This window comes from Diospyros lotus, chromosome 15 (assembly GCF_014633365.1).
Source record: "Diospyros lotus cultivar Yz01 chromosome 15, ASM1463336v1, whole genome shotgun sequence".
Classification (NCBI taxonomy): domain Eukaryota; kingdom Viridiplantae; phylum Streptophyta; class Magnoliopsida; order Ericales; family Ebenaceae; genus Diospyros; species Diospyros lotus.
Window position 1 is genome coordinate 30,297,918 of NC_068352.1, and position 69,438 is coordinate 30,367,355.

Sequence of the window (69,438 nt, forward strand, 5' to 3'; positions counted from 1 at the left end):
ATAAAATTTATGTTTATTTTTTTGATCGAATAACTATTTTTTATAATTTTTTATATTAAAAAATATATTTACAAAAAGACTCTTATATTTTTTTTTTTATTTACATGTCTCTCTCGAGATTTTCGTTTCTTATTTTTTAAAAATGATATTTTTTTATTTTTTATTTCATATCGTATTCATTTTTCATTTTTATTTTTTTACAACCTAAGTGAAGTTGGTTTACAGAATCATCACATCACATGCTATGTATTACATCATAAATGAAATAGAGTTTATCTTTCTATTAATTTTAATTTACTCATGATGTAAATTCATTATATTTTTTTAAATAAAAATTTTATTAAATAAAAAATCACAAAAACGTCTACAACTATATGTTAAGACATATCCTAATATCACAACGAAAACAAACTTCGTAGAGAAAAAACTAACAAAGAAAAGGCTCCATTTGAACAAAAGAAAAAAACAAAGTATATACAATAATTAGGCACAGCCTTCTATATAGCAGCACCATGTAACATAAACTGCCGAAAGCATCATCATCAGACCTCTCTAAGCCCAAGAACAAAATTCAAGACAAATTTCAAGAAGCCACAAATAAAATCAATATCTGTCAAAACCTTAACATCCCTAGACATTAGAATGATGGTACATTTGCACAAATGTCAACATTGATAAGAAGGCAGTCGGACTACTCCCCAAAGAATGGCTTAAGATGTTAAAAGCATACTCATGAATTAATCCATCGTTTGATGTAAAAGTTGACATTTGTGATATTAATCTTTAATTACTAAGTGGATCAATACAACGGAGTAAAAGAAAGCTAATTAACCAGAAATTTTCAGAAGTGTCATAGAGGTCGACTCTATAATGTATGAGGGAAGAAAATGGTAACTAATATTATTCAAACAATACACTGTCTCTAATGCACTAATTGAGATGCAAATCATTCTTGCTCCCTAAAAGGTGGACCATAGCTTGTAAATTCATTATATTGTTTAATTAAACTGTAACACCACGTTAAAACATTAAGATAATATATCATAATTATATTAAAATGCTTTTTAGTCTGATGGAGTAATCCAATGTGAGGCCCACTGGACTTTCATAATACGAGGAATCCAACTTTGGCGGTTTATTAAAATCCCCAATAACTACACGAGTACTTTCGACCCAACCCATGTTTCTTTGTTGTTGGGCCGTTTAGGCCAAGTTTTGTTTGGTTTGGTTCCATGATGAGAATCAGTAAAATTTATTTAAAAGGGTGTTAGCATTGCTATATATTTGGCTATTGATTGAAAATATATATTTTTAATGATAATGTTAACAGAAATGATATTAAAGAGCAGACAAAAACTCTACTCGGAGTATAAGCTTTTGATTTTTTTTTTTATTTTTTAAAAATTAACTTAAGTATTAAAGAATCGACACATAAGACATCTCACACCCCTACGCGTTTCTTTTTTTGTAGATATCTCGAAGGCTAGAAATTCAAGACAAATACTCTTCCGCACTAGCTACAAATTTATTGTTATATTTAATCAATAATAATTTATTTATTTTTTAAGTAAATTTTCAAATAAAATAAAAACTTAGTTTAATGATTGATGGGATGTTCATAAATTAATCATTATCAAAAAGTCATAAATTTGAATTTTGTTAATATAATTTTTTAAATATAAATTACATTATGTAAAATAATATTTTTTAAACTATCTAATTTTGAGAGGACTTTAAAAGAATAACACTAAAAAATAAGTTTCAATCCAATAAGTGTTGAAAAATTTCTCTATCCCCCTCTCGATAAATTTATTATTATATTCGAGTGACAATAAATATGTTAAATGACTTAAAATCAACTTGAGTGTTTCGGTGAGGGTTAATTACATCAATAATAACTTAACTTTGCATTTTATTACTATTTGGTCACTGAATTTTGAAATGTTATATGTTAGTCACTGATATTTCAAAATAGTTACTGCTTAGTCACTGATATTTCAAAATTGTTACTATTTAGTCACTGAATTTTAAAATATTACCTATTAGTCATTGATATTTCAAAACTGTTACTGCTTAGTCACTAAATTTTAAAATATTACCTACTAGTCATTGATATTTCAAAATTGTTTTTCATCCGTCACCCGATAGTCACTGAACTTTAAGTTCACGAGTGACGAATGAAGAACAGTTTTGAAATATTAGTGACTTAACAGGTAATATTTTAAAGTTCAGTGTAACAGTTTTGAAATATCAGTGACTAATGGGTAACATTTTAAAGTTCAGTAACTAAGCAGTAACAGTTTTAAAATATCAGTGACTAACAAGTAATATTTTAAAGTTCAGTGACTAAGCAATAACTGTTTTGAAATATCAGTAACTAACAGGTAACATTTCAAAGTTCAGTGACCAAATAGTAATAGAATGCAAAGTTGGGTTATTATTAGTATAATTAACCCGTTTCGGTGCACTAAGTGGTTTGAATTGATTTCAAGTATTTTATTAAATAATTATAATTAAAACTTAATTCAACATCTATTTATCAAACACTTTTATCATATGCTCGAACTTGTCTCATCCCAGATCACCTCAATTCGAAACCGAGTCTTATTACATATATTTGTGTACTCTCTTCGCAAATACACTTAACTATTTATCGAATGCTTACCCCAATAATAAAAGGTCTAAGACTTATAAGCTATCTCTTGCTGAATTCATTGTACTCACCTACTGAAAAATATATATATAAAAAAAAGAAGAATTCATTATTGTACTTGTTAAAGTAGGAATTCTCACCTACCAGTTGAAAGGCAAGTTTCAGCAATCCATGGTGGACTTGCTGCAATGAAGGCTGACCAAAACATAAGCAAAACTACTAAATTATATGAAGAGTCCCAAGTGATGGAGTCAACAATGGCTCCTAATGTAAGTTACAATAATTTAGTGGCTATATGACTGAACCAAAATGTAGCAATTGTGTTCATGACTTTGACTTTGTCCATGGATCAACCCACCACCCTCCTCTCCTCCCCCGTTCCCACACTACATTTCCACTCATTTAATAGTACAAATTTGACAAAACTCACCAATGAGAAAAAACAAAAAAAATAAAAAAATCTGTAATATCCCAAGAACCCAAAAAGTAATAGTATATATCAAAAATAAATAAAAAATAAAATAATACTAGTTAGATACATTTAAAGTTAAATATAAGTAAAGAACTCACAAATTAAACATGTCTGAGTTGGGGAAGGTTAAGAATGGATGACCCCCTAAGAAGTTCGTATAGACTTATTAGGGTAAATTATTCTAATTCTTCCTATCTCTCGATGCGGGGTGTTACAAGGTCGTGTGACATTTGCTCGATTTTTGGAGTTTATTGTCATTTTCAATTTTGTTTTTATTTTAAATAGTGTTTGTTAGTCAAGATATAGAGCGAAAAAGATAAGATATGAAAAATATTTCACATTTTTGTTATTTCTTGTGTGTTTAATAAACTTATTTGTAGATTTTTAAAAAAAATTAAAGTCACGTAATTTTTTATCTGACATTTTTTAGATATACTTATCTCTTTCTCTTCGAATAAGCATATCTTAAATTTTAAAAATAAGAAAAAAATAATGCATATGTCCTTCAGTATATTTTAAAAAATTTAATAAAAATTTTAAAATACTTTATAATCTTATTTTGATTGAAAAGGATTTTAACTTTATTTTAATATAGGTTTTAACAAAAGTGGAGAAACAAAAAAGGGAAATTCTATTTGCAACCACATATTTTACTCTCCGTAACTTACTTTTAATATTCCTAAAATATCCTTAAATAAAAACTCATATTTGCCCTCATTTAAATCGTTGAAAATTAACTACTCACCATTACTCCTCAAGCGCGTGCACCCACTTTCTCACCCACCATCGCCACAATCATTTTTTCAAATAGCAGCAACTATAGTAAATCAATATAAAATAGTAAAAAATTATTAATATTTTTAAAAATTAAAATAATTTCTCAATATTATCAAATAACATGCATTTATATAATTTATATTTAAAAATAACATAATTTATAACATCATAAACATCGATCATTAGTTAAATAACATAATTTATATATATTACGAATAAATTAAATCACATAATTTACGAGGAGTGATGAATTAAAAAAATAAAATTAATTAAAAATTAAAAAATACTCTTCCCTGAAGCCCCGAACCCTGGGGTTCGGGGCCTGGGGATACCCCGAAACTTGGGATTTGGGCGATTTGAATTTCTCCGAACTTTGGGATTCGGGGCATCCCCCATCCCCCGAATCTTAAAATTCGAGAGATTGAAGGAATTCCGAATCTATAGATTCGGAGAAAATCAATTCTCCCGAACCTTGAGATTCGGGAGAATTGATTTCTCCTGAACCTTGAGGTTCAGGAGATATATATATTTTATATATTATAATATATAGTTATAATTATAATTATATATATAGTTATAATTATATATATATAATTATACATAATTATATTACATAAACTATTATATACATACATATTTTATATACATAAATTATTATAACTATAACTATTATAAAATATAAAATATGTATAATACATATAAAATATAAAATTGCAAGTTGTCCCTTGAACAGCGTGGTTCGAGGGAGCCCCAGCCCCCCGAAACTCTTTGTTCGGGGGGCGGGGCTTCCCCCAACAGCGTGGTTCGGGAGAGCCCCAGCCCCCCGAACAGCGTGGTTCGGGGGAGCCCCAGCCCCCCGAAACTCGCTGTTCGGGGGGCGGGGCTTCCCCCGAACAACGTGGTTCGGGGGAGCCCCAGCCTCTCGAAACTCGCTGTTCGGAGGGCGGGGCTTCCCCTGAACAATTGGGTTCGGGGGTGCTAGTTCCCCGAACGCCCAGGTTCGGGCGCTAACCAAGCGTTGGTCGGGAACTCCGACGAGTTCCAACACTATTACATCTACCATGAAATCAATTAAACTAGAAGGTACAATTTTTACTGGTTATGCGATTTGGAGGACTTCAACAGGCTGGATGAGGCAAGCAAAGTCGGTGGCGCTGTCACAGAAGAAGAAGAAGAATAGGGTTTGATGCATGTGGGTGTAGTTTTTGAGAGTTGAGTGTGTGAAGGATATATTTGGTATGTAAATGGTTATAAAAAATAGTAAGTGTGGCGGTAAATAGTAAAATTTAATATTTTAATTAGAATAGTTACATAGAGCAAATTCTATGGTTGTAAATAGAATTACCCAACAAAAAATGGTATTTTCTCTTTCCAATCATTTGAGTCATAAAATACCCATATTGCCCTCTCTCTCACCAATTAACCCTTGATAGGAGCAAGGGTAAAGTGTGTATTTTACTTGCCCAAAATACTCAATTGAACAAAAAAAATTATTATTTTTGATGGACCTATAGATCTGAATTTTTTTTTTTTTGAGTCATTTTTTTTACAATTTTTTATTTAAAAAAAATTATCCAATTACTTGAGATAAACAGACAAACAAGACATGATTTAATTCACATACCAGAGGTGCAGTAAACAACAACAGTTGGTATAAGGATGGTTGAAACCGAGCGAAGGATTGATTAGGCAAAATATACAACAATTTGTCATTTATGTTGCCGTTGGGAGAAAGTAACACATCCCCTGGAGAATCCCTTGCTGTTGCAGCCACGCAAACGCACGAATGAGGCCGGCCCCACTTTAATTACATTCAATTAATCACAATTCACGTGCCAACTCAACTCTAAACAATGCCTCTCACGTGACTTAGCAGAAGCAGTAGGCCCCCCTCTCCCATCCCTAATAATTCATTTATTGCCTCACTTTGTAGGTAGGATTACTTTTTATCAACTCAACGTAACTAATAATAATATATCAAAACAGAGGACACGTCAGTCAATAAAGGCGGTAGAGGAGGGCTTTTGGGTAATTTCACCGCCAGCGTGTTCCCCCCCGGGGTCTCGGCCACTGCCTCGGTCTATATATTTCCCCCATTTCGATGTCTGCTTTGATTGTCCGTCTCACTGCTCTTCTGAAGACTGATTCGGCTGTGTTCCAAATTCCCAACCGGAGAGGTAAGCACGAGTCTACATATTCTTGATCGCGGAGAAGCGAACAGGCACCGTATTTTGATCCTCAAATCTTATAGTTTTTCTCTCGGATTTTCCTGCATTTTCTCGTTGTTTCTCGGCATTTCCGCTGATCAAATTCTCACGGTTCTGGACTTCGATTAGGAGCGGAACGTATTCGCCTTTAAGATCTGTATTTGCTCAATTCAAAAAACTAGATCTATTTCCGTTGATGTTAGATCCACTACAGTATGTAGCTTTGATGAGCTATGTTTCCGATGGGAAATTCCTGCGGTGCATGCAATTTGTGCTCGGTATGTTTGGTTAGTCGCGGGAAAAGCGAGGAAAACTGCTTGGAAAGGGCATTTTTTTTTTGTTAGCTTTTGTAAAATCAATCACCTTATGCTTTGGCTATGCGTGTGTGTGTGCGTTAGGCGCCAGCGAGCGCAGATGAGAGATCATGTGATCTGCTTTTCTTTTCTAAAATTGATACCGGAATCTGAGTGGTTATTATGAATGGTGCAGATACTCGTTCGCATATATCATCATGGCTCCGGCAGCGGCAACAGATTCTGTAAAGCCTCGAGGTCCTTCGTTTTTCCTTTTCTTTTTCGAGAAATTCTATAGTTTTAGGTTGCATCTGGTTCTTTTTTTTTTTGGCTCGGATGCCTCTAATCAGTTAATGGTGCATGCACGGTAATCTTCTTATATAATGTTTGTAATTCACCACTAAGTATGCAGTAATGCATGTTGTAATCATTTTCCAGTAATTGAAGTGCAACGTATTCTAAAAAGAAATCTTTTAGTCAAATGGAATGCTTCTTGCTAGTCATTAGATATGTATTGCTTAAAATCAGTGCAGTAGAGAGGTTGATGTAGTTTTTACTTTGGGCCCCTTACTATGGTTTATTTTATTGTATGTGCGTATCTCTATGGGTATACATATATTATCACAGACTCAGCCAAAATATAACGCTTAAGGTAAAAACAAAACAAAAGGTCTATGTACATCTTTATTTTTACAAAGCCATTAGATATATTTTTCCCTTAGTATAAGGTATTGAGGGGCCATACTTGCTAAAACTCTGAATAAATTTTTAATGCTATGTGAAATCCATAGAATATCTAGAAAAAATTTGAAAGATAGCTCCGCCTCCGCCCTAATTAGCCTCCACCCTTGGATATCATTCAAAAAGGCATTTGAAAAAGTCTTTACTCAGCAAAAAAAAAAAAAAAGAGAGAGAGAGAAAAATAAAGCATCTAAAAGCTTGAAGGTTTTGATGTTCTGCTTCAATTTAATGTTGCTTGAAGGTTCTTTGTTATCTGTTCTTAAATGGGCAATATGTTACCATGAAGATATGCACACCACAAGTGTGGGTATTCAAGTTTGGCAGAACTCCTCTACTGTTTAGTTCAAATTTTCTTGGTCTATGTTTGCAGATGTTTGTATTGTCGGTGTTGCACGTACACCAATGGGTGGCTTTCTTGGTTCTCTTTCATCTTTGTCAGCCACTAAGCTTGGATCTATAGTCATTGCCAGTAAGAGCACCAGTGTTTCTTCTTTCTCCCTATTTTGGATTTCTGTTACTTTAATTTGTATTTTCTCTCTAATTCCAGTTTTCCTTGAACTGTTAATGTGTAGGTGCTCTTAAAAGGGCTAATGTTGATCCATCACTTGTACAAGAAGTTTACTTCGGGAATGTCCTCAGTGCAAATTTGGGCCAAGCTCCTGCTAGGCAAGCAGCAATAGGTGCAGGGATACCTAACACAGTGGTCTGCACCACCGTGAACAAAGTTTGTGCTTCAGGGATGAAAGGTGTGAACACAGTCTCGAAACCATTGTCTTCTTTTCTGATAAAGTAATATTGGACTGTTATAACATTATTCTGTATTGGTTTCTTGCAGCAACTATGCTTGCAGCACAGAGTATCCAGTTGGGCATCAATGATGTTGTTGTTGCTGGTGGGATGGAGAGCATGTCTAATGTCCCCAAATACTTAGCAGAAGCAAGGTGTGTTCCCCTCTTGGTTATTTATTTTGTATCTTCTCATCGAACTCAAGTTCAGCTCTATGTCCTTTTCTAAATCTAATGATTCCATGCGTCCTGGTAATAAGAAACTCTTAAATAAAGTGATGAATACTAAATAGTAAGTAGGCAATAGCCTCATTTCTAACCGTTGGCGGGATACTGATAATAAATGCTCTTTTGTCTCACCATCCAAGCTACCCTACCACTGAGAAATAATAATGGCACAGTTGTCTTCTTGTTGAAATCTGCATCTTGCTTCTTGTAGTGAAAACATTTCTTCCATTAGAAGGAAGAAATGTGCATTAAGGGGCTTTTTAGCAACATATAAGTTGTCCAATTATATGCATACTCAGCTTGCCTAGCTAACTAAAATACAGGGAACTGTATGGTTCTTGTGAACCTTAAATCATACCGAATAAACAATTGAAGAAAAGAATCTAATGCTCTAGGCTAATTGGAAGCGCCAAATGCATATGCTATTTGAATTTAAGTTCTCTTATGAACATAAAAGGCATATGAAATAGATTACTTTAGCTTTGTGAAATTTTCAAACCGGACCAATTCAGATTTCTCCACCTCAATCAAAGTGCATTCTTGAATTTTTTTTTAAGAACTTCAAATATTTTTTGGCTGTTCAATGCATTGATAAGTTGATTTTCTTCTTTGGATTGTTTTATGTATCACACTTGAAATTGGGAAGTTATGTTATTACATCTTTGTAGGATTGTTTAGGACTTACTTTGTCACCAATATTTTAATCTTTTATAGCATGAGGCACTTTTTTAGGACTTGTATAATGTTCCCGTCAATCACTTTGGTAATGAACTCCATGGACTTTGCTAGCCAGGACACAATTGCTCTATATTTTCAACTGCTTTGCGGTTTACTTCATAGGTTGCTGATATTTTTGCAAGTCAAAATTTTCATTCTTGATAAATTCAAAAATATTTGTGAGGGTATCAAATTCTTTACATCAATTCCTGTAGTGACAATAGTTTCCAAATTGTTGTTGTACTAATTTCTTTTAGTTAGTTATATGGTGGGCAACAAGAACGATACTGGAATATCAGACTTCTGCATCTGATATACTTTTTTTCTTTTATAAAATTATAAGATCTAGGTAACAATATTGCTGTAGAACCTGAAATGGTGCAACTTGTGCTGAATTTTATTTTTGTAATTGCAGGAAGGGATCTAGACTTGGACATGATTCTCTTGTAGATGGTATGCTGAAGGATGGACTCTGGGATGTGTACAATGATGTTGGGATGGGAGTTTGTGCTGAAATATGTGCAGAACAACATAAAGTAACAAGAGAAGAGCAGGTTTGTTGAAACCCACCTATTGATTTTCAGAAAAATGCAACGAGCAGACCCTAGTAAAAGTTTCTTGTAATTTAGTGCATCTTAGGTAGCTGCCATTTTATTTTCGTATAGTATTTGGTAGCACTTTGTATTGTCATTTTTCCTATTATGATGTTTGGCTTATGTTGATTTCTATTCAGTCAATTTTTTAAGTATGAAATTGTCTGTTCTCTATTTATCATTCTCTTGCATTCCACTCACAATAATTTTAATTTTTTTATATTTTCATGCATAAATATTTTGTTAAATATTTTTGGGTGAACTTTGCAGGATGATTATGCCGTACAGAGCTTTGAGCGCGGTATTGCAGCTCAAGATAGCGGTGCATTTTCTTGGGAAATAGTGCCGGTCAGCTAACTTGTTCTAAATTAATATAAATGGATGAATAAAATTTCTTTAAGTCAGCATTTAAACCATAACCTGGTGCTTTGCAGGTTGAGGTTTCTGGGGGAAGAGGGAAACCCTCAACAGTTGTTGACAAGGATGAAGGTCTTGGAAAGGTGAATTATTTTATTAACATGTCTACATTACCTTCCTGTGAACCATACTGTTGATACCAGCTTTTTTCATTAGTAATGTCTATCCTACCTCTTCCTCCCTCCCTCCATTTATAAAAAGTCTGGATACAAGGAAACTGTAGGTGGATCTGCAAGTATTATGTTCCTCACTACTTGGTTGTTAAATATCACTGTTGATTTTCTTGTTACCAGTTTGATGCTGGAAAATTAAGGAAGCTTCGGCCAAGTTTTAAGGAGAGTGGAGGTTCTGTTACAGCAGGCAACGCATCTAGTATAAGGTTCTTTTTCCATTTTGATCCTCAGTTTTGTTTGTTATTTTCTATTTTCCTGATTACAGGAGGCTCCCCAAACATTTATTGGGAGGACATAGATGTTCTGTTCTTAGTTCTGCTGTAGTAAATTATAATCATTTTGGTTGTCAAAGTCTTCTAAAGATCTTAGCTGAAATATTTACTCAAGCAACATTGTCTACATTGACAGTGACGGTGCTGCTGCTCTAGTCTTGATGAGTGGAGAGAAAGCAGTTAGTCTTGGATTGCAAGTGATTGCAAAGATCACAGGATATGCTGATGCTGCTCAGGTGATTACATTAATACATGGAAATTGAACAAGTCCTTGAGGTTTTCGTGATTATCACTTTTTTATACTACCCAGTTTTGTTGTCACCATCTTCTTGGTATCATTTTCTTGGGCTGAAAATGGAAATGCTGTGCAGGCACCAGAATTATTCACGACTGCTCCATCCCTTGCAATACCAAAAGCTATTTCAAATGCTGGTTTGGAGTCTTCTCAAGTTGATTACTATGAAATTAATGAAGCTTTTTCAGTAAGCCATTCACGTCTTCTGGATATTACATAGATATTTCACCGAATATAAGTTTATCAAAATGTTAATTTCTGATGTGGAATGTGCAGGTTGTGGCTCTTGCAAATGTGAAACTGCTGGGACTTAATCCAGTAAGTTAACCGATCTTTGGTCTATAATATTGTGTCCACTTCTCGCATATTAGAGATTGTTTCCTGTAGCATCTCGTTACTGGCCTTCCGGAATTTCACTGGCACGATGTTTGTCCGTATTCTATTTTTCAAACCAGCGTTTTGTATTTTGGTTTTAGGAAAAAGTTAATGTCCACGGTGGAGCTGTGTCCCTGGGCCATCCTCTAGGTTGCAGTGGAGCCCGTATCTTGGTCACACTATTGGGGGTATGTTTCTATTTAGCTACTCACTCGGGTTCTTGGGTTTGAAGGAACATCTCTCACTCTATTCTACATCTGTCTATCCATCTAATCTATCGCGCACGCGTCCTTACTGATCGAAGGGGGGTGTGTATGTTTCAGGTATTGAAGCAGAAGAAGGGGAAGTATGGAGTTGGTGGGGTTTGCAATGGAGGAGGAGGTGCTTCAGCCCTTGTCGTAGAACTTGTGTAATTCTCGTTTTTATGTTTGGTAAGCATCTGTTTAATAGCAGCTGCAGATCAATCACGAGGAAGCTAGAAGTCTGCCAAGTATTCCAAATTAATGAAGAAGTGCACTTCTCTTTACTTACTAGAGTGTTTTTCCATTTCTATTTTCCTTCTCCAATAAGTGAGAGATGTATTTTAGATCAAGATAATTTATTTAGAACTCTCTCTCTCTCTGTGGCGGCCCCATTTATGCAAAGTCAAACAAAGCTGCAGAGGAAAATTAAGATCATGGGAGCAAATGCATTGGGGCTTGATCTTAAGTGGTATTGGTAATGACGCTGTAAGGCCTTTTTTTTCTAGTGGTTTAGTAATGAAATGGACGACTCCATGAGAATTGAGTGAAATGAAATGTAAAATATTTTATCATCATTGGAGATGGAAAGCAAATGGAAGCTATTTCTTCTTTGTAAATGGATGGAATGAGATTATGTTAAAATTGGACAAATGACTTTTTTATCTTTTGGACCAAAACAATGTCATCTGAACTTCTAAAAAATTATGAGGTTTATGCTGTGGAAGGACGTTTTGTATTCATTTCTAAAAACGAGCCCAAGGCAGCTCGCCACCAGTGCTTCATGACGTATAGGCAGGCCCGTTGCAGCAAGCAATCGTAGCTGTCTTCTTTACCCAGCATTTTTAACACACAGACCCAACCCAGGGTGGTCTCTTTCCCGAACAACCCACCAAATACTGTCACTTTGTGATATATCTTTAAACAATACTTATACATCAATTGGTTACGTACTTTACTTGCTTCTAGACTTTATTTCTTAAAAAATAAATTTTTAAAAAAAATCTCTTTTTATAATCTTTAAATAATTCTAGAAGACACGTTTCGGAATCACGTAATGTAATATTTCTGATATTTTTCATAATTACGAGTTTCAAGTGCATATTTTGCTTCTGTAGTGTCAAATAACGAAAGAGACAAAAAGAAAGGCCAGGTTAAAATGAGCTGGCTGCAGCATCATCCAGCTTTCTGCTTTGTGTTCACCAAAAGCAAAAAGGCAGCAGCAGCTTCACAGTTCACACCACTCAATGCACCGTGACAACAACAAACGACACGTACGTTTCCATCTCCTTCTTACCCCGCTTCGAGTTAAATGTTATCCTGTGTCCGTCCAGTGGTTTGCAGAAGTGATGGTGGTCTAAATTTTCAAATTCAAATTTATTTTTTTTAATTATTATAAATCAAACTTAAATTTATCTCTTTTATTAAAAATCGTAAAATCAAACGATTAGGGACTTTCGCAAGAGAGCTCATCTCAACTTAAATGTTATTTTGATTATTAATTTTAATGTTAAAACGATATTTTATATTATATGTTATATTAATATAAATATATATAATATTAAATTTTTAAGTGCTTAAATAGTATTCTCATGTTTATTAGGATAGAATAAAAAATTGAAAGAAATAAATTTTAAATATATTTAAAAATTTGATAAATTATCGAATTTAAGTCCGAAGTCAAACCATGAGAAGGTATTTGGCAGTGGAATGAAACTAAAATTAGTGGAATTTGGAACGACAAAAGTGAAATGAAATGTGAAAGTGTATCGAAGAAGTGAAGAAAAATACTTCCTGTTCGCAAAGATAATGCAAATGAATTAAATGAAAGAATCTAAAATAATAAATGATTATTATGTCTTTTTGAAAAATAGCGTGACAAAGAATGATAACTTTAAATATTTTAAAGATTATTATTGAAGTTAATATTATAACTTATTAGAGTAATTATTTTCAGTTCAGACTTCACTTATTTTTTATAATTCATATTATGAAATATTTTAAATATTTCTAATAACTCTATTTCTATAGATTTTATTAAAAGATATTTACAAAATACAAGTGAAGTCTGGATCAAAAATAATTTTATTCATATTAAAATTAATTTTTCATGTCTATTCATTTTTTCTTTTCTTTTTTTAAGTTTTGGGAGACAAAAAGTAAATATTTATCTCTATTTCAATTACTAATGCATATTTCATCTGACTCCATGTGGAGAATAGAAAGAAATTACTGTGTACTTATAAAGTATCATGTTAGTGGATAAAATTAATGTTTTTAATTAATTATATATTATTGATAAAATAAAATATTTTAAAAATCATATAAACGTTTTTTAAATAACACTGCGTGATAGCAACATAATTTGGAGCAACAATTTTATTTGTTAATATGATATTTAGAAATCACAATTTGTTTCTTTCCTTTAGAAAAGAAGGATTCTCTGACGGCGTTTCACAACCGTCCCAGTGTGGGTCCCACATCCCCCTTCTCACGTGGCGCACCTGGCTTCTCGACCCCTCTCTCTCTCTCATTCATTTCGTTGACTCATTTGGGGAATCTATGAACTGTTCGAGAAGAGGAGAAGGGGAGAAGAGGAAGAGGCGGTCTTCAATTTGTGAACTGACTTCTCTTTTGTCTCTGCAAAGACATGGCGGTAAGAACTCTCTCTCTCTCTCTCTCTCTCTCTCTCCTTCGTTGTTTTCTGTGCGTGATTGCGGGTTCTGTTTGAGATTTCTTCATCTACCTCAGAAATGGGATTTGGGGTTAGCCTCTAATTATATCAGTATTGGTATCGATTGCTTGCTTCAATTGTGGGTTTTAGGCAAAGTGTTTGTTGCCTCTGCATCTTCGATATTAGGTTTTGGCATTAAGCTGAGAAATTTAGTTGGGTCTTGTGGACTTGTGATGTTCTTTTTCGCTTCTTCCAGTTCTACTTCTACTTTGTGATGCTTTTGTTTAGTTGCACATGAAAATAGTTGCATAAATTTGTCTCCTTGATGTCGTATTTTTTGTACAGTGAGAATAATTGTTTTAATTCTTCACTGTGAGTCCCATTAGATGACTCCTCCAATTACATAGTTTTTCTTAATCAAGATATAGATGAGAAAAGGTATGACAAGCATTTCAAACTTTTATCAATGCGTTTGTTAAATTTATCCGACGACTCTTGAAAACGAAGTCACATCACATTTTATCTAGATTTTTTCAAATATATTTACCTCTCTAAATAAATTTTGGTTCTTACAAATAAGAAAAATTGACACTCGATAAAAATCTTGAAATGTTTTTCAGTCTTATCTTAATCATTTCATATCTTAATCCGGAAAGCATTTCAACCTTATCTCACTCATTTTAACAAACTCTACCTTAATGAGAATAAGGCTTGATAAATTGTGGTTGCATGAGCCCCATTTTCGTCTAATTACATTTCCAAAACCACTGCCCTAGTATGAGTTTGCCTCCCTTTGGCATGTCAATTGAGGAGGAATCATATTCCTAAGAGCTATTCCTCATTCTGTAGAGGATGCTGAAACATAGATGGCTATAAATTTCACTAACAAGGTGTGTTTTTTATTTGTAGTTTAATGGTATGAGATGCACCCTATTTTCATATTACAACCTTTCCTTGTTGATCTGGTATATGCAAGTTCTGTCTCACCACCATCTTATGTTGCATGCCAAACCTCCACTGTAGAAGAAAGATTTGTATTTTCATTCGTTCAGTGAAGTTCTTTAGGAAGGCTGCAACACACATAATAATGGAAGAAGTTATTGACATAAATGAGCATTGAGAACTCAAGTTGGATTGGGAGTTCTGAATGGTTTGATTATATATACACGTATATGTATATGTATATATTTCCATGAAGAGTTCAGTAGCATCTGCACCCTTTCTTATATGATTATATTTGTTTCTTTCAGAGTTTTGTTCTAACAGCTCATATGGTGGAAAATGGCACTTCTGCTTATTGCATACATGAATATGACCAACAAAACATGTTACTTTGAGATATTTGTTGATATTATGGTTTCCCTAATTGAGTATTTGTAGACGGCTTAATAGCCACAGTGAAAGCCTTCTATGTATATGCCCACATAGTTTTCCTGCAGTATCTTATGTTAAAAACCATTTTCAATTCATGCCTTCTATGTATCAAGAACATTTTCTTTCGAACTTAGCTGTTAGATATTTCTCCTTATCGATGCTGTCACCTCAGTGCCATATAAACATGCCTTGCATGTGGCCAAATTGGTCTCTACATTATAGAGCACCATTGTTGCAGTCTAATTTAATTATGTTTGAACTATCTTTCCAGAACTGGTGATCCTGGTATGTAGTATAGTTCTAATTTTTCTTGTGAGGCAGAACGTTTGTATCATCAGTTTATTGGTTATAGGATTATGCAATTTTGTATCATCTAGGTATATAAGTTTTTGTCTTGAGTTAACCACAAGAATCATCAAGGAAATCTTGAATTTAACAGGAAAAAGGTCGGCCATTGCCCAAGTTTGGCGAATGGGATGTCAATGACCCAGCATCAGCTGAGGGATTCACAGTAATTTTCAACAAGGCTAGGAATGAGAAAAAGACTGGAGGCAATACTGAATCACCTACAAAGGAGGTAACTGCGTTTAAGCCTGGAACAACTCTTGGAAAACCTCAGTCTGTAAGTTGTTCTAGCTTGACTTTGTTCTTTGATTTATTCAGAAGTTGAAACTATAACGCCATTCATATATTCTTTTCCTTTCTGTATGCATAATTAAACTACGAGTATGATTACTTGTGATCATTTACTGTACCATTGAAGCTTGAGTCTTTGCCAGTTGTTTCTAGAGGCTAGACTAAATATAAGACAAGCAGGATGGTGGTAGCCTAAGTATCCATCAAGAATTTTGTATATCCTTCTTGGGGTGGGGTAGCATGTTGAATCTTCTTTGCAAGCAGCAGAGATAGCTTCTTGGTGTGAGGCTATCTCACTTATGCATGTTCATGAGCTGCTTCAGCCATTGGAGATTGGTTAATTGTTTTGTTTTCAAAACATTTTGAGAAATTTTCAAATTTTTGAAAATAATAAAAAGTTGTTTTCACAATTTTTAGTGCGACCAGAGACTACCTTTTTACATTGCAGTTGCTAGGGAGGGGCTGTTTCAGCATGGAGAGATGCTATTTTTAAAAGGAAAGGCCAGTTTCTGGTGGCTTTTGGCATTGATGTGAGCAATAGTGGGGACAGCACCATAGGGTATCTTCCCAAGGTTGGGAATTACCCTTTTTTTTATCAGGATGAAATAACAGGCTCCTTCCTACTTGGTGTAGTTTATTGATTTATTTACTATTTTTGGGGGGCGCTGGGGGCGTTGAAGTATTTTTTTGGGCTTCCTGAAGGATCTAGTTTTTATGTCATGTTGATCTTAAGGCATTTTCTGGTTTTACTTCTATTTTTGTATGTGCTACCCCCATACCTTTTGTAATATATATATATATATATATAAATGTATATGCATATAATTTTGAAAGGGGGAAGGAAGAATCACTTTTTTTTTTCTTTCCAATGTAGGGACTCAGCTATGCTTCATCTTGGGGACTGACCTTGGGCTTCCCCCCTTAAGTTAATTCATCGAGAGAATAATACACTAAATTTTAATAAGCTACTGCAGGCAATTGTGTTGTAATCTTTCTTAAAAATGAAATGTCATGTGAATCAATTTATTAACACTTTTGTGAGGGTTCCACAGTATCCTTTGACAGTTGCCTAACTTTGGATATGAACAATAAAATGTCTACATAGTATTTTTGATTTTGTAATTGTTCATAAATACGCTAAGTAGAGTGGATAATAGTATTTATTAGGGAAGTTCTGGAGTTCTCAGCAACACTCCGTAATAACACCCCTCCTACTAAATTCCTTTTTCACTTTTGCATCATTTTTGGACATATAACTTAAAGCTAAACTATAAAAGTTTCTGCATTCCCAAATTGCATGCTTTTACCCCATAATGTTGGCATTTTCCATACACTGATGGATGACCTTACTCTGTGTTTTTGAGTTAACTGGAGCACAGATTGTTTTAAGGTATAGTTATGTTCACGACAACTAATATCATACTCGTCGGGTTGATTTACCTCCTCTCTAGGCTGCTTGGGGGCACTATCAGTTTGAAGTTCCAAGATAATCTTTTGAAATGCCAGAATCACCAAGTCATCCTATTTGAGTCTACTTACACAAGATTTTTGGGATAATTTGAGACTACATGCATAACCAATTTCTATTCATGAAACAGATATATTTTCTCTCCTTTGATGTTATGAATCCATTGTTTTGCAGAGGAAGTGGTTTTGCTGCATGCAAGCTACCCATGCAGAATCTTAAGGCTCTTGCGCTGGCAAGGAAGCTAAGAGAAGCCCTGTACCACCATAAATATTCCAGTAGACTGGAGCTGTAGTCAAGCTGTGATGGGTCATACTGGAATCTATTTTGATGCCTTTTGAGTTTTGATTGTATGGGAACTTAATCAAGAAGATTATGTAAAAGGACATGTATTTCTTGTTTGCTTGTGGGTGTTTTTGGTTGATTTCTACTTCATCCTGCGTCGATTCTTTTATCATAAACAATAGTTAAATGTTCCTGGTATTTTCATGTATGAAATGATGAATATTTGAGGCAAATGCATTTCTAGTATTGTGTACCTAAATGTCGGTTGATCAATTTGGTCATGTAAAGGATGAATTCCGAGGCACAATAGAAATTATGTTTGGGAGTTTGACAAAGTATCTGTGTCGTGTAAACCAAGCAGTTTTGTTTATAAAGAGTTAACTGAAAGGGTAAAACCAAACAGCTAAATCAATATAATCAAAATTACACGTTACACTCTAGCCATCTAAATCTGAACCAGTAACAAAAATACCATACAGCAAGATGTATGTATAGGTATCTAGTTGAAGAAACCATCTACAAAATGGTTGTTAGAAATGGCTCTCGTGTTTGGACCATTTCTGGGGGCTATGCATGAACAGATTTACAAGAGTTTGACGAGTTCCTCTAGCTGCTAAACTGTAGGTGATTGATCCAGGATCTTTTTCTCTTCTAAGGCTAACCTATCGTGAAGCCACTGCCGGTGGCATGCAAAGTCCATGTACAAGTCCCTCAGAAGCTCAGCTGTCCTGTATTCTTCACACCCCTTCCGGACAGCCCTTAAGTCACCAATGTTATTATTCTGAAATTAAAACAGTACAATGTAACTATTGAAGATTCATTTCTGAAGAAATCAAGAACTGATGCCAAATCAGGCAAATTATCCATTCGAGGCAGGCGGCACCTCTTCGTGACAGTTCCATTGTAAATCACCCAAACCACTTGCTTTGGACATTATATTTTTCATTCTTCTATTTATTCATGGAGGTCTAGAAATCACATAGTCAAACCCAATTAAGTGGGATTAAGCTCTGTACCTGTTATTGTTCTATATATTGTAGTTCTATTTAAGAATATTCTATGCTTCTTTATGGGGCAGAACAAGTAGGGAAAGGAACCAGGCTCCTGTTAAGTCTAGTAGAGATTACTATAACATACCAAGCCTTAATTCTACCCAAAATTGTTGATATGATTTATTAACAGAAAAACTACCAACTGTTAAAAGGATCCTACAACTAACAGAGGTCCTTTAATTAAATTCCTAACTACCGTTCCGGCTGCCATAATTAGAACCTCATCACTCTCAGTTTATTTACAGAAGATCAGCTTCTCAAAGGGTGCCAGCTCATTTATCCTCTTTTAACTGCTCACACATTCTTTGCCAATCCATTTGATCTGCATATCTTGCAAGTACCCTCCTTTACCTAGCAGATATCCTTTCAGATTGCTGCCCAGTAGATTTGTTTGTGGTTACAATTCTCTGTGTATCAGACACACAGCTAGAGGCTCCCACAGCAGAACCAATTTCTCTTTAAAGGATATAAATACTTGTTTCAGGAAGAAAACATGGTTTGCATCATCTTTTATTCTTTTTCATAGTTGAAAGAATCACATGATTCGATTCAATACAATTTTGAACTAAACCAATTTGAATTTATGGAAGAATTGAAAATTGGAAAGAATCAGAAGTGAATTGGTCAATTCTTATCCAACCAAAATTTAGAAATAAAATCAGAAAAATATGAACACCCATCCATCTTCTAACAATATCCGTAATTTATGTACCTTCAAGGAACTTAAGGATTGATAGAAAAATAAACAGTATGGTTGTTGAAAGTGAAAAGATTAAATTGATTGATTTTGAGGAAAAAGAAGATAAAGAAATCAAGAATAAGAATAAGAGAAAATGCTTGTTCTCAATGATAATGGTGAAGGAGAAAATGATAATACTGATGAATTTGAGATTGACAATAATTAGTTAGAACTTAAAAGATGATGATCTTAATAATGTATGTCTTTATTTATTTATTTGGTACTTTAAGATATACATTTAGGATATTATATATTTTATATGAATATTTATTAGTTTTTTGTTGAGTAAGATGAGATTTATACTTGAATTTTATATATTTATTAGTTTAAAATATATATATTGAATCTTACTATTTGATTCAATCCTAATTCTTGATTAGAAAAATGAATAAATCGATTCACAATTCAAATCTCGATTTAACAACTATGCTTTTAATTTTTTCAGTTGTCATGATACCCAAAAAAGATAACTTGTTAAGATTTGATCTATTTAAGTAAATCAAATTTTAATGGTGACTACTTTATCTTACAATACAAGTGGGTCTCCCATAATAAATAACTTGGAAATGGAAAATATACATCTGCAATTGTGAAGGTGTGTAGTGAAGATCAGAAAGCTAAAGCCATTAAATCTCTTTCATTGGCACCTAAACATCAAAACAAATATAGAGCAAACAGAGAAAACCCTCACATCAATGTGTTCCAATTGCAACCTTTAGTATTACCTTTTTTTTTAGCTTTTAATTTCTTTTTTCACCCTAAAAGACCAATAGAGACTCTTGTGAAGAGAGTGAATACAATGGATCAATCTTTGGTAAACAAAGAAGAGGAAGATTGAGAAAAACACATGGTAGGAGACACATAGTAATGGTATAATATAAGTTATAAGTGTCTTACAGAAAATAAGGTTATAAATAGAAATGATTAGGGTGGAGCTAAAATACATGCAGCAACCCCACATAGTGGGTAATGCTTGATATGTTATTGTAATTTCTTTGCTCACATTGAACATCCATATGGGACCTACCGCAAGAAGGTGGACAACATTTTGGACACAAGAAGTCTGATTTATCCATCTCTATTACCAATATTATAGTACAGAACTTACCTTAGACATTGTCATTAGGCTCCCAAGTGCAGTCTTAAAGGGTCCATATCTTGAAAATCTTTCGGCTATGATCCAAGGCCTGCAGCAACTAAAAATTAATCAACACTAATTAACCATCATAGTTGCAAAACTACTTACTGCACATAAGAGCAAATAATTGAACAGTAGATCGGCGGAAAGTAAGCTAATAGAGCAAATTGCAAAATTATGAATATTGGTTGAGTGACCAGAACACATCTTTGGTCAAATTGAGAGAAAAAAATGATCAGGTGCTTGAACTTGAAGAAATGGCTCATTCAGTTCATTTGCCTGAAGGACACAAGATGGGAGAAAAAGGTCCCTGAAAGTATCTAAATATGGTAATAAGATAAAAGACAGAAATATTATAATGTCCAGGATTTAGTACACCTCTTAAAGAGTAAGTAATATCAGAACTAAGGGTCTATTACATTGAATTCTAGCCTTCCAACCCTCTTTATCTATGATCATATCTTCTGCAAGTGGCAATATACTCCATTTCATGTTTAAGGATTTCCCACCAAGTTTTTTGGGGTTTTTTCTACCTCTTTTTCAACAAACTTCCTCCATTCTATCCACTTCCCCCACAGGTGTGTCTATTAGTCTTCTTCTCACATGTCCAATCCATTTTAATTGTGTAAGTTCCTTTTTTTAATAAAAGAAAAAAAAAATTAAGGCCATATATAGAAATGGTTGTAGAGCTAGGATTCATATGTTGACTCCACATGGTGGGATTAAGGTTTGATATGTTGTTATTATTGAGAAACTACTCTATTCACAAGCGGGTTAATTACACCAATAATAACTCAACTTTGCATTATGTTACTGTTTGGTCACTGAACTTTGAAATGTTACCTGTTAGTCACTGATATTTTAAAACGGTTACTGTTTAGTCACTGAACTTTGAAATGTTACATGTTAGTCATTGATATTTCAAAATTGTTACTACTTAGTCACCAAACTTTAAAATGTTACCTATTAGTCACTAATATTTCAAAACTGTTATTGTTTAGTCACTGAACTTTAAAATATTACCTGCTAGTCATTGATATTTCAAAATCGTTTTTCACCATTTACTCGATAATCACTGAACTTTAAGTTCACGAGTGACGAATAAGGAACAATTTTGAAATATTAGTGACTAACAGATAATATTTTAAATTCAGTTTAACAGTTTTGAAATATCAGTGACTAATAAGTAACATTTTAAAGTTCAGTAACTAAGCAGTAACAATTTTGAAATATCAGTGACTAACAGGTAACATTTCAAAATTCAGTAACTAAGCAATAACCATTTTGAAATATCAGTGACTAACAGGTAATATTTCAAAATTCAGTGATCAAATAGTAATAGAATGTAAAGTTGGATTATTATTGGTGTAATTAACCCATTCACAAGCATACCTAATCAACTTGTCTTACAACCGGTGATCTAACAGATAGAAATGGAAATAAACAATTAAAGAAGTATGACACTAAGTTCCTGATTGCAAAGTTGGACTACTTTGGACTGTCGTTGTACCAACACACAGCCAATAGCAGAAATGCAGCTCACATGGTTCCTTCCAATAGGATCAATAGGAAGATGATATTTCTCAAAATTAAATATAAAAATGGAAAAAATAACTTTTCTCTAAAACTAAATAAAATAAGTGTTCCATCACAAACAAAGAACACCCAATATAAGTTTGTCAAACACTAATTTCCTTTCTTCAAATAAGAAGATAAAATCATTAATTATGTCCAAGCGGTGGAAACTTGGAATCATACACAAAGAGGAAACAGCCATTACACTTATTTAAAGAATTTGAAGGCAGTTCAACTGCCAAAAGGTTCCACTCTTATATATGTTAAGCCACTGTATTCCCAAAGCAATAGCGCATTTGGTACCCTCAGCTATGCACTGCAACCAGATTGTTCTCAGTTGAGCTAAGTCCAAGCACTGCTGAGGCTCCAAAATAGTTCATTGTCCAAAATAGCTATCAAAAAGAAAGGACTGGGATGATCTGATGAGATTAAACAATTACTAGAAAACTCCCCTAAAAAATCTGATCCAAGTTGTGTAAATCCAGCCTCATCAGTAAAAATATCCGGCAGAGATCCCATTTGAGTACAATTGTAAAAGCTAAGAAGAATGACAAGGCTACAAATGAAAAGCCTAATCCTACTCTAAAGACAAAATAGGGACAAATCAAACAAGTACTCAAGAATAAATTAAGTACAGCAATGAATAAAAGCCTATATATGTCGGACAAAGACCACAAAAGCAATCTTACGACGGACCATATGGATTCTGGATGTGTATAGGGGGATGCAACCAAAGCTATTTTATGTTAAGCTATACCTTCCCCTTGCTGATATGATAGAATGATCAGGATTATTTATAAACTTGTATATCTTCTCACGCTGCTTCTCACAATCCAATACAATAGCGCCCCTTGTATATGATTCTGATGATAAACTTGGGAAATATTATATGCTTGTGGAGAGATAGATGTTTGTTTATAAATGAAGTCCATAATCGATAATGGGGACAAATCTTTCTCCAAATTTTCGAGTAGTATAAAATGTTGACTTCCAGTTTCTCCCGTACTGGATCCCCCTCTAAGATCTACATGCTGGAAGTCCAACTCATGACATTTGCCGATCCTCCCTGCCTCCCAGGATCATCAGTAGAGACCATAAAACTTTGTCATGATTTAGAATGTTAATGATTAGTCCTCATAATTAAAAGAACAAACCTTCTTCTGTTTTTACAGAGCTACCAGAGTACCTAAAACTCTTCTTTACCTGCAAAGCGAGCAGACATGAGTTCAGAACTTCAAATACCAGACAACCACCAAAGCAAAGTCAATTTCAGGTGCATTTGAGCTCATAAATAAATTATAAGAACATGTAAAGGGTAACTTTCCTGGATCTCGCTTTGAAATAAACTACACTTTGGGTTGGTTGACAAATTAATATTTTCATAGTCAGGCACACCCCCCTTGCACAATGAAGTTTTAACACCAGAAACTGAGGCAGACATAAGGGAAGCTGTCACAAATTTCTCCTTTGCCATCTTTGAGAAGGAGACCACCCTAGAATCAATTTGTGCAAAAGGTTGGAGTAGGCATATGTTTGTGACAGTGGCAGGCATTTTGTTACCCTCATTTGGACCATGATGCCAAAATAAGATGAAGTTGCATAAGCATTCTTCTTCTCCTTTAGCAAATGAATGTTCCACATACTGCACCTACCAAAACAAAAAACTAGTGGAAATGAAAATCATAGAAGCATATATTTGAACGTTAGTTGTTTACTATTATCTGGGATCTGAATAGTTATTGCCAGACTAAGTCCAAAAAGAATTTTCATGGAATCTTAGTAACTTCTATATATTCAACAGATATTCCAATCACGGTCACCATATTAAATATACGGTTCACATTCCATCATAAATAATAGTATTTAGTATTTCTCAGCCTCCCCTTCATTTATGAAGAGAACTTGGGAAACAAATAAGAATAGAGAGCTTGAGAAAGCATCATAAGCAAAAATATGTAATATTTTCAACCAAGAACTTGAGAACACAAAGACTCCACTGAAGCCTATAACCGATTGTCTACATAAAGTCAATTACAATTTTTTTTGTTTTATTAAGAACCTCTACTACAATGTATTGGCTAACTCAAGTTCATTTCAGTTTTCTGTTCTCTTTTTACTGCAAAATTACATAAACTAAAACACTAACAAAAGAGTTTCAAGTTCTACTCTAATTCTTCTGCTCAATCTTCTCGACAACAAAAAACAAGATTCATATTCCAAAGTAAACAAAAAACAAAATGCTTAATTTCCACACCACTTTTTTTTAAAAAAAAAAATTATAGGCTGGACCAATGTCAAAAGAGGGCTGCCTACATACGCCAAGCGTTTTAGAAGTTACAGCCATGATGTCCATCCCACCAATACGCTAGTTCTTAAACATGTCTCCAGGAATGGATGTCTTCATTTACATCTGTATACCAATTAAGGGATGGGCATAGACATGAATTGGTTATTAAAAGTGAAGTTTTGGAACCTCTCTATTGTATCATCAACATCACAAGCCTTAATGCTACTAGGTGGAGTTAGATACATACATGGTTATTCACAAAAGAAATGTTTAGAACCCTATAATTGTCTTAAAAAAATATAACAACAGTACTGCCAATCTTTTACCCTCAGTAAAAGAAATTTGGAATGGTTTTCCAATTTTTATCAAATTTTCTATAATCAAATTTTCATGAGCTTTCTAATTTGATTGAGGCCATTTGAATAAATATTGGCTATAGAACAAACTAATAAATTAAGCCACAAGCACATGAACTTCAATTGCAAGTGTTAGGTTTATATTTTCAAATTTAAAAAATTGCCCTCCTAAAGCTCATTGAGGCACATAAATATAAGGCTTGTATTATTTTTGGTAATGAGGAAAAGGAAATACTACCAACTCATGATAAGAAAAAAAAAAATTGTTCCAAACCACCCAATTCATCGTCTGACGACAAGATTGAACATAACAAGCTGTAAATAGCTGTTTCCAATTTTTTATCCTCAATTTGAGGAACCTGAACTTATAAGGATAAAGAGAAAGTGTAACCTTTAGAAACCAAACTAGCATATGCTTTCGAATGCAAGGCTGTTCTTCAAAAGCATATTTCAAAATAGGAAAAGATAGGAACGAATTATTTCAGAATTCCCCTTTTCACAGTTTTGGTACTAAATAGAAATTATTAAAAAATGAATTCCATTATTTTTATTTAAATTGATAAGGAATTTTTATTGACATTACTACTTACAAAGAACTATATTTGTCATATAAATAACTAAGTTCTACAAAATCTATTCCTCATGAAATCCGATCCTTTTTCATGTGATTCAAAATGGCCTTATTTTCCCATCAATTCCTACCAAATCATTTATCATTCTGAGTTCTACATATTCCAAACACAGCGTAAAAAGGAAATTGGACTTCACGCTTTCAAAGGAGGGGAAAAAGACAATTATTGAAAATCAAAGCAAACTAGGGTAAAAAAGTCATGAAAACAGATGGTCAGCAAATACGCCATTTCAAACTCACATCTTCGACAACAGCATCGTAGAAACGAACATCATCCTGTCCGAAGGCAAAAGAGGCGCAGACGGTCATGCCTTCGATGACACTCGAGCACTGGCTATCTTGCAACTGCTGCGACACCGGCCGGAAGCGCTCGACAAACTCGTCGACGGCCTTGGCCGTCTCGAAATCGCCGGCTCGGAACCTCTCATCGTGCGCTTCCGAAAAGTTCAAGAAATTCACCACGAGCGTGTCGTCATCGAGCACGACTCGCACGCTGTACCACGCGTCATCTACCGTCGACCGAAACTCCAGTTCGTACGTCGCGTCGCAAACCGCGATCGGCATGCCGGTGGTCCGAGCCCTTGCTGTGCGTGCATACATATCTACGCCGAGATAGATAGAGATTTTGTATGTAATGTGCAGTGGAATCAGAACTCACTGCTCTGAGTGACCGCGAGAGAAAGAGAGAGAGAGAGAGCGCTTCGACGTCCGCAGAGCCGATCGCTTTGTCCAAAAACTAGGAAGTTACGGTTATGGCGGAGAGATGGAAAGGATATTTTTATTATTTATAATATATTATTTAATCTATGATATAGGTCATAAAATACCAATAGCATCGTCCTTACATAAATGCAAGAGGTTGTTTGGCTCCCAACTTCTAGTTTGACTTGTACTGTGCCCTCAATTTTCAATTTGGTAATAATCGTAACATTTCGCGCTCATGAATGTAAAAGGTGAAATCTTTTATTTTAAGAGTCTCTCACACACTGTTTTATGTATATGGGAGAGGTTAATTATGATATATGGCGACTCTCAAGGTAAGAGATACAGTACATAGTGCTCACAAGGAGCCATCCTTATAAGAGGATAAAACTACCACACTGCGGCTGTCATGACTTAAACTTACATCCTTGGATGCAATCTTCGACTCTGTGAACCATCCGTATTACGCCCGTGAAGGCTAACCTTTCACGCTCTTAATTTGTAATATTCACGTATCTCTTTATTTGTAATATCTTCGTATTTTAAAAAAATAATAATTTATTTATTTATTTATAATTTATTAAAAATGTGAATTGAGAAATTTAATAGAAAAAATTAATATTATTATGTGAATAGAGTTAGTGTGAGAATAATTAAGGAGAAAAGAAGAGTTAGTGGGATAATAATTAAAAAAAATATTAGTGAGAGAATAATTAAGAGAAAATAAGAGTTAGTGGAAGAATAATTAGTGAGAGAACCATTAAGAGAAAATAAGAGTTAGTGGGTGGGGTTTAAATTATTATTATAATTATACTAAACTTAAATCAATCCCTTATAAATAGAGAGATTGGGAGATTGCCGGCCTAAGAGAGAGATTTGGAGATCGGAGAGATTGAGCTTGAGAGATAAAGATTGGAAGAAGGAATAGGCACAACAGAGAAAGGAATATTCAGTGTGAACTTAAATAGCAAGATAAATACAAAATTTTTGAAATTATATGAAAATTAATTTTAGTAATTTTTTATTTTATTATGATTAATTTTGTTAGAGAAATTTTAAAGATTAATATTAGTGATTTCAATACTGTTGAGAAATATTTCAAAAGGGGATTATAAAGGCATCAAAAACTAATTTTGTAAAGATTTACAAATTATATTGTCAGGACTTGCATATGAAGATAGAGGAATGACTAAAAGACATCAACATTCTACAATGAGACTTAGAACACCCCACCATTGGGGTGAGGTAAAACCCTTCTTATTATCCTCCTTCATATATTATACGCATTCATTTATGATTAATATAGAATGATGTCATATTTTTCTATCATACTTATATATAGAGGTGATCTGTTGCTCGACGCAAACATGTAAGGGGAAGAAGGCCCAAAACCCCCTCTGAATTTGTCTATGTTGGGCAAACATTATATTGCCTAACACGAATAACATAATATTTCACTATTTATATATTATGTAACAAAAATTATAGAGTAATGATATTTTTTTGTCAAAATAACAATGGTTGAAGCAATAACTTATATATTTTAAGTGACTCATTCCACTGATATTCAATGTCTAATTATAAAACGATTTGATAAATAATATATACAAACACTTAAAAGTAAATTATGTTTGAGTTGAAAGAACAAGATTGCTCAGAAAGAATTTGATAGTCTTTAATTTTTTATTTTCAGTTTTGATTTTTATTTAAAAGAATAGAAAGCAAAACCTGTTCAATAACTAATTACTTTAGTATATTTGTATTTTTCTAAATATTCATCCAAATCCTTTTAGAAGCTACCCACACGATTCCTAAATCCATTAGGTTCCCCTTAAAGAAGACTAGCCCCCATAGGTTATGCAAGGCATGCTTAATTGTATATTAACAAGAAGCAATTGCCATCACATAAGCTGTAGTCCCACTAATGATATGCCTAGCTCAGGCACCCAAATTTAAGGTCATAGGTCAAGCTTGATATTTAGTAATAATACTTACTATATAATACCTTAGAATATAAGCCAAGTGATAGGCAAATAATACACTAGAATATAAGTTAAGTGACAGACAAATAATACATTAAGACTAGTATCAATAAGTCATGAATTCGATACTTAACTTAGGCAAGGGCTAAAGATCCGCCTGGAATTTACCTCTTTTACCGAAATAGAGAATACAAGTGACAGAGGACTATGCAAAAATGATAATCCCAATAATACGTACCGTATAATCCACAGATTTAAAAATAAAGAGATTGTGTTGAACCCAAAATTAGCAAAACTGGATCCATTTAAAATATATTATATATTATATACTAATTAGGTCGCGGTTCTAAAACTCAGGTTTATCAGTTTCGAAGCTAGATCTATATATCAAGATTTGTCTCAGTACTCAAATTTGAAATCTTAAACAGATCTCGGGTCTAGATCAAATAGTTTCGACCATAATCCAACCCGTTTGCAACCCTCTACTCAGGTGGTTCTCCTTTCAATCAAGCTTAAAAAAAAAAAAGTAAAATAAAAAAGAAGCAACGGCTGAACTAACAGGCCCAAGGCTAAGCTCTGAAACCACCTATGCCTCTGATTGTTCATTGGCTAGGCTGCAACACAGAGGTAAAACCATTATTCAATCTTCCATTGCACTTCAAAATGAGTAGTCTAATCACACATTCACTCTATCCAACTAATTCTTGAGAAAACTTTTCATTGCATAAGCATTTTGGGAGATGTAAACTAGAACCATAAACGATGATTGGTGCAAAAACTGGGGAGGATACAGAACTATGAAGGCCAGTGCTATTTGCTAGATCAGTGAGGAGAGTGGGGTGAGAAATTGTTCATCATCTAGGATTGCAAGGAAATGTCTCTACCGAAAAGTTCGGTTATTCCTGTTGCTGGATCACTTCTTTTCACGATAGACTCTCCAACCAATACCTGCATCAACCCAACAATGTGATTTCACTCCAATGAGCTCAAGTTATTTGGAACAAATGCAAAGATTCGGGCAGCAGAAAATAAAACAACTACTGTCTTTTTTGTTTTGTGTTATTTGGATCGAAACATAAAACTATTGCATGTGGATTGGGTAATCCACTCAACACTACTAGTGTTGAAGGTGTTCCTCCTACTTAGAGTTGGTCCCAAGCTTGGATAAAGGAGGAGGGTTACAGTAGGTAGACGACAGCCGACAGCCAACAGCCAGGGGCAAAACCATTGGACCAAACATGGTGATTGAAATATAAAACTATTCCAACCATAGAAGCAACTATTGACTCTCAATTTGTTTGATGCATGGAGAGTTAACTCTACTTGCATTAATTTTTTTTTCCCAAAAACGCAAGAAAATCCTAATTTGTTTGGACAGTAAGGACATAGGTTGGATTATCACAGAGAAAAAGCAGAACAAAGAGAAATAGAAAGGAGTAGGGGGACTCCGGGGGCAATATTTGCATTGATTGAAACAACGGTTGACAGTTTGGACATCTTCCAATTTCAAAAATTCCCATCTTCAGTTCTCAAGATCAGGGGATTGGCAATCAAATAATCAAACAAACATCTGCATTAGACTTCGAGATTAATTTAATTTTTGCATTAAAGAATTAGTGAAGCTTACTGCTTTAACGCCAGATTCCTGCACATAAGCAATATCATCAGGAGTGAAGAGCCCAGACTCCCCAACCACCTGAAGGGTTTAAATTCAAACAAAAAGAAAAAATGAGAGTTGATTAGAGACAGGAATGGGCATCCCTCTTATCACCATGAGACACGTCACTGTGTACCAAAAGCATGACATACAATTAACTAAGTCGATAAATTGAAGGATGAGGAACTGGGTCACTTACCACTATGTCTTTTTCATGAATAAGCTGCCCACGTTTTCCTTCAAGAAGCTTCCTTGTAGAGCTAATATCAACCTCAAATGTTTCTGTTTAGAAGTAGAACTTGTTGGCCACTATATATGATGATGAATAAAGCATGCATGAAGCTTTAATAGTCATATTTTATGCTTTCGCATCTAGATGGCTTAAGAACAGGAATTCAATCCTTCAAAGAAGAGTTGCAGTTTTCTTGGCACACACCAAAAACACAAAGAGAAGAAACCATGTTCTACCAAACTTTTTTGTCCCAAATACAAATTAATTGACTAGAAATAACTGTTGTGTTCCATCACATACAAACATGAGGTATGATTAGAACAACCTCTAATCAGCAACAAGATATAACATAGAGAAAAATGCTGCAAATTAATATATCATACGAAGGCAATCCAGGCAGATCCATGCCTTTGAATTACCAAATTTAACTTTCAAAGCTTTATGACATAACATGGGAGGGAGGGAGTTGTAATGAAATGTAAAACTATAGCAATCTGATCAGAGACTCCAGTAAATTTGGATTATTAAGCATATCTTCAAAAGCTTTGTGCTAGCAAACAAGACACAGAAAAGGTATAACAGTTGTACGGACTACAGCATTAAGTTGTTTTCTATAGAGACAGAAAATTACCAAGGTCACGGTTGTTGATGCCAATAAGTTCCACACCATCTATGCCAAGGACACGATCCATTTCCCTCTCATTGTGTACCTATAGAAATAACAACATAGGTGAATAGTAATGCATTTATAGACAAGAAAAAAAACAAAATAACGAAAAAAAATAATAGTAAAGTACTTTATAATTGGCATGATGCAATTTAAAGTTATAAGCTAACATGACCCCTGGTTTACATGGAAAGGAAAAGTCAAAGTTTCACATTTAGATTGTTGGAGACAAAATTTAATTACAGGAAATTAAACTTGAATCAAATGTTTATGTAAATTTAACAGCAATTCAAACATTTCACTTCCACAAATAACTAAGAGAATAACAAATTATCAGAAAATAAAGCACTAATCATACCTCAACAAGAGCTGCTAATCCAAACATATTGCAAATCTTAATCATATATCTGATATCAAGATCTGGTAAAACAGCAGCAATAAGCAAAATTGCATCTGCGCCTTTAATTCGGGCATAGTAGATTTGCCATGCATCTATGATGAAATCTTTGCATAAAAGGGGACACTGCATACTTAATTTGTGTTAGAAATACAAAAAAGAAAATATGCACTTAAGAAAGAGGGGAAAATAAATGAGAAGCATAGTAGATTTGCCATGCATCTATGATGAAATCTTTGCATAAAAGGGGACACTGCATACTTAATTTGTGTTAGAAATACAAAAAAGAAAATATGCACTTAAGAAAGAGGGGAAAATAAATGAGAAGCACACCTTCACTCCGGCATTTCGTATTGCCTCCAGATTTTCAAAGCTTCCCTTGATTGGTGATAAACCAGAAGTGAACATAAAATTAGAAATTGGACAGAATGGCAAGGCCAACATCCACGGACTTCCACAATGACTAAAACTTAGTGGCAATAGACTAGAAACTGAAATTGGGTACCTGAAAATACTTTTCATCTGTCAAAACACTAAGGCAAGCAGCTCCACCTTTCTCATAAGCTTTGGCAATTTCAACCTGTAGCAAGAAGACATCCAAAATGCGAACAACCTCTTGTGAAGAAACAATATGAAGAAACACACAGAAAACATATTTTTAAGATAAAATAAATAAATTTTTATTCTTAAACTGCTGTTTCTCTTGTTCAATGCGTCCACTAGCCAATATGAGACATCGCAGCAGGTAACACAAGAGAAATCAAAATTTCTGAAAGGTGATGGATCCAGCAATTGTCTTATTCAAACACTGCATCCTATTTGTAGAGTTCTATGCTAGAAAGAGTAATAGTAGATTGCTCAGAATAACTTACCTTTTCATCTGTCTCTACTTAAAGATCTTTTCCCAAGGGCAAATGCTAGAAAAATAGAATTGTTTTGTTATATTGTTTTTCTCAGCTAACAAACACTACATGCAAGTTCAGCACACAAATATTTTGATGATAAATGCAGAGGAAAACCAACACTATAGTCAAACTTCAATAAATCAGCAATAATATTTACACTGAACTGAGCTGCATGCAGGAGCCCTGGTAACACAACACCATTCAGATTTGTAAAAATAAGTCAGTGCAACATCTCAAATCAGCAACAGTTCATTCATTCTGGCCTTTGTAAGGAGTTAAAAATGGAAGTTCAATGAAGGCCAATGGATATCCAGGAATCAGATATCAGAAGCAACATTTGCTACTGTGGTGGGAAAGAACTTCATTTTTGCAGGTTAAAGCCTCCATGTTCTTTCCTATAACAACAACAACAGCACACCAAACCTTTTCTATGATGTTAATTTCCTCCTGAAATGATGTGCAGAAAATCTAAAACTAGACATATACCTAACTTGAAATAAGAATGTAACTTATGCATACATTAGTAGAAAAAAGGAAAATGCAAAAAACTTACTGGATCAAAATTTTCTCTTAAAACCCCCCTACTTGGAGAAGCCTTCTTCACTTCAGCAATTAATCCAGGCAATCCAGTGCGTAAATTTGATTCCCTGAGAGCTCCCACAAAATCTCTGGCTGGAGGAGCATTGTCAAGAAATTTCTTCAGCACAGACAAAGGCCTTCTCTCTTTCATCTGAAAGCAAAGTACATAACAGTAATTCATTTACAAGAAAAACTAAAAAAAGACACTAGCTATGTTTGTGAACCAGGTAGAGAACCTGTGTGACTTCTGTATGCTTGTTCCATACGATTTCCTCTAGTATGTTACGGGGAGTGTTGCCCTCACTCTCTATACGAAATTCAAATGGGCCAACATAATGCAAAGGAGGTCCAGTTGGAGGCCGTCTTCTGATCCTTATACCCTGGCTAGCAGCTATTTCATCTTGGAACCTGCCCACTTCCCACTCCTTAATTTTAAGAGCATTTTCTTCAGACTCATCGACTGGGGAAAGTATTGCTGATCCATCCTTTGATTCAGACTACCAAACACATTGTGCATGCATTTAATTCAGAAATCCACAGCATATACTATAAACGATAATTACTGGCCTTCATTACTGTGGGCCATTTGTTAGAAGCCCGGGCAATAACATGGAGAAAAAATATCATCACCTCTTTTCATGAGTACGTTCAGCAATTGGAACTTCTCTTTTTTATTTTTGAACTAGGATTATTAAGAGAAAGAACAACGAAAAGAAAATGAAATTACTTATGTCAAAGCATTTACAATAAATAATCAAACTAAAACACGGTTCCTTGATAGATACAATAGTCATTTTCCTCTCATTTTCCAACTCAACCAAAAAAATACACAAATGAATTTAGCTTCAAACCCTTTTTTTCTAACCCCCATCCCCCAATCTTTATTTCTCTTTTCTTTTCTCTCCACAAATCCTAGTTCCAAACAAATCGATAAATGCTTATGGTTTTTAAATAACAAATTGCAATAAAAGATACATTACATATGGTCATCTAAGATCACAACTTCCAACACTACTTCAGACGGAACTGTATTCTGCAAGAATTGAGATACAAAACTCACTAAACTCTTTCGTCTGCAAATCCCAGCCCAATATACAGAATTCCCAGGTGGTGCTGATTACATCTTGGATTCAAACAACTCAACCCAATCAATTCCAAACTCCAGACTGGAAAATTTACATTTCTACACGCAATACGAGTTTCAAAAATCACAACTTCAAGACAGTTCTAAATTTCCCAGCGAAGAGAGGGAATCAAGGAAAGGGGATCGATTACTGACCATTTGAGCATGAATAGAGGCTCTTCGGTGGGGCAAACGAGACCTGGGAGTGGGAATTGACCTGCGAGAGGCGGAGAACCTGGATGTGTGACGGTAGGAAGGGCGGGCCTGGAACGAAACCCTAGGAATTGAAGCTCTCAACGACATCGCATTCACGCCCTCCATGCGTATGACGAATTGTTCGGGCGAATCGATACGAAGAAGGCGGGTCGTCGGTGCCCAACGCTGGAGCCAAGATTTTTGCAGTCTGCTGTGTGGATTTATTTACATGTTTTGGGCATGGTTTATTAGCTAGGAAGCTCGTGAAATGTGTGTTTATTATGCAAGCAAAGTTCACTTGAGTTCATGTGATTATGTCTCGTCATCTCGTTTGATAAATATAAGTTTGTAAGTTAAAATCTTAAGTTTTTTAGTATAAATATTTTAATTACTTTTCAGTATTAAAAATATATATATAAGTGATAATGAAATGTTTAACGTAAGATAAAAGATTTCGTATAATAATTTTTTATTATTGATGATAAAATCTCAAATTATTGAAAAAAATCTCATGATAATCCAAATTTAATTTAAGATTCATGTTAGAATGGGTCTAAAGGATTAGACCCACCGAAAAGACTCGAGTCCAAACTCATGTCTATGGTTGACTTGTTTGACTCATTCAAAAAATCAAACCCCAATCCCTCATATTAGTTTATATTGATTTTACTATTCACTTATATAAATATGTGATATTTCAGATTTAAATACAATATTTATTACTTATACACGAGATCTCGTTTTTTTATATTATTTATGATATTCGAGTCTTAATAGGTGGCATGATATAATTATTATATAATATGATAGGTCTCCTCAATTTCCCTTACATGTCTTGAGTTGTATCCATTGAAAATTATCATCACATTATAAGAAGAAAGAGAAAAACTAGTCTGGACAATTTTTCTTATTAGTGGAGGTTCGTGAATTACTCTTATTTTATTCTTAATCATGGCCTAAACAAGTATAAATCAAAAAATTTTAAAGATGTTATATAATGTTCTATATTTATGTATGATTTTATATATTGACAAAACATGATCAATGTTCTATATTTGTATATGATTTTTTGTATAATAATTTAACATATGATATCAGAGCGAGACATTCATGAATATAAAATCCTAGTAATTGATATTTAATTTTGTGATTAAATATTTATTTCGTGATGCTTCTTGGCTTTTACAATTTCAAGCCAATTCAATGTTTCAAATACTTATTTTGATCATTTGTTTTCCTAAATTTTTCTTCTATTAGATTTATGGTTTGTTTTTTTTATCAAAAAAATTGAAGCTTTTGCCTTGTTTGTTGGGTTGTCATAAAAAATTTTTATTTGTCTCTTTTGGGAGAATTTTGTGCCAAAATCAGATTTTTATAGAACGATTACACATGTAATACCTAGAACTTTTATTTTATTTGTTCTTAATAATTCGTTTGTTAACCCTCAAACAGGGCTAATTACCTGTTGCCTATCCATCAATCTTTCTAGTGGTCTTATTGGGAGTGATTCGTTTGTGGCAAATTCGGGAATTGAGAAAATTCAAGGCTTTGTTGAAAATTTTGATATTTGAAATTTCTTTTCTTTCTCGTTATTTGTTCTATTCCCTATAAACTTTTTTTTTTAATGTACATTTAAGGTGATTATTTTATGAGTATGCCTTTTTGCTTATAATCTACATTTTGCTACGACTTAATTATGAATTATATTACTAAAAATTATGATTACTTGATGTTATCAATAATTAGTACCTAATTAATGAGAAGTCATCATGCTTGCATATGAAGCGGAGACACATAAGGCATGTGATGCATCTTCTCAAACCCATGTTACATGTATAACATGCGGGGCTTAAGCCACGAGGTTTGGGAGACCACTTGTTCTATCTCATAGTTAGGGTCAACTTTGAGGGTAGGCAATCAAAGCAGTTGTCTTGGGCCCCCATCAAGGTCGGTCTTGACTTCATTGGTATGGGCCCATCTCAAATTTTAATAAATTAGTTTGAGTCATTTTATGTTTAATTAATGTTAAATTAAAAAAATTAAACTAATAAAAGGAAGATAATAAATTGATTTGATGTAGGCGGCAGATTACAGGCGCCTGCAGTCAAGGTTGTTAAAATCGGGATTTTAAGTGGGATCGAAAAAGTGTCCATAAAATCGAATCGTAAAATCGAACCGTAAAATCATAAGATTTTAGAAATAATTAAAAATATCCTTCAATTTTTGTAAATATATGTTTATAATAACATAATTTTGTAGAAAATGAATTAATATCTTTTAATAACCTGATTATTTCTTATTATAGTTCAAAAGATGATACTTCCAAAATATAGCTAAAAAACTAGCAGGTTGGTATAGGCAATTTAGAGGCAAAATATAAGTAATTTAGAGGTAAAATATAGTTTAAAATTCTTTAGAGAATTCTTTCAACGCCTTCCATTAGATTTATGTTGCATTTTTTTCTTGATTTAACATTGATTAAATCAAGTAAAATCCCAATTTGGGGTTTAGTGGTCCATTAATTAATTACTTATTTGTCTTGATTTACTTATGCAATCAATATTAAATCAAGTAAAAATTATAATTTAAATCAAGTAAATTGGAACTTATGCAATTAATATTAGATGCTATGTGACATTGAAACTTATGCAATCAATGTTAAATCAAGTTTCAATTTAGAGGCAGAATATAACAATTCATTGCATAAGCTCCAATGTTAGATGCTATGTGACATTGAGACGCTGGAAGTATCCTCTAAATTGCAACTTAAATTAATGAAGGTCTTTGAATCATAAAATTGTTTGAGGATCTCTGAAGTGTAAAATCGTATATGTAAAATCGAGATTTTATAAGATTTTATCCCAAATTAAATTTTACATGGAATTTGAATCGTTTAGGGGTCTTCGAATCGTAAAATCGTACGCGTAAAATCGAGATTTTAACAACAATGCCTACAATAAGAAATTTGAAAACCACCCCCTCTCCTCCTCGGGCTACCAAGGCCAGGACCACTTATATATATATATATATGTAATATTATATAAAAATATATATAATAAATAAACTTTTCAGCCCAAAAAGAAATCTTCATTTCCAATATAAAAATATATATAATAAATAAACTTTTCAGCCCAAAAAGAAATCTTCATTTCCATTTTGCTGATGCTCCAGCCTCCAATATGTGCGTGAGGCTGCATCCAACATCCCGCATCCCTCTCGTCTTAGATATAGGGGCTCATATAAAATTTCGCTTAAGACCCCTAATATCTCAGGGCTGGCCCTACTCATGATTTAGGAAGCTTACTTAATAATGTGGACAAAACAATAATAAGTTGGTTAAATTTTAGAATTTTGAGAAGCTATATTGTGTTAACGCAATAAGTCCATATAATGAAAACTCTATACATTTATAAGAGCTCTTTAGATATCAACTCTTGATTATTACTTCTTCCTCAAAAGACATTTAGAGTTATACTCACCTAATTCATTATTGAATCATCGGTAACTATTGTTCAAGATTTATATTTATTATGCAACATATTATTAGAGATACACTCTAACTTAGTATTTCATATTTGTGAATTAATTGCATATATTTTTTTTCTAGTTAAAGTATGCACTTATACAGCGTTTGTTAAAACGAATAAGATAAGATTGTATCAAAATAATTTATCTATAAGATTTAAGATAATTTATTTGAATGAGGGAGAAATAAATTTATCTGAAAACTTTAAGATAAAAAGTCACATGACTTCTTTTCAGATAAATTTAACCAATACAATAGAAAATATTTTTGTCCGAAATGCTTTTCATATCTTTTTTTTTTTTTTTTTTATATATTGATTAACAAACATTACCTTAAAAAAATTACGGGTAAAGATTATTGATATTAATGGGGGTTTTGATTGGAATAATTTTATTAATTAGTAATAGTCACTAAAGTGGCACACTATTTTGGACTCATAGAAATATTTCACATTTATGTGGGATCTTGTCAAGTTAGTGCCTTTGACAATTTTCCCGGAGGATGCTATTATCTGTTTTATATTTAAAACATATATCTTTCAATTCAAAGGTGTTGGATATTTCAATTTTCGACATATATTTATTTTTGAGAGATTCTATAAGAAATAATCTTATTGGTCGATAGTTGTCACCAAAGTGACCTATCATTATGGACTTTTACAATTATTTCATTTTGTTATAAGAATCAAATCCCTTTTTTGTTTACCCATTATTTGATACGTTGCCTCTTGTTTTCTTGAACAGATATCTTTGCTATTAACATTAACACTGCCACAATTCAAATGTTGGATGGCTCAAATTATAAGACTTGGAAGAAGGATATATTGAATTTGCAATGGCTGTAGCTGATTTAGATATGGCATTACTCTATGATAAGCCATCTGATCCTACTGCTGAGAGTACCACTGAAGACAAAACTGCTTTTGCTGAGTGGGAGAGATCAAATCGGTTGTGCATGGTGATTATGAAAAGAACTATAGCTGAGGATCTGCTTAGTGGTTTACCTACTGATGGGGCTGCCAAGGAATTTTTTGCTGCTGTGGGACAACGATTCCAAATATCCAATAATGCTGAAGCTTCATCTCATTGTATGATGGAATTGAATGGTATGAGATATTCTAAAACTGGAGGGGTTAGAGATTATGTCCTCTAGATCACTTACCTGTTGAGTCCTGGAACCCAGAATTTTTCTGGGGGTTCGTAGTAGAGGTTTTCGCTGTCAAAGTTTTAAGGAAATAAAGTTGCACATCCGCTAACAACTCTAACTTTTGACACAGTAATAAGCGCTTGGTTCTGAGTTCAATTAGTATTAGAGCAAGGTTGTGGGTTCGAGCCACTATAGAAGCAATTTTGGGGGGGGGGGATTGTCAGGTCCCTGGAACCCAAAATTCTTCTGAGGGCTTGTCATGGAGATTTTGTATTGCCAAGGTCGCCGTGGAGGTTTTGTGCTGGCAGGATTTAAGGAAAAAGAGTTGCGTCTCTGCTAACAATTATAGCTTTTGACACGATGGGAAATGCTTGATTCTAAGTTCAATTAGGGTTAGAGATTATATCCTCTAGATGACTTAACTTCAGGACAAGCTCAAACAATTAGACATCCCTCTGCCTGACAGCTACATCATTTACCATGCTCTCAGCACCTTACCTTGGTCTTTTACTCAAATCAAGACAGCCTACAACGCCCAAAATGAAACCTGGACTGTGAATGACCTTATCACCAAATGTGTAGCTGAGGAAAACAAGCTTAAGATTCTCACCCCGAGTTTAATCCTGGTAAGAAGTAGTATTCTAGGAAATCCAAATTTAATTCTGCTGCACCTAAAGGGAACCTTGGACAAAAAGCATGGTCACGGTCAAAACAATAATACTAGAGGTAATAAGACCAATAATATTGTAGGAAGTTTTGAGAATAACAAAAAACAAGGAAAGTGTTTCTTTTGTAAAAAGAAAGGTCATATGAGAAAGGACTACGCTAGGTTTAAGTCTTGGTTAGAAAAGAAAGGTAATTCACTCGCCTTTGTTTTTGCTTTGAATCCAATTTTGTTATGTTCCATCAAATTCTTGGTGGCTTAACAGTGGTGCAACTGTTCGTATTGCTTTTATGTTGCAGGGATTCAAAAACAAACGGAGGCTAAGTGAGACAGAAAAGACACTATAAAAGTTGGAAACAATGCTGGGTGGAAGTGAAATTTGTAGGAGTCATTTGTCTTAGGTTAAAGACTGGTTTTGAACTAATTTTGGAGACTCTTTTTTTATGTTCCTTCATTTAAATGGAATTTTATTTCTGTTTCAGTTTTGGATGAATGTGGTTTAAATTTGAAAACTCCGTGGTTCAGTTGTCTTTAAACTCTAAAGTTGCTGGTGAATGCATTTTGGATAATGATTTATGTAATATATGCTTGGCCCCTGATAATATTTATACTTGAATGTTGAAAACGTTGTTTCTAAAAGACTTTTAACAGAAGATTTTTTTTTTTTTGGGGGTGACATAAGAGACTAGGCCATATATCTAGGGAGAGAGATAAAAAATTAATAAAGGATAATATTCTTCCTTCTCTTGATTTTGAGCACCTAGGGAATTGTGTTGATTGTATTAGAGGTAAATTAACCGAGACTAAAAAGAAATGTGAAACTCGCAATTCTAACCCATTGGAATTGATTTATACTAATATTAGTGGACCTTATTCTACAACATTATGTAGTTGTTAGTATTTTTCTACCTTCATTGATGACTTTTCCCGGTATCGATTTGTTCTTCTGTTAAGGGAAAAAAAATTGATATTTTGGAAAAAAATAAAATTTACAAGACAAAAGTTGAAAAACAATTGGGAAAAGTTATTAAAGTAGTAAGATCAGATCGTGGTGGTGAGTATTTTGGAAAATATGAAAATGCAGACTAACTTATGGGTTTGTTTACCAAATACTTACATGAATGTGGGATTGTTGCCCAATATACCATGCTTGTTAGTCCTAAACAAAATAGTGTGGAGAAAAGGTGTAATCATACACTTAAAGATATGACGAGAAGCACGATGAGTCAAATATTACCACATTACCTTTAGGGTGAAGCCATAAAAATCATTCTTTACATATTGAACAGGATCCCTAGTAAGTTTATTCCAAAAACACCTTTTAAACTATGAATTGAAAGAAGACCGAATCTCAACCAATTTTGTGTTTGGGGTTGTCCTGCCAAGGTTAGAATGTATAACCCTTTTGAGAAAAAGACGGATCCTCGATCCACTATGTGTTTTTTCATTAAATATTAAGACCATTCTAAGGGATATAAGTTTTAGTGTTCTACACACGATACAAGAGTACTTGAGTCCCAGACAGCTCCTGTTCTCTTTGCTGTTTTCGACATGTTTTCAGTTTTCAGTTTTTCAAAACACTGAAAACACGTTCTCTTTGTTATTTTCAAAAACACATTTTCGAAAACAACAAAAAAATTTACAAAGGAAACCCAAAACAACATTTGTTGTTTTGGGTGTTTTATGTGAAAACACGCAGAAAAATGGAAAACACGGAAAACGCACGCACAGGACCCCCCCACCCCCAACCCTCCAATCTTGCATCTTTTCTCCGTCTCTCTGTCTCTCTCCTCTCTCTCTCTTTCTCTCGCCTCGGCCAAACACCGCGCCTGCCATCTCCTTCGCTGCCGAGCCGCCATCGACCTCGCCCGCCACCGCCAAAAGTCGTCGTCGACCGCTCCCCTCCCCCCGCCATTCGATCTCTCAACCGCTATCAACCGCTCCTCTCATGTCTCCTCTTTTCTTTCGACTACCCCCCATCTCCGTCACAACCGCGAGCTGCCATTGACGCCCTCCATCTCCGCCACCGCCACGAGCAGCCGTCATCCTCACATGCCGCCATCGACCGCCCCCTGCCATTAGATCTTGCTGGTTCTATAATCTCTCATCTCTTCTCTCAATCGCCCTCTGCCATTAGATCTAAGGAGTTTGGCCATTAGATCTTACTGGTTATTGGGTATGTTGGTCGATAGGGCCTTGTGTGTCGGGTGGCTACCTCTGATCGTCAGAAACCACCGGCCACGATGGCCGGTGGCGACTGGCAGTGTCGAAGCTGTAGGGCGCCAGGGGAGAAGAAGAACAGTGAAAAAAGAGATGGAAGAAAAGAAAAAAAATGAAAAGGAAAAAAATAAAAAATGAGAAAAAAAGAATTAAAAAAATTATTATTAAATTTTAAAAATAAAATTATATATTTATTTAAAATTTTAAAAATATAATATATATCTATATTATAATTAAAAATATATATATTATATTATCAAGTGTATAATTTAATATAAATTATTGTTAAGATGTATGTTAATAATTTATTAATTAAATTTATTATTTTATTTTAATAATAAAATTTTATTCAAAAGAGTTAATTTTATTATTTAATAATTAAATACATTGAATAAAATATCATAATAACAAAAAAGAAATAATTTTTCAAAATTTCAAAGTAAACGCGTTTTCTAGTTTTCTGTTTTGTGAAATAAATTTTCAAAATGACAAAAAGAACACGTTTTCAAAAATCTCAAAACAGACACTCAAAACACAAAACTAAAAATGAATTAGAAACTCAAAACTCAAAACTGAAACACAAAGAGAACACCACAGTTTCTTGAGCATGATTTCTCTGATACTTTGAAGACCAAGAATATGTTGCTCCATAAGTTGATGTTCCTGAAACACAGCCTTAAGATTCAATTGGTGAAGTTCCTCTTTGGAGGTCTACAAGGCAAAGAAGATCTGCAATTTATGATATTTATGTTTATCTGGGAGAGAATGATTTTGATATAAGAGATGTTTCTTATCATGTATCATTTCATGAAGCAATTCATAGCCCTCAATCAGATATGTGGATGAGTTCTATGAAGGATGAGATGCAATCCATGACTCAGAATAAGGTTCCGAAACTTGTTAAACTTCTTGAAGGATTCAAGTCGATTGGTTGCAAGTAGGTGTACAAGACTAAACTAGATTCTAAGGGCAAAGTTGAGCATTTTAAGGCTAGATTTAAGGGATACACTCAAAAGCATAGCGTCGATTACACAAAAACTTTTTCTCCTGTATTAACAAAAGATTCTTTCAGAATTATCAGGGCTCTCACAGTGCATTTTGACTTGGAACTTCACTAGATGGATGTTACGATAGACTTTCTAAATGGAAACCTTTATGAAGAGGTGTACATGCAGAAACCTGAAGGTTAGGGAAGCGGAAAAGAGCATCTAGTTTGAAAGTTGGAGAAGTCCCTTTATGGCCTTAAGCAAGCCTCTAGATAATAGTATCTCAAATTTCATGAAATAGTTCGATCTTTTGGTTTTGAGGAAAACATTATTGACTCCTACATTTATCTTAAGGTGAGTGGGAGTAAATTCATTTTTATGTTGTATGTTGATGATATATTACTTGCCAGCAGCGATTTGGGACTACTTCATGAAACAAAGAAGATTTTGTCTGATAGCTTTGACATGAAAGATATTGGAGAGGCATTTTTTTGTTCTTGGGATTGAAATTCATAGATATAGAACAAGAAAAGTTCTCGATTTGTCTCATCGGGCTTATGTTGATCGTGTTCTTGCTAGATTTAACATGCAGAATTGTAATTCCACTGTTATTTATGTATGTAAAGGATAAAAATTAAGTAAAGAGCAATGCCCGAGAAATGAGATTGAAAAGGAGTCTATGAAGAATGTTCCTTATGCCAGTGCTATTGAGAGTCTGATGTATTCTTATACATGCACAAGATCGGATATTACTTATGTTGTGAATATGCTTGGAAGACTTTCATCAAATCCTGATCGTGATCATTGGATAGCTGCAAAGAAGGTGATGCGATATTTGAAGAAAACCAATAATCACATGTTAGTTTATAGGAGGGTTGATAAACTTGAAGTAATTGGGTACTCTGATACTGGTAAGGTGGGAACTTTGGAAGATGGAAAATCTACTACTGGCTGTATTTTCATGTTAGTAGGTGGTGCTATTTTGTGAAAAAGTGCAGAGCAGTCTATAGTGACTTCATCCACCATGCAAGATGAAGTTGTAGCCTGTTTTGAGGCTGGGGCCCATGCTAAGTGGCTTAGAAATTTCATTTTTGGACTTAAGGTAGTAGATTCCATTTCTAGACCCATGAGAATTCACGGTGATAATATGATTACAGTGTTCTTTTCAACGAATGCTAAGAATTCTGGTGGAGCAAAATATATTGAGCTAAAAAATCTCGAAATTAGAGAGTGGGTTGAGCAGGCAGGGAGATGTCTATTTTGAGCATACAAAGAACATGATTGCTGATCCTCTAACAAAGGCTCTTAGGTCTATTGACTTTGTTAGACCTGTTGATAGCATGGGTATCAAAGAGTCTCTTAATGTTCCCTCCTAGTGCAAGTATGACTCGTTTTGTTTGAACTTATGTCACCTTATTCTATTTCTTTTGTTCTTTTATGGACATTTCTTCCTATAATTGTCTTGATGAATTTAGAATTTCCATTCTTTATTTTGTATACATATCATATTGTTTGTTTTATATGTGTACACATTATGGAATATGAGGTCATTACATTATGAGAATCTTAAGGTTGGTGTTGCCTTAAGTAGGACTGTTATGTCAACAATTTCATTTTTTTTTTTTTTACAACAGCATCATGATATTTTATGAAGACATACATTGGCTTATTGTTGAAGCTTAGAAATTCCGCTAGCTTATTCTTGAAACATTTTGATAACAGAATTTGATTTCTTTAGCTTATTGTTGAAGCATTTTTGATAAAGAAATCATATTGAGGACCAACAATGAAATAACATTTATAGGATCACATTTGGAGTGTTATTTCATTGCCACACTACCTGATCTGGATCTATGTCAATAAAATGGTTAACATTTGCAACTATAGATACATTTGCATTTATCAATGATGTAATGACATCTATAATTCTGGTGTTGGCAATTTTATTGGATGGGATCATATTAAAGGTGTTATCTCTGGACTCTAGTTTTTACTCAAATTGTGGCCACATTAAAGGTTTTTTAATCCAACATATATATATATATATATAAAGGTATATAAAAATAAATACAATTGATATTGCCCAAGTGAGAGAAAGTTGGAAATTTCCTTAATGTGGGCGAACATCAATTGTAGATTTTTTTAGTTTTAATAAAATGGAGCCCTATGAGATAAATGTGTTAAGCCTATATTATTTGTGATCTTTTAAGAATAGGCCAAGTCATCTATTTTTATGCTAATAAAGGCTGGTAGTAGTGTAAGCTAAAGCTTATATTAGGCTTTAATGGGTGGCCTGATACAATTGTTTTATAATGGGCTAAGTTCCCTCAATTTCCCTCGCGTCTCTTGAGTTCTACCCATTGAAAATTGCCACCACGTTTTGAGGAGAAAGAGGAAGACTAGTCTGTACAATTTCCTTGATTAGTGGAGGTTTGTGAATTACTCTCATCTTATTCCTAATCATAGCTCAAATAGGTACGAATTCAAAATCAAAATCTTAAAGGTGTTCTATATTTGTGTATGACTTTGTATATTGATTTAACATTGACCTCTGGGAACATTCTTGTTTTATTTTTTGTAATTTGATAGCATCTCAAAGGACCCCAAATTTAAGGGAGTGATGGCTTAAGATGTTACCAAAAAAGTTTCTTAACAAATGTTTTATTCACACTATAACAAATTTTATATTAAGTGACCTAAGAATACCATTTAAAAAGTCTCTAGTGACATTTTTTTATTTTTATGATATTTATTCCAGATGACATGGATACTAGTGCCAAATGAAAAGAGAGAGTGAGAGAGAAAAGAGGGAGTGGTGTAATGACAAAGAAGGCGGAAAAAGTAAGGAAAAAGAAAAGAGGGATTATGTCATGCGAAGGAAATTAGATTATCTAAAATGCTATTTACATACTCAGTTCTGATCTTTTTTATGCCACTAATGCATTGATATTTTATACATTTATAGTGAGGTGTTAGACTATTTACTTAAAAACCAAACCAAATGGGCTTGGTTTATGAGAGATACAGGCAAAAACAGAAGAAATGATAATAAACCACCCATCATGATTCATGTTGTCACTTTCATCGAATCAAAATTGTTTACCAAGCCAAAAAAACAAAAAATCAATTTTGAAGCAAATTGCGTATTGATCATAGGAAATATATACACACACACACACAACAAAGAGATACATTTTATCTTGTTCAACAAGAAGCTGAAAGCTGCTTCATTGTTCAAAAACACATTCACTCATCCAACTCTGAGACTGAACAGAGCCTCACCTGATCCATTTGGGTATAAAAAGGAGGACTTGCAGCAACAATACCAGGCAGTGGGTACAGGTGAATCAGACATCAAAAAGAGTCATTAATCACTTGAAAAGCTTCCTGAATCCATCAAACAGATTAAGGGCTCTGAGTTCGCCGCTCCTTACATCCCTTAATCTCCTCCTCAGAATCTGTTTCCATCGTAGGAACATAATCCAACATATTAACAAGATTAGAAATTGCTAAATCTCATTGTAAGGACTGGATGAAAGAGATATAAATGTAACAAAGGATAGCATAATCAGGCAGTGAAATAGCATCAACTTGGCAGTACAATGAAGTGCAGTGCGTATATGTTTGAATTACATTAATCCATTCATGGCTTTAGTTGCTCGGGTTTCCTGATTAGTGATTATTAATTAATGTCAAACCAGAGTGCTAATAGGTTCAGTGGGATAATTCCAGCAAATATCTGATCAACAGCATTTTGTGCACAAATTTTGTTACGAGAACTTTGTGCATGACGTGAGTGCTTATAATAACCAGATAAAATGGAGAATCATTGATGGGTTAGAAATGCCAAAGTTGGTTTATACCCACAAGCAGCAGGGAAATGGAGTAGCAGGACAAGCAAGCATTGGACGGTATGAGTTTTAGAAACATGGAAGAATCATCAATCTACAAAAGCAAGTACTAAGTAGGTGGGATCCTTACATATTGGCTGCGGAACAATATCCTCTGTTCACTTGTACACAAGTCAACTGCTAACTGTTTCAGAAATAATTTTCGGTTCAGCTGCTTGGGAGATGTCACATCCAAATCCATTGATCCACTTGCCTGTATGATGCGAACATATGACTTATAGCCAAAGAATCTAATTGTTTCTAGACAAAATTTGAAAAAAAAAAAATGGTACAGTTCACAGAGTCTCCATTAACGAACAAGTCTATTCTCATCTTATTAGACTCTCCATTAACCATAAACTTTTTCATAGTCTTATACCAGTTCACAGAACAGATTTCTATTTGACAGACCACATTACCTGAAGGAATTTGGTGTACTTCGATATGCTTGATTCACAACTATCCAACAGGTATTGCAGAGCTTTTTCCTCTATCTCAGGATATCTAATATCTTTCTTGGATTTCTTATTTGATGCTGCAGCAGCCATCTGAAAAAAAAAGATATTCATATATTTATACACACACACACACTTGAGCTTTACAATGCACTAAATAGTCCATTTACAGTTAGAAACCAGTACTTTCACATTACAAATTTAATTGTCAAACCTCGTCAAACTGTCTGTTCAAACTTGGGGGGCTGGCAGCTAAGTAAGCATATGCCATCAACTCCAATGGCCAACCGGTGATTCTTATTGGATAACACTGTGAACTGTGAATAATAGCTAATAAATTGGCAATTCAAGATTTAGGGGAGAGAAATGGGAAAAATCTATTTATTAATATCGACTTTCGGTTGCAGTAATGCAGAGATTAATTAAATGAAATTTAACTTCTTGACCAAATGTATATTCTCCCAGTAACTCTAAACAGAGATACTCACGATGACAATCCATACTTCCTCAGTGCTTCTAACTTCTCTTTGTAACATTTGTCAGATTTCTTAATTGACACTGACAACTCCACTGAATCAGTAGGATTGGTGCCTTCCCTTGGAACAAATCCGTATGACAGAAGCAGCTCTCCATTAGATTTTTTGCCATATGATATGAAAACCTTCATCGTGTTGTGAAAGAGAAAAACATGAGTTAGAATTGCTTCATTAAAAATTTGGAATAATTCTACAAATCAATGCAGAATGTTCACAATTGAGACTTCAACAATGTTCTCTCAGTGAAAAGGTGACAAAAACATGGCCCTCCTTTTCTGGACTCCTTTACAAACACTAATATTAGAAAGAACATAAATTTTCTCACAAAAAAAAAAACATAACAAACAAACAAAAAAGCATAAATTAAGTTCAGCCTGATCGTGTTCCAGTTGACAGACATATCAGTGCATCCATTCTTCTTTTGTGGAGGACTCAGCTAGAAAGTTTAGGGCTTGTTCAGTTCTAGAAAATATTTCCTAATTTTCCAACTCTAATCTTCTATTGAATGATTAAATATCCAATTAGAAAACAGAAAACTCAATTTTCTAATTTTTTTCAACTTTATACCATGAATTGGACAAACATCAAAAAGGTGTTTTTTAAGTTTCTGGAAACAAATCCGATTTCTTTTTGAAACATAAGATGTTAGACCACATTTAGCTGTAAAATTATAGTTGAAAATTTTGAAAATATTTTCTACAACTGAACAGGCTCTTAGCAGTTTATCACTCACAAGAGAATAAGGTAGCATAAATTCATTTCTCAAAAAAAAAAAAAACATATATAATGTGAACCAAATATCCTTGAGCAGACTAAGGCATAAAAAGAAAGGGAACGAGTTCCAATTCCACGGTCCAATTTCGTAAAATTTAACATGCATTATTAACAGTAATCACAATTTTTGTTTACCTGCTCCCCAGGCTGATATGGCCGATCAGTCGTGAAGAATACCCCTTGCGATGATTTGTCATAATCCAAAAATGTTTCCACCTTGAAAAATCAAATGAAACTGTCCATCATCAGAGTTGAAACATTGTATCTGTAAGTGTGTAAGAATAACCTTCAAATAACAACTATCTTCTCAATACCTCACAACTATGATTTAGCATATCTGCCCAGGGTACCAAGGCAACTCTTCCATCCATTGAGGGCAACCGGACCTGCAGTATGAATGAACAGTCTACTTATACACAGTCAAGAATGAATATATTTTCTCAAGGCGCCTAGCCATCCTATGAGGTAAGATAGAAGGGGCTGAAGTTCACACTTAGACAGATGTCAATTTGTTTTTAGTAAGACTAGATGACATGTTTATGTTGTGGGGGGAGTGATAAAAAGAAGACCATAACCAAAAATATAAATGGATAGCCCCTAGATGACATCAGTTAGTTGATAGCTTACATAGAGTAATAAAGCCAATGAGGCAAAGAACATTTTGTTTTTCTTCTTTCTTTTTTCTTAGTAGGCACAATCCTATATAAAATCAAGCACATTGATAAAGGACCGTACCAATCGAGAGAAAAGAATGCCGAAGGACCACCTGAAGGTCTCCATATTGAATACCTGTAGTAAAGTGTAGCACAGATTAAAGAAATGCTAATCCTATAATCCAGCAGCAAAAATGGATGGATTTTAAATTGTGTTAGAGCAAGTCCCACCTGAACCTGTGGATATGTAAGAGATTGATGGGTGCATTAGCTAAGAAGGAATATGGATCTTCTTCTAGAACAGTAAGTCCATATAATTTTCCATTGAACAGAAGGACTTGTGTTGGAAATAATTCAAGGACATGAAGAGGGATTGATGATAGAACAGAAATAATTGGTTGTCTAATGCTTAATTGATCTGAACGCATCATCATAATTCAATAGACAGCAGAACAGTTGAACAACATGGAATATGTACCTCTTCTGGAAATAAATCAGGATACTTGGAAAATATCCTAAGCCTTAAATCATTGTATCTGCATGGAACATTGAAACCATAGTCAATGAATAGTACATATATGATCTATTGAGCAGATAAGCATTACAGGAATAGGGAAAAAATTGCCTTAGAGAAATTGACCAAAACAAATATCTATCTGAAAAGGCAATATTAGTCCATAGACTCCATACGTTCCAGTAACATCATTGATCCTTTCAATAGCCCGCTCTCTGATTTGTGAAGCTTCAAGATATTTATCTAGTTCTGAACGTGTCCTGAAATGACATAGAGAGGCTGTAGGGAAAAACTGAGGGTAGACCTTTTATTTTATTGGAGAATAAGAATTCATTACAATGTGAATTTAACGAAGGATAAAAGCTCACCAGTACAAAAGTGAATAGGGCTGTCGGGGCAAAGCTGAGATATAATTGCTCCATCTTGACGACTTCATGAGACTTGATTCACTAATAAGATAGGTTGCAATCAATGGCCAATCTGGTACACCATTTTGTTTTAGCACATTAGCAGCCTCTGGGAAACTCCACTCCTAATATATCCAAAGAGTCCAAGCCACACATGTGCAGAAGATTATGAACGAGAACTACAGATTGTTATTAAAATTTGTGATAATTAACTCAAAAAAATTGCCCGCATGTAACATATAGAAGATAACAATTAATTCAATCTTCAGAAATACATTTTGCCCGCATGTAACATATAGAAGATAACAATTAATTCAATCTTCAGAAATACATTCTCAAGAACCCCACATTTTTGTTTTCATTCTCATAAAAAAATCCAAGTTTTGTTTTGGTGCTCCTTGGTTGCTATAGCAACACATTAAAAAAAGCCACTTAGCCATCCTCACCCCAACCTGTAAAAAGGGAATATTTACTTTGTCTACAAATAATAGATTTCTGGGTATGTGTGTTGTCTCCATTAATTCAAATTGCACATCTTATCACCTTCTGAATTGCTCAATGCCACGTATGGGTGTATCTAATAGTCCTTCATGTGGCCCATGTTATTAGAAACTCCATGAGCTCTCACTTTCAAGATTAAGCCAATTAGCACACAGTGTGCCCTACATAAGGACCAAGTCACACAGTGTTCCCTACATAAGGACAAAGTCCTTCCAAGACATATACTAACGGTGCTCATGTCACTGACATAGCTCCAATGAATGAACGCTTCACTTGAGCACTTTATCATTGCACTTACTAAGGATGCTCACAACACTTCTTGGTTCATACTGTTAAAATGTTGTCTCGAGTATAGGATAAGAAGACCAGTGAAAGCAGTGTACTTTGAGGGCCAATGAAGAATTAAATAAAAGTTTATATCCCAATCTGTAATTAGTGATAGTTGGGGGGGTTAAACTGTAAATATGTTTATATCTTCATTGGGATATCCGCCTACTCTATAAATAGAGGGCAGAGGGGGTTAGATTCATACACACGCATGAGAATTGTTGCTGGTTTCACGATAAAGCTGAGAGGAAATGCAGTGTGATTAGAATATAGCTTTTGTAATCTTGGGAAGGGCTTGTAATCGTGAGAGAGGGCAACACGTGTACTAATCATTCTTTGAATCAAGGAAGACTGCTCGTGAAGGTTCAAGACTGGATGTAGGGTTGTCCTAAGGGGCAATCTGAACTAGGATAAAACTGGTGTCATTATGGTTTGTGTTTCTGTTTCTTGTTTCTTATTTTTGTTCTGATTTGATTGCATTTATTTTCTGTTGTGATGTTTGTGTCCAAACCATGAGGATTGTGAGTGTGAGAGAGGCATATATCATCTAAGTTACATTCTGCCATAGCCCTAGGATAACAAATTGGTATCAGAGACTATTCCTAGTATCAAGATTTGTCAAGATTTTTTCTGTTTTGATTCTCGGTCATAGAATATTGTCAAATAATGGCTACAATTAGGTATGACATAGAGAAGTTTGATGGCCAGAATGATTTTGGCCTTTGGAAGATGAAGATGAGGGCTTTACTAGGAAATTTAGGACTGGAAGAGGCCTTAGACAATGAGGAAAAACCACCAGAAACCCTTGTGGATGAACAGAAAAGAGAAATATCAAAACTAAGAAAAGAAACTGACAAGAAAGCATACAATACATTGATATTAAGCCTAGGGGACAAAGTATCGCGGGAGGTGTCTAAAATGACCACCGCGGAAGCTCTTTGGAAAAGGTTAGAAACCCTTTACATGACCAAGACTCTTTCTACCAAATTATACTTAAAGACCAAGTTCTTTTCTTTCAAGATGGGTGAGGGTCAATGATAGGATACCAGATAGCAAATTCAACAGCAATTGAATATCAATTTTCCAATAATTTGCAGCATGGAAAAATAAGAACAATAGGGCATTCGAGAGGCCCTTAACTCTCCCTAAGACTCAACACCAAAATCATCCCCCCAATATTCTCCTAGCCTCTCTTATTTATAGTTTGTTATCCAGCGACACTCCCTCCAACGGCCTCAGCTATCAGCCATGTTCCCTTGGCTACTCTTCCCCTTTTTTCCCTTCAACTGTTTTTGTCACTTTCCCCCTCTCCCAATATCCTATTCTGCCCCCTGCTTCTTCCTTCCTATTTCTTTGCTGGTACATGTGACTAACAAGGGTCCTATCATTACTTCCGCCCATGAAACTCACCTTGTCCTCAAGGTGAGACTCCACCAAATTACCAGCTTTCTCATATTTTTGCTGGCCCAGATTTTTAAGATCAGAAGCAAATGGCGCCCCAATCATCGGTAAGGTGCCCTTCTTGGACGTTACCAGATCCGCCATCCTTGACATCAGATTCCTGATCTTCTTCCTTGACTGCTTCAATGCCTTGGCCGTTTCCCGTCTCATCTTGAACTGGACGAAGCTGTAGCCCTTGGTCTTGCCCATGACCCAATCGAAGATGACTCCCTTCTTGGACGTTACCAGATCCGCCATCCTTGACATCAGATTCCTGATCTTCTTCCTCGGCTGCTTCAATGCCTGGTCACTTCCCGTCTCGTCTTGAATTGGACGAAGCTGTAGCCCTTGGTCTTGCCCATGACCCAGTCGAAGATGACTTTGCAGTCCTCAATCTCGCCGTATGACTCGAAGGCAGAGACTAAGGTTTCTCGAGTCGTGTCCCACGCGAGGCCGTAGACGACGAGCTTGCGACAAGATATGTCGCGATCCGCAGCATCACGGAGGCGAGTGAAGAGGAAAGTGTTGGGCACGGCGGCGCCGACAAGGAAGTTAATCCGCTGGTACTTGGTGTAACGCTCAAGAAGTTTCTGGATCTTCTCGGGTTTGGTCTCACCGAAGGAGGAATCTTCGTCGACGTTCGAATCGGACTGAATAGGCATCGCGGTGTCTTTGGTTGGGACTGGAGCTTGGTATTTATGAAACTTCTTCTTCTTCCTGCATTTCTTCTTGACGCTTTTGCCGTCACCTTGCGGTTGTCTAGTCACCGACTTCTTCTTCTTCGCATTCCCCTTCTTCGCCATTGCTTGAGTAGAGACGAGATGGCGGCGCCCTATGGCTTCGTCTTTCAGGTTTGCTTTCTTACCCACACGAATCTCTCTTCGTCTCCTTCGCTCCCACCGGGACCACAAAATGGCCTTTCCTTCGAAACCTAGAGTCGCGGACTCCCGTTTCTCGGCCTTTGTTAGCTGGGTTACAGGGAGGTATCGCTCAGCCTGAACAACCCAACTATCCGAGACATCTCCTTCAAACACGGGCATCTCCAGCCTCTGACCGCGGACCTCCTGTCGCCAGCTTCCACCCAATCCTCTATCAACTCCAGGCGTCACCCCTCGGCCCACTCCAACTCCAGGCGTCATCTCAGAATTCTGGGTGAATTTCGATGGCCGATCTCCGTCCTTCCCCTTGCTCTTCCCATCTCGCTCACATCCAAGCGAACTGTTCCAGCAAGCTCGCTACATTCTCCCTCACCGCTTGAATACTCCGTTGCATGCCTTCCACCCTCATCTCCAAGTCACCCACTCGATCGGTCAGGTTCACCATTAGGATCGGAGATGCTCTGATACCAAATTGATAGGATACCAGATAGCAAATTCAACAGCAATCGAATATCAATGGTTTCCAATAATTTGCAGCAAGGAAAAATAAGAACAATAGGGCATTCGAGAGGCCCTTAACTCTCCCTAAGACTCAACACCAAAGTCATCCCCCCAATATTCTCTTAGCCTCTCTTATTTATAGTTTGTTATCCAGCGACACTCCCCTCCAACGGCCTCAACTATCAGCCATGTTCCCTTGGCTGCTCTTCCCCTTTTTGCCCTTCAACTGTTTTTGTCACTTTCCCCCTCTCCCAATATCCTATTCTGCCCCCTTCTTCTTCCTTCCTATTTCTTTGCTGGTACATGTGACTAACAAGGGTCCTATCAGTCAAAAGCTGCAAGATCACATTGACAGCTTCAATAAGCTGTGTTTAGATCTTGAGAATATTGACATTAAATATGATGATGAGAATAAGGCATTAGTCTTATTGCACTCATTACCTAGATCATATGAGACCTTTGTAGATATCTTGAAACATGGTAGGGATAAATTGTCTTTGGATAATGTAGGGCTTTAAATTCAAAGGAATTGCAGCTAAAGGTAGAAGATAAGAACTCAGTTACTGATGCTCTCTCGGTTGGATCTAGACTGGATAGGAATATCCTAGGCAAAGAGGAAGGTCTAGATCAAAATCCAAGAATGGTAGGAGAATAATAAAATGTTATCACTGTCATGAGGAGGGCCACATCAAGAGAAATTGCCCAAACAGAAAAAAGAAATCCCAAGAAAGAACCAGGTAGGAATGTTCTAGCACCATGAGTGGATTTAGCTATGAGAGTGCAGATGTCCTATAAATTTTACTAGAAATGCTGGAAAAGAAGCATAGGTTCTAGGTTTATGGTGCACTCATAAGAAAATGATATTACTAGGCAACTATTAAGAGTTAAGAATCAAGGGAATTGGAGATGTGAAAATTAGCATGCATGGTGGATTTGTTTCCAAAAGTTTAGAATCTGTAAACTTGTCCCTGTTTTAATATAAACCTAATTTCCTTATGAGAATAGACAGAGAAAGGTATCTAAGGCTAAGGATATTAGGGGAGGGAAAGGTATAAGGAAATAGGAATCATGTAGTTTGGTAAGTTTACCAAATGTAGAAGTCTCCAAAACAGACCTTGTATATGTCAAAATTTCATTAGAGATCAGTTTCTAGGCTCTAGGGGGGATCTATCTAGGCCTTGTCTCATGGTGGAGCTAGGTGAAATGTACCTAGTGGAGATGATGTGTCCCTAAGAAATTCCTAAGCGTGTAAGAGCTTGCTAGAATTGAATATAATCTTGCTGGAATTTGCTTTTGGTATGAGGGGTTAGGTGTAGTAGAGTAGTGGAATAGGTATGCCTAGGTCTCCTAAAGCTAGGGTTCTTACCTATGTAGGAAAACTCTACCAAAAGGACATGAAATTAGTTGTTTCTAAAGTCAAGGGATGAATCTGGAATGCTGTGTAAAGAAGAACAAGTATAGTCCATTGGGAATGTCCTAAACTAACCTATGAACCAGGGTATAGCAATAGGTAAACCTGGAAATTTCTTTTGTGTTTGATCATCCTCATTGTGTAAGCAAGGGCTGAATTGCAAAAGAAACTAGTGTTTAAGGTAGTTGGGCAGTGAGGGTCCTCGTGAACAGTGAGGGGGAAAGGGCGTATGCAAGTGATGTCTTGTATGGTGCAGCCTATGATGATCAAAATCTAGGTTAAGCAAGGAAAGGGAAGGACAATCATCTTGTAGGAAATGAGCAAGGGAATAGAAAGGTTTAGAGTGATGCCTAGGATGGGTAAATGATAGAACTCAAGATAGGTACCAGTGAGGTATGGAAAAGTTTGGTTTCAAGGATACTTATGCACTGGTTTGAGTGCTAAGGAATAGGCTGGAAAATAGAAACCTCTCGTATAAGAAGAGGAGATGCACTCTTGTCCAAATGAATGGCATGGAGCCATGGAAATTTAGAGAGAAATGAAACTTAGACTTTAAGTGAAAGATCCCTTTAGGTTAAATGGGTGGAGTGACTATTTGTGAATTAAGGAAGGTGCTGGAAATGGGGAAAAGTCTAGGAAAAGGCTAGACATATGGCCATTGGTTAAAACAGCACAAGAAGACTTAATTTCAGGTCAAATAGGTATCACTAACAGCCATTATCCATGTGAAAATTAAGGGAAAATTGATCTTATAGAGTAGCCCAAGGGATTAGAGGCTAGAGGGAAAGGTAAGCAAGGTTGATTGCTTAGAAGGTCTCTCTATGAATGATAGTAATTTCCAAGGTCAAGGTGAAGGTATAAGAAACTTATAGGATAAGTCCAAGGATTAAAATGGAGTGCATAAGGAAGTTGTGCCTAGTGAAATGTAAGGCATCTTCACTGGAAATTGTCCATGAAAGACTCTCAAGGTATAACTGAGAACTTGGGTCAGTGTTTGAGAGTATAGGATAAAGGAGAAGCTGGAAATTCTAAGGCATAGAGGATGGAATAGAAATTGACAGCTTATGATAGCCTAGGTTATCCAAACCTAAGCATATCTTGATAGGCTAGTAGATAGAAGAGGCACAAGAGAGATGAGCAGTCTTTTGAGTTTGAAGCAAACAAAAGAAGGGAAGACAATGGTAAAGCCTAAAGGCCGGTTTTGGGAGCTAGAAGTAAGTCTAGCAGTGTTAAGACCAATCCAGGTAAGGTGCACTGTTGTTGTGATGCTGTGTAAAAGTTTGAACCCTTTGGGATGGAGAAATAACATTAAGTATGGATTTGGTTTATGGTGGAGTGTACTTAGACGGAAAGTTATGTATTTTAGGTTGCAGGTTGTACAGCTGGAACCCTAAAGGAATGTCTAGGTAGAGAAAGTTGAAATAGCCAATGGGCAGTCCACTTGGCTTAGATTCAGTCCCACCATGGAAAGGACCAATCATATTGATGTTAGGAAAGTTATTCATTAGGGAAATCCTTGAGGATGAGGATCAATCCTAATAAGAGTTGCAAGTATTGGTAATGTAGCTTGAAGTATTATCCAAGGTGTTCCATTGTTGAAATTTACAGCAGTGTTTTGATATTCTCAATGTTTGTTGTTGTTTTTGAGTGATCAGGTTGTGCAGCAGTCCAGATGAGAGCAGGTCAAGTTATCTATTGGAAGGCCAAGGCTTGGATGGACTAAGGTTGAAGTATACTCAAGACAATGGTGGAGAATTGTTAAAATGTTGTCTCGAGTATAGGATAAGAAGATCAATGAAAACAGTGCACTTTGAGGGCCAATAAAGAATTAAATAGAAGTTTATATCCCAATCTATCATTAGTGATAGTTGGGGGGGAGGGGGGGGGGGGTTAAACTGTAAATATGTTTATATCTTCATTGGGATATCTGCCTACTCTATAAATAGAGGGCAGAGGGGGTTAGACTCATACACACGCATGAGAATTGTTGTTGGTTTCACAATAAAGCTGAGAGGAAAGGCTGTGTGATTAGAATATAGCTTTTGTAATCTTGGGAAGGGCTTGTAATCGTGAGAGAGGGCAACACGTGTACTGATGATTCTTTGAATCAAGGAAGACTGCTCGTGAAGGTCCAAAACTGGATGTAGGGTTATCCTAAGGGGCAATCTGAACTAGGATAAAACTGATGTCATTGTGGTTTGCGTTTCTGTTTCTGTTTCTGTTTCTGTTTCTTGTTTCTTATTTCTGTTCTGATTTGATTGCATTTATTTTCTGTTGTGATGTTTGTGTCCAAACCCTTGTGAGTGTGAGAGAGGCATATATCATCTAAGTTACATTCTGCCATAGCCCTAGGATAACACATACAAATGAAACCTCTTCTAGGGAGTTATCATCGTCCACACAGTAAGGAGTTTCGTAACACCTTCTAGCCTTGGCAACAGAACTATCACCTGAACCATTCAGCCTCCACCAAGTGGAGTTGTGCTCTAGAGAGCTCAAACATGCTTAATTCTCCCTCTTATGATAACCTCCTCAGTTATTTGATGCCCCCAGGGCTAAAAGTTTTTAACCCATCCACAACCCCCCCCCCCCCTCCCGCCTGGCTTCAAAGGGGCTTTAATCTTGCTGATCATAGAGAGAAACCTCAAATGGTGAATTGTTCCCAAAAAAAAAAAATGGTGTAACTACCTCTGTTCCATTCGATGACATGACATAGCATGTGGGATGCTAACTTATTTTAAAAAATTACATATGAGTCAACATGATGACCTCCACTTTCTGATATTCTCTATAAATAGTAGCCCTTCAAACCGTCATGAAAGGGTGATTTGTTCTCAATGTTATCTTTCAGCAAGATTAGAGGCTCTTTATACTTCATTACAATCACATTATCTCTCCCTCACCATCATGCAGCTCTAGTTCTACAATCTTCTAACCTGCCATGTATTCCAGTATATGGAAAGGGTATTGAAAGCACACTACAAATATATTTGCTCAACGGAAAAAGATTCACGTAGCTTGGGCTAAAGTTTTATAATATCCACCAGCTTCAAATGCATTATAGATCCCAAAAGGACTACAACACGTGTGAATCCTACAAAATCAAACACCAAAATTAAGTTTTAAATCTATGCATCATTGGATCAAGTTATTACACGCCTTTAAAAACCCCACAAATTGCTTCAATATCCAAGGACCATACAACTCTTTCTACTTGTACACCATCCAGGACCATAAAGCACTCAATCTCAACTTAGTTTTCAACTAGGTAAAATCGGTTCAATTATTTAAATAAGCTAAACTTATCTGTATTCTAAAACTAGTGAATTTAGAACTTAGCTTAAACTTGCCTCAATAAACTTACAGCTACTTCGAGTCAAATTCCTTGACTAAAGGACACGATCAGCTCAGTTTAAACTCATTTGGAAAATGTTCAGAAAAGCTTAACGAGCCAAGATTGAATGCAAGTTGAAGCTAGTCATCTTATTAAGCGTGAACATACAGCTACTTAGAGTAAACTTCCTTGGCTAAAACACACTATCAGCTCAATTTGAAAATGGCTTAAAAAAGCTTAACGAGCCAAGATTGAACACGAGTTGAAGCTAGTCATCTTAATGGCAAGTTGAAGCGTGAAATAGCCATGGCTCTACTTAATTCCGTTCATTTACAAACACTACTAGCAAATGAGAGCAACTCAACACTCATGTGATCAGTAAAGAGAAACTGAAATGTTGAACATTAAACAACTCAGTACCGAATCGGCAGTGATGACAAGCGAGGGAGGCACGAAGAGCAACTTCTCTCCCTTGCGGATGTTCTTGAGCGCGACGAGGCCTCGCTCCCCTACTTCCACTTTCTGAATGGCCATTTTCTGCGGCGGAAGGCCCGACTCCGACAGCCAATTCTGCAGCGCCGACGCGTTCTCCAGCGAGTCGATGTCGCAACCCCAAGGAACCGCCCGGTCCACGGCGAGCCTCGCGGTGCCGCCGGCGGTGGAGATTGAGCAGCGGGTCGTGATACGCCGAGAATGCGAGGTTGGATGAGAGTGAAAGCGAGGGGTTACGTGTGCTAGGGTTGAGAAATCGGGGATGAGAATTGTCTGAAGGATTCTGGAAGCTTCGGCCATGGCGAGAGAGAGAGAGAGAGAGTTTAGTTCGACAATGGAAATCTTATCTGCTGAAATCTGGAGCGAAAGTTAGTAGGGCTTTGCTAGGTCGTTTTAACGGTTGTCAAACGTTTATTTATATGCTTACGTGTAAAAAAATAAATAAAAATTAATTAGGTGACACTATAGTTTTTATTTTTTAGTAAAATTTTAAATAAAATAAATTTTTGTATAATGGTCAAATTATTTAAAAAATAATTATTATTCAAAGGTTATGAGCATGAATTTCATTAATATATTTAATTTTTACTTCTTGAATAAAATATATAAAGAGTATTTTAAAAAATATTAGAGTGTTTGCTTATTAAATTTAATTAACTTTTTTTCTTTTACTTTATTGCCCTTTGTATTTTGTATTAGAATATATAATATAAAGGGTATATTAGAAATTTAATGTTATAACTATTCTCTTCTCTTTATTTTTACTTAAATTCAGGTAAATTGAACAAAATTTCATCCAAATAATTGGACGATAACTCTTTTTCTTTTTTTCTTTATGCAATTTTCTATACTAGACTAGATTTTAGAATATAAAAGAGAAGGAACATTCTTTATTAAAAAGCAAAAGGAAAAGATAAACAATATAAGAGTGTGTCGGCCACAAAACACATGACACGCAATGGCGGAGCTAAGAAAGAATTTTAGTTCGAGTTAAATTATAATTTTAACCTTAGTCAAATTATAAAAATTATAATTATCTATAATAATATATATAAAATCAAAAAATCAGCTGGGGCCAAGGCCCCAGCTAGCCAAGGCGTGGCTCCGCCACTGATGACATGTCGCTATTGGCACGATCCACAAATGAGATTATAGATCAATTTCAACATATAACTTCTTAATATGATAATTTTGTATCTCATTCTCTCTATTTTTTTTAGTTATTTATTTGTAAAACCTTCTTTTTCATCACCTCCCAAACTCCTCCTATGAGATTAATGAAATTGGATTGGAGGTAAAGTGAATGGGCTGAAGTGGAGTAAGTTTGATTATATGAAGTCAATTTAAATGAATAAATGGATTCATAAAAAAACTCAATTATTATGCTATTTTAAATTATTTAGCAATTAGAAATTAATATTACAAATGTCAACTTTTATGTAAAATAGTAATTTAACTCATAAATGTGTTTTATACACTTTAAGTTATTATTTGAAAAGTAGCTGGATATTAACATCACAAATATTGATATTCACGTGGATGTATATTATAATGTTTAGGAAAGTTAAATGAATTGATAATTTTAAAAAATATTTTTATGTGAATAATTGGGTACTGATATCATAAATGTCAACATTCATATAAAAAACCTTCAAATGCGACAAGCGTAATTTAAGAATTCATCTTTTTTAAGTGCAGTTTTTTGAAGACATCTTCTAACATTTGTATATTGATATATATAATTTTTTTATTTTTTTATTAGAGGTATATTCTTTATTTGTTAGTTTAAATTTATTCTTTTTAATTTTCGTGGTGAAAGTCGAGATATGCACTTTGAGTTTTTGTTTAAATGAAATCTTACTTACATGAAAAAAAAAAATTGATCATATAAAGATGTTTAATGAATTTATTTAATTAGATTAAATTTTAATTTTATTTAATTAATAAAACACTTAAAATCAACTAAATTAAAAACACTTAAAAAGCAAAAGAATACTCAAGTTAAGCTCTTTTAACACACCTACTGTTTGTGTTAGAAGAGTTAAATTAAAGATTATCAAAGAGTCAAAACTCCCTAGTCCCTACCAACCACGTTTAAGTAACTATCAACTCAACTCATCAAACCGAAACTGAGCTTATGGGTTTGCTTTAGCATTTATTTTATGTATACCCTCCACTTCGGATTTTTGCTCATTTTGAAGGAGAAGATGTTAACCAGCAGCGCAAGCCTCATCTCCTGCTACTCTTCCCTCCCCCACAAGAAGAAGAGCTGCCCTACACCTGGATTTTCAGCTCAATCCCCAAATTCCAAAAACCCATTTCTCAGGACCTCAATTCCTTCAAGATTATTAGGACCCTGCAGGGCCATACCCACAATCTCCCATCTCCACAAGAAGGGTTTGGAGAAAGAAGCTTCGAGAGTTCTCAGAACCTCATCTCCTTCAAGATCTTTCTGGGCTTTTCGTTACAGACCCACAATCTCTAATTGCCAGAAGAAGGGTCTGTTGCAGAGATGTCAAAGCTCTATGAACAACCAGAATTCCCAAGATTCAGTTTTAGAGGAAGAAGCTAGCTTGGAGAGGGAGATGAATGGCAGTGAAGATAGTTCTGGTGGGGAGAGTGGGGACTGGACGACGTCGTTTTTGCTTTTCCTGCTGTGGGCTGGGCTCATGTACTATGTCTTCAACCTCTCGCCCAACCAGACTCCGGTAGAGCACAGATTAACAATTCATTGCTTGTTTTATCTTTTCTTAGTCTATTTTAAGATTTTTTCTTGATCTTCTATTTGTTATGATAGTAACCGAATTCAAATGATTTCTTAATTTATTGTAATTAAGATATTGTCAAATTTGATTTTGATTAAAATTTATCTCATTTAAAAAAATATATTATTGACTTATCTTATTTAGAAGAATATCCTCGTAAATCATTTTTTAATTTTCTATATACATCTATAAATAATTTTAAATCTATAAATAAGTGTCTAATGTCTTAAAATTAATTACTATTATTGTATCAATTTTATTATAATGATATTTTATTTTTTTATCTGTGATTTTTCTTAATTTGGGTTTTTTTTAACGTAATTGTTTGTTTTGTGTGGTTATTGGTTTGATTGTAGTTTGTTTTCAATCTAAATTTAACACTATTCAATTTGTCTGCTCTATTTTGATTGCTTAATGAGTTATTGTGTTTAGAAAAGGGATTTTTGTGATGTATTAGGAACTGTTTTGCTTTTGATTGTGAATATTCTTTCCCCTTGGTGGTAGAATCTGAAAATGTATCAATAAACGAGCTATTTGGTAAACTTTCTGTCACAACCAGCCTTTATACCCTATGTGAGCTCAACTACATAAATTCTAGTGCATCAATTATTTTTATCGATGGCCTTATCTTCTATAAACCCGTATAACTCATATCAAATTTAAAAGTCTCTCGCCAAGTTGTTCTTGATCCTCCTCTACCTCTGTTACTTTGTTGAATTTTGACTTAGTAGCTGTTGATGTGGTTTGAAAAAATCAAAATAAAATAGGATTATCCATAACCAATAAATTAGCAAATATCTAATATTGTTTGTTAGTTGTTTTGGCTGGATATTATGTCATATTATTCTCCACTTTATGCTCATTTCAGTTTATATTTTAGCTGTATAAATTGAAATTTACGATTGAATAAAACATATAACTTTCGCTTTGATATTTTTTCATTCCCTTTTCTTTTTTCTTCATAAAATACCAACAAATGGTATCAGAGCCCTTCTTCTTGAGGGACCTATGAGATTGAGTGAACCAAAAATGGAGGGCTCAAAGCAATATGCGTTTGTAGATGTTTCTCTTGAAGAAACATTACAGAAGAGTTCTTTTGAAGATTTTGAGGAAACAACTGCGTTAGAATCATCAAAAAATACTGAGGTTGTGGACCAAGTTTCTCAAAATGGAACTGCTTCTGCATCTGAGGTTGGTGTTTCTCAAGTTGGTTTGTCAGTGGAAGCTTTGGAAAAAATGATGGAAGATCCAACTATGCAGAAGATGGTTTATCCATATCTGCCAGAAGAGATGAGGAATCCTTCTACATTTAAATAGATGTTGCAGATCACAACAACAAGAAGGAGAAGCTAGAGCTACTGCTAACCAACATGAGGATGAGGAGTTATTTTAACTCTACTCAAAAAAACCATATCTATGCCTATGCCCAAAAAAATGCCTATACCCAAAAAAATGCCTATGCCCCAAAAACCATAACCATACCTATGCCTCATAACTATAAAATTATAAAATGCCCATATGCTATATCCAAGACATGCCAAAATTTAAAATTTACATTTGCAGCCTCAAAGTCAAGGAGGAGTGTTGAATTTTGACTTAATAGCTGCTGATGTGGTTTAAAGAAGTCAAAATAAAATAGGATTATTCATAACCAATAAATTAGCAAATATCTAATATTGTTTGTTAGTTGTTTTGGCTGGATATTATGCCATATTATTCTCCACTTTATGCTCATTTCAGTTTATATTTTAGCTGTATAAATTGAAGTTTACGATTGAATAAAACATACGACTTTTGCTTTGATATTTTTTCATTCCCTTTTCTTTTTTCTTCATAAAATACCAACATACTTTTACAAGCTATATAATGAATGAGAATAGTTACTAGTTTAGAATTCATGTGTTAAATTTCTTAACTGCTTGCTGGATTGGCTTTTGAACATGTTTCAGTTAAGAGACATGTATTTCTTGAAAAAGCTTCTGAATCTGAAGGGAGATGATGGGTTCCAGATGAATGAAGTGCTAGTTTCTCTATGGTACATCATGGGTTTGTGGCCTCTTGTATATAGCATGCTGCTGCTTCCAACTGGTAGAAGGTACTGTCACTGTTTCATCTTACTTGTGTTCAGCCTCAGGTTCTTATGCTGTAGTTCTTGAAGTTATTATTCTCCAATATCTGTGGATGTACCACATTATCAGACTTATTTTTTCTTTCTTTTAAGTATCTAGTTAAATTTCAACTCAACTACGCAGAGCATGTGGAGAAACCATCCACATCCACCAGTACTATTGGTTCGCATTTTTGGCTGATTTAATCGACCTAATGAAGGGGCCGTACAATGCCCTTTCAACCCAACTGTTCAGCCAAAATATCATTGTTCTAGGAAAAAAAAAGACTACCAATTGGCCTAAGTCTCTGACATGCATTTGTGTGATGTGCATAACAGTTGCAGGGACAAGGAGGATGGAAATCTCACATAAACTCTTACATTTTCCCTTTTTGTTAATTGAAAGGGGTTTCAATAAGTGTACATAATTTAACAAATCTTCAGTTTTTTGCAGCTCAAAGAGTAAAATCCCAGTCTGGCCATTCCTTGTGCTTTCTTTCTTTGGTGGGGCATATGCTCTTCTGCCCTATTTTGTTCTTTGGAGACCACCATCTCCACCTATTGAAGAAGCTGAACTCCGAGGGTGGCCTCTAAATTTTCTGGAGTCAAAGTTAACTGCTGGGGTAAGAAGTTGTTTGTCTTCTTTTTAAATTTCTTTTTTTTGTGCTAAGTAAAAGAGGAAGATGGAGCGATCAGCGTAGCAATCCTCCTCAGGTATGATCACGAGGACCCTTCCTTGCTAGGGAATGTTCGATTTGAGTCATAGCTACTGTAGGAAAGGTCAGCCCATCACCCTAGTCCCAGTGCAGTGCACAGAGTTCGACCCTACATCTACCCCTCTTTTTGGCGTCATGGGTCTATATCATCCTGCAAGCACATGGTTGTTTTTGTATGCAACCTTATCGTTGTTTGGTAAAGATTTTGTTTTCATAACTCGAACACGTGATCTTCTAGTCACAAAATAACCACCTTATAATTACTACCATGACTCGTCCTAAAGGAAATTTTTTGTCACATATTTGCTCATGTTTTTCCTTACCCTACAACATTATTGCCTCAAAGTAGGGTGGTCATCTTTGGAGGGGCTTAGGGACAAACCTCAGATGCCTGCCTTCAAATTGTCTTCTTGGTCATTGTTTATAATGTGTTCTCCTGCTTTATTACTAATATTAATAACTAGCTTTCTATCTGATACGTCAGTTTAGTTGCTTGGAAACAGAAAGTTTACCAACTCCACATCAGATATCACTTGCTGCAGGACTAGGTCTAATCATTTATGCTGGTTTAGCTAACGCTGATGTCTGGAAGGAATTTTACCAGTACTTCCGGGAGAGCAAATTTGTAAGTGTTTCTCCACATACACATATAATTACATACATGTTTTTGATCGCTAGGTTAGGCTAGGCTGATTTCATTTTAATTTGACTGCCAAGCCTTTGTTCCTGCTGCAGATCCATCTCACCAGCATCGATTTTGCTCTGCTATCTGCATTTGCTCCCTTTTGGGTTTACAATGATATGACTACTCGAAAATGGTAAGGTTTTACAGCACATACTCTACTATCTGCTAGTATCTCTTCTGAGGATAATCTTTTGGGGTTTGTTCAATTCAGGTATGGCAAAGGCATTTGGCTTCTTCCCTTTTCACTGATCCCGCTCTTGGGTCCTTCTTTGTATCTTCTCCTTAGGCCATCGTTAGCTTCAGCACCTGTTTCCTTGAGCCCAACCTCTGCCGAAGATAAATAGTACACAAACTCTTTTCTTTTGCTTTTAGGTTTTTTGGTTTAACACAGAGATGAAACAGAGGTACTGCACTGAGCAGCCCCGAAACTTGAGTAGGAAGATTTCAAATTTCATGTTTACTTAATATTACGTCCATTTTGGTGGACGTGGTTGTACAGATGGATGACCAATGGAGCCAAACTCTAGTTATATTAATGGGCTATGCTGAGAACTGTGTTATAATGTTCTGGCTTCGACCTTTGTTGCTTCTTCTGTTGGATGGCAATCAATGGATTTCAATCCAGTTATAAACTGGAGGTGTTTAGTTTTCCTATACATCTTCTCTAAAACTAAGTGTGAGAACAGTAAAGTTGATCTTTTGTTACCAGAAAATTACATGTTCAAGTTGTAGATACTCTCTCTTTGCGAAAAGGTAAGGAAAAAATCACATACAAATACAAGCCTATTCCAACTCTTGCAAAGCAAAGAACATCATGCACTAGATATGTTCTTCTCGTGTTCTCCAAGAGTAGTCCCCTTTCAATTCCATTCTCCTCTTCTATGTTCCCCTGGATAGGAATCTGAGGTGTGATTCTATGTGTTCATTGTCTTGTAACAATAAGAATGTACCCAATTATATGGAAAAAATTTGTGTGGAGTTTCACAGGTGTGAGCTCATTTCATCCTACTTTGTGATAAAATGGGCTTGTTGATGTTAACAAATTTAAGTTTGTGAAAGCAGTCTCCTGGCAGAACATAAGAGAAACATTATGAATACGACCTTTTCTTTCAACACTTGTGAACTTCCAGTAGTAGACATGCCTTGGGCCTTTTCATTTAAATGCCACTTGATGATATCCCAAACACCATACAAGGGCATTCTTTTGTCTAATCACTTACATCCCTTTAACTAGATCAAATGCATGGTTATAGTTCATCCGAATCTCCCCGAGCCCAGCAGGAATAGAAGCCATGCAGATTACATCCAAGCAAAGAGCTTTCTAGGTCGCTTCGAACCTTTTCTTATTTAAATAAACAAAACACACAGACACACACACACAAACATCTTCAGTCTAATAATTATTCATCTATAACTCACAAAATTATAGGTCAAAAGTATCTAAAGGAACTTCTAAAAGTAAGCAGTAGTGGTGGGAAAGGGTGAGGAAGATAACAGGACAATACAGATGATAATGAAGTGAACATAACACAGAGTAAAATGCAGAATGATTAGGGTGCTTCACTGGTATAACTTTTGCAGCTCGACTTTGAATTTGGCCTTCAATTGTTCCCTCTTTAGTTTGAGAGCAGCAGTAACCAATCCAGTCTCCGGTGTCCAGGGCTCCGGTATCAGCTTAATCTTTGCAGGAGTCTCAAACTTGTCCAGTTTTGCAGCTTTTGCCACCTGCAGATGGTAATAGACATGAACAAGGAGCTTTTCAATCACATGGCAAGCTCAAAAGTCCTAAACAAATTCCAGACCCTGCAGACAACTTCCAGAATCCATTAAGGGAATAAAGGTTGATGACTTAATCCAATGCATGCAGGCACAGATAGGTGAATGCTTAAATATCTAACCAACCTTCCCAATCCTCCAAAATGATAGGAGATTGATGAGGATGCTATTCATAAAATAAAGGGGCAAACCTTCGAAATGGATTGCTGGACCTCATTTATAGCCTCTACTTTTTCACATAACTCGGCATAATCTTGATACTTGATGCCAGCTTCTTTGGCCCACTTCTCGAGGAGCTGATGAACAGGAACAACTAGAGCTACACAATAGTTGTGGAAAGGATCTGCATACAGCATAACATTGTCCACATAGTTGCTTGTCATCAGAGTTGCCTCAACCTACAGTGAATTATCAAGGAGAATGGATTAGTATATGAACTCAGCAGAGTAGAAAAGCCTAATGGTCAGCTTCTGCTAAGTATGGCACACTAGTAGCAACAAGTTAATTTGAATAAACTTTCTATGCAGCAGTACAACAATACCACAGATGGTTAGAAATGTGCTTCTTCACGTGATAGAAAGATGGAAGTTATCTAAATAGACAAGATCTTACAGAAAGTATGGTATGTCACTAAAAGTAGTGACATTTTCTGTGACTTATTTTGTTAGGGTAGAATTAGATGCATACCTTGCCAAGGGATATATATTCTCCGTGTTGAAGTTTAACAATATCCTTCTTTCGGTCAATGATTTCCAGGCATCCATCAGGGTGAAACTGTCCTATATCGCCAGTGTAGAACCAGCGCATGCCCCTCTCATCAACCTGCAATCATAAGGATCAGAGATCCCCCAGCAACAGGCAGCATTCTCAAGTAGCCATATAAAACCATACCTTAAATGACTCCTTTGTTTTTGCTTCATTGTTGAAGTACCCATCGGTTACACTAAACCCACCAACTGTGATCTCTCCTCGAGGCATTGGTTTGTCAGATGTTGTATACCCACCCTCTTCCCAAGAAACCAGCTGCATTTTAGAATGAAAGATATCTGTTTGGAAATGTGTTTCAAAATTGTCTAAAAAAGGGGAAAAGAAAAAAAGTAGTAGTGTGCAACTTTTTTCCTTTTTATTTCTCAATACTAAATAAACATTGTGTTTAAAAATGATACGAGCAACTTTAAACATTATGCATGTCATAGTGATCCATAACTCAAAGTGAATTCAAAACAAGTAGCTACTAAAAGGAGTAGGGGAGGGATCAAAGGGAGGAGAGAGAGAATCGAGTAAAACATAGCAAGGTTTGCTAGCATTAACAAAAATTACAAGCAAATATTTACAACTGGTTCTTTTCATTCTTTTATACAAAATAAACAAATAATCACAAGCCATACAGGAAGGGGTAACTACTCTTTTCATTGTTTCATATAAAGCAAATACATTCGTGTGATCCTAAGGATATTTTTCTAAAATAAATCTAATTATTACATTATCTTGAATTATCAAGATGTAGGTCAAGTTGACAAGGAAATGTAGAAGGAAATTGAGATCCTGTCCAACAGAAACATGTAGATCTTTTAAAGCCTAATCCTAAGATGAAAGTCACATTTCTGCAACATGCCACGCTATACTGGGCAATCTACTCATGCCCCCCCCCCCCCAGCAACTTAGTATTGAGGTCTGGTCTGGTGGGGTTAGTAAGAAAAAAGTTGAACTTCTACTAATATGTGTGGTTAGGTGGTTCCTGCATCAAGTATAACAAATTAGTATCAGAATAAGGTGCAGGTCCCATCCCCAGGGAAGAGGGGCTGGGGGTGGCCTGCAAATCACCCATTGACTCAGATGATCAAAACCACTGACAGCATACTGTGCTAATCCATTAGTAACTTGGGAACCTTAATTGTTTGACGGAATTCGACTTTGTGCTGGCTTCCCAATACTACTCTTTTTAAATAAAGATGTATAGAAAGCATAAAACTGCTTTATGGGCCAAAACTGTATTTGATGGCTCTGGCTGCCAGTAAAAGAAAGACGTTGCACATCTACTAATAGTCGTGGCTTTGGGTAAAAAGGTAAGCAGATTGATCCTAGAAACTAGTATTGGGGCAAGCTCATGGGTTCAAGTAGCAGCATAGTTTCAAGAAAGATTGTTGGCATACAGGGACCAGAAAATCATTCTTTGAATTGGAGTCATTTTATAGGGAGCAATTTTGGTGCTTGACAGCCACACCAGCACTGATGCAGCCCCTCCACACAATAAATACCGGGCCATGTGTAGCCAGTTAAAAGATTTTAGTGAGATGGCAAATGGATCGATACTATAAAACTGCATTAATGTTGTAATTGCTTGAATTTACCAACTCCTGATTATCCATGTTCATTAGGTTAACTTCAGCTCAATTTTCAAGTCTAATTTGAGTAATATTTACAAAATTATAGTCTACATGGGCAACTACAATATATATGTGTGTGTGTGTGTGTGCGTGTGCGTGAAATTACTAAAATCAATTTTTTTCCCTTGCAAACCAGGAGATGAAATACCTTGATGTAGCAACAAGGAAGTGGTGGGCCAACACGCCCAACAGAAGGGTCATCCCACTCACTAAAAGCAGCCCCTGCACATGTTTCTGTGAGGCCATATCCTTGTCCAATAGGCGCCCTGAGTAAAAATCAGTCACAGGAAATTAACTGTAAGGGCTAGTAAACTTAACAACAAAATAATTTACACATATTCATCTGTAAAATGTACAGGAAAACCATGTAAGTCTACTCTCAAAAGTGAAGAAAAAGATTTGCACAACTTTTTCCATTATACTCCACACAATGACTTATTGACAATCCTTTTGACATGA

General features: G+C 35.2%; 8 protein-coding genes and 1 long non-coding RNA gene across 27 annotated transcripts in view; 5 read left to right on the plus strand and 4 right to left on the minus strand.

The window, feature by feature from the left end:
• Window positions 1-5,975: 5,975 nt before the first annotated feature.
• LOC127791864 (acetyl-CoA acetyltransferase, cytosolic 1) lies at window positions 5,976-11,857 on the plus strand. The gene is made up of 14 exons (XM_052322010.1): window positions 5,976-6,079; window positions 6,599-6,660; window positions 7,514-7,612; window positions 7,716-7,889; window positions 7,979-8,084; window positions 9,289-9,427; window positions 9,737-9,814; window positions 9,901-9,966; window positions 10,177-10,262; window positions 10,465-10,564; window positions 10,700-10,810; window positions 10,900-10,941; window positions 11,100-11,186; window positions 11,322-11,857. The coding sequence occupies exons 2-14, from the start codon at window positions 6,621-6,623 to the stop codon at window positions 11,409-11,411; spliced, it is 1,218 nt and encodes a 405-aa protein (XP_052177970.1). The 5' UTR covers window positions 5,976-6,079; window positions 6,599-6,620; the 3' UTR covers window positions 11,412-11,857.
• Window positions 11,858-13,731: 1,874 nt separating this feature from the next.
• On the plus strand, window positions 13,732-17,930 carry LOC127791867 (protein NOI4). 3 transcript variants are annotated; one of them, XM_052322022.1, is made up of 3 exons: window positions 13,732-13,893; window positions 15,725-15,907; window positions 16,796-17,555. In XM_052322022.1, exons 1-3 carry the CDS (start codon window positions 13,888-13,890, stop codon window positions 16,844-16,846), a joined length of 240 nt encoding a protein of 79 aa, XP_052177982.1. In that variant the 5' UTR covers window positions 13,732-13,887; the 3' UTR covers window positions 16,847-17,555. The 3 variants fall into 3 exon arrangements, with proteins under 3 accessions (XP_052177982.1, XP_052177980.1, XP_052177981.1); XM_052322020.1 differs by lacking the exon at window positions 13,732-13,893 and adding an exon at window positions 13,896-14,002 and having other exon boundaries at window positions 16,796-17,557; XM_052322021.1 differs by lacking the exons at window positions 13,732-13,893; window positions 16,796-17,555 and adding exons at window positions 13,918-14,002; window positions 17,564-17,930.
• A 44-nt stretch (window positions 17,931-17,974) lies between these two features.
• Window positions 17,975-26,217, minus strand: LOC127791866 (uncharacterized). 14 transcript variants are annotated; one of them, XR_008021003.1, is made up of 6 exons: window positions 25,690-26,216; window positions 23,499-23,823; window positions 23,330-23,377; window positions 22,933-23,241; window positions 20,571-20,649; window positions 17,977-18,452 (listed from the first exon to the last, which is right to left on the minus strand). XR_008021003.1 is itself a non-coding variant. In XM_052322012.1 (5 exons), the coding sequence occupies exons 1-4, from the start codon at window positions 26,047-26,049 to the stop codon at window positions 22,970-22,972; spliced, it is 1,005 nt and encodes a 334-aa protein (XP_052177972.1). In that variant the 5' UTR covers window positions 26,050-26,216; the 3' UTR covers window positions 20,311-20,649; window positions 22,933-22,969. The 14 variants fall into 14 exon arrangements, 8 of the variants coding, with proteins under 8 accessions (XP_052177972.1, XP_052177973.1, XP_052177977.1 ...); XR_008021005.1 differs by having other exon boundaries at window positions 20,571-20,658; XR_008021004.1 differs by lacking the exon at window positions 17,977-18,452 and adding an exon at window positions 18,486-19,074.
• Window positions 26,218-28,761: 2,544 nt separating this feature from the next.
• LOC127792522 (indole-3-glycerol phosphate synthase, chloroplastic-like) lies at window positions 28,762-34,168 on the minus strand. Of its 2 annotated transcripts, XM_052323043.1 has the most exons (10): window positions 33,850-34,165; window positions 32,807-33,067; window positions 32,545-32,721; window positions 31,592-31,666; window positions 31,420-31,464; window positions 31,048-31,212; window positions 30,654-30,732; window positions 29,990-30,072; window positions 29,761-29,829; window positions 28,762-29,081 (listed from the first exon to the last, which is right to left on the minus strand). In XM_052323043.1, exons 1-10 carry the CDS (start codon window positions 34,012-34,014, stop codon window positions 28,992-28,994), a joined length of 1,209 nt encoding a protein of 402 aa, XP_052179003.1. In that variant the 5' UTR covers window positions 34,015-34,165; the 3' UTR covers window positions 28,762-28,991. The 2 variants fall into 2 exon arrangements, with proteins under 2 accessions (XP_052179003.1, XP_052179004.1); XM_052323044.1 differs by lacking the exon at window positions 29,761-29,829 and having other exon boundaries at window positions 33,850-34,168.
• Window positions 34,169-38,248: 4,080 nt separating this feature from the next.
• LOC127791714 (uncharacterized) lies at window positions 38,249-38,566 on the plus strand. Its single transcript, XM_052321691.1, has one exon. The coding sequence runs from the start codon at window positions 38,249-38,251 to the stop codon at window positions 38,564-38,566; it is 318 nt and encodes a 105-aa protein (XP_052177651.1).
• Window positions 38,567-45,470: 6,904 nt separating this feature from the next.
• Window positions 45,471-58,916, minus strand: LOC127792368 (ribulose-1,5 bisphosphate carboxylase/oxygenase large subunit N-methyltransferase, chloroplastic). The gene is made up of 12 exons (XM_052322840.1): window positions 58,472-58,916; window positions 49,621-49,784; window positions 49,429-49,512; window positions 49,217-49,274; window positions 48,821-48,874; window positions 48,400-48,471; window positions 48,221-48,301; window positions 47,264-47,436; window positions 46,990-47,092; window positions 46,740-46,868; window positions 46,412-46,534; window positions 45,471-45,888 (listed from the first exon to the last, which is right to left on the minus strand). Exons 1-12 carry the CDS (start codon window positions 58,841-58,843, stop codon window positions 45,802-45,804), a joined length of 1,500 nt encoding a protein of 499 aa, XP_052178800.1. The 5' UTR covers window positions 58,844-58,916; the 3' UTR covers window positions 45,471-45,801.
• LOC127792369 (uncharacterized) lies at window positions 50,707-56,930 on the plus strand. The gene is made up of 2 exons (XR_008021117.1): window positions 50,707-50,917; window positions 56,373-56,930. It is a non-coding gene; the product is annotated as an uncharacterized LOC127792369 (long non-coding RNA).
• A 1,782-nt stretch (window positions 58,917-60,698) lies between the features above and the next one.
• On the plus strand, window positions 60,699-65,379 carry LOC127792143 (uncharacterized). Of its 2 annotated transcripts, none has more exons than XM_052322519.1 (6): window positions 60,699-61,251; window positions 63,258-63,403; window positions 63,870-64,038; window positions 64,616-64,756; window positions 64,867-64,949; window positions 65,028-65,379. In XM_052322519.1, the coding sequence occupies exons 1-6, from the start codon at window positions 60,706-60,708 to the stop codon at window positions 65,158-65,160; spliced, it is 1,218 nt and encodes a 405-aa protein (XP_052178479.1). In that variant the 5' UTR covers window positions 60,699-60,705; the 3' UTR covers window positions 65,161-65,379. The 2 variants fall into 2 exon arrangements, with proteins under 2 accessions (XP_052178479.1, XP_052178480.1); XM_052322520.1 differs by having other exon boundaries at window positions 60,702-61,251; window positions 64,658-64,756.
• A 736-nt stretch (window positions 65,380-66,115) lies between these two features.
• LOC127792142 (long chain acyl-CoA synthetase 8) overlaps window positions 66,116-69,438 on the minus strand; it is a 13,887-nt gene continuing 10,564 nt past the window's right edge. For both annotated transcript variants that reach the window (XM_052322517.1, XM_052322518.1), the window contains exons 8-12: window positions 69,128-69,245; window positions 67,484-67,615; window positions 67,280-67,414; window positions 66,784-66,990; window positions 66,116-66,541 (exon numbers count right to left, since the gene is read on the minus strand). In XM_052322517.1, the coding sequence (XP_052178477.1) occupies window positions 66,377-66,541; window positions 66,784-66,990; window positions 67,280-67,414; window positions 67,484-67,615; window positions 69,128-69,245 (757 nt within the window). In that variant the 3' untranslated portion in view covers window positions 66,116-66,376. The remainder of the gene's footprint in view (window positions 66,542-66,783; window positions 66,991-67,279; window positions 67,415-67,483; window positions 67,616-69,127; window positions 69,246-69,438) is intronic.

Coding starts and splice junctions, on each gene's coding strand:
- LOC127792522 (XM_052323043.1), bottom strand. CDS start 34,014: ATGGAGGGCGTGAATGCGATGTCGTTGAGAGCTTCAATTCCTAGGGTT. Junction 30,733..31,047: donor GATTAGCAGCTCTTGTTGAG/GTATGATTAGTG, acceptor TTATTTCTATAG/GTACACAATGAGAGGGAAAT. Junction 29,830..29,989: donor TTCATGAAAAAGACATAGTG/GTAAGTGACCCA, acceptor TAAACCCTTCAG/GTGGTTGGGGAGTCTGGGCT.
- LOC127792143 (XM_052322519.1), top strand. CDS start 60,706: ATGTATACCCTCCACTTCGGATTTTTGCTCATTTTGAAGGAGAAGATG. Junction 64,039..64,615: donor AGTCAAAGTTAACTGCTGGG/GTAAGAAGTTGT, acceptor CTGATACGTCAG/TTTAGTTGCTTGGAAACAGA. Junction 64,950..65,027: donor GATATGACTACTCGAAAATG/GTAAGGTTTTAC, acceptor TGTTCAATTCAG/GTATGGCAAAGGCATTTGGC.
- LOC127791867 (XM_052322020.1), top strand. Junction 15,908..16,795: donor CTCTTGGAAAACCTCAGTCT/GTAAGTTGTTCT, acceptor TTTCCAATGTAG/GGACTCAGCTATGCTTCATC.
- LOC127791866 (XM_052322012.1), bottom strand. CDS start 26,049: ATGTATGCACGCACAGCAAGGGCTCGGACCACCGGCATGCCGATCGCG. Junction 23,824..25,689: donor ACGATGCTGTTGTCGAAGAT/GTGAGTTTGAAA, acceptor TTGTTTTGGTAG/GTGCAGTATGTGGAACATTC. Junction 23,378..23,498: donor ATTTCAAAGCGAGATCCAGG/AAAGTTACCCTT, acceptor TCGCTTTGCAGG/TAAAGAAGAGTTTTAGGTAC.
- LOC127792368 (XM_052322840.1), bottom strand. CDS start 58,843: ATGGCCGAAGCTTCCAGAATCCTTCAGACAATTCTCATCCCCGATTTC. Junction 48,472..48,820: donor GCATTCTTTTCTCTCGATTG/GTACGGTCCTTT, acceptor TTCATACTGCAG/GTCCGGTTGCCCTCAATGGA. Junction 45,889..46,411: donor TATTGTTCCGCAGCCAATAT/GTAAGGATCCCA, acceptor CGATGGAAACAG/ATTCTGAGGAGGAGATTAAG.
- LOC127791864 (XM_052322010.1), top strand. CDS start 6,621: ATGGCTCCGGCAGCGGCAACAGATTCTGTAAAGCCTCGAG. Junction 10,263..10,464: donor GGCAACGCATCTAGTATAAG/GTTCTTTTTCCA, acceptor CTACATTGACAG/TGACGGTGCTGCTGCTCTAG. Junction 10,811..10,899: donor AAATTAATGAAGCTTTTTCA/GTAAGCCATTCA, acceptor TGGAATGTGCAG/GTTGTGGCTCTTGCAAATGT.
- LOC127791714 (XM_052321691.1), top strand. CDS start 38,249: ATGGCTGTAGCTGATTTAGATATGGCATTACTCTATGATAAGCCATCT.